Source organism: Lissotriton helveticus, chromosome 9 (assembly GCF_964261635.1).
Source record: "Lissotriton helveticus chromosome 9, aLisHel1.1, whole genome shotgun sequence".
Classification (NCBI taxonomy): Eukaryota; Metazoa; Chordata; class Amphibia; order Caudata; family Salamandridae; genus Lissotriton; species Lissotriton helveticus.
The window spans coordinates 321,808,295-321,880,383 of NC_136070.1; positions in this window are offsets into that span (position 1 = coordinate 321,808,295).

Here is a 72,089-nt window from a genome sequence, read left to right on the forward strand (position 1 = left end):
CCACACAGTCAAAGCTCCCCGCCGGCTGAGCGCCAGTTTTCTCTTTTGTCTGATGGGCGGTCCCACCAAAAATGGGAACATCAAAGCAAATCCCGGCACAGAATGGACTGTTAATTCCATACCGTGCAGGAACTGGGTGTGCACACAATGTGCCCCCCTGCATGCATCCCCATGGCCTTAGGCACCAGAGGGACCTGGATGGCCCGAAACGGCACCTTCAGCATATTACTGCCTCACAGCACTGCAACACCACCGGGAACTGCGGTTCCCCGGCAGTTTCAACAGGCCTGCTGCGGTCCGACCACCAAACTCTTAATAGGGTGGTCGGTCCGCCAGTGTGGTGGTAACCTTTGTGCTACCGTGGGGTTTGGTAGTCCAATGGACCACCAAACTCATCATCACCCCCTTAGTGTTTTTTAGGAAAGGTGATGGTGTGACAACATTTTATATGTCCAACTTTTATAAAGGACTGGCTTATTCATACCAATGCCAGCTTTCAGCTTTCTTCTATATGCATTTTATAATTGCATGACAATAATGTCATTGCTATCTTCTCTTAGAAAAGATAGCAAAATGGAGCCTCACTTACCAATTCAATTCACTCTCTTTCAAGCTCAAATATCTAGATTTTCAGTATGGTTATTGTTAGACTTGGCATCCTTGGCGTGGATTTCCCCTGCATTTTTGCCTTTGCCTCCTGTGTTTTTACTGTGTTGGACTTCGTTTTTGCTGGTCTAGATGCTTGGGCACTTTGACACTGCCGTTCAGTGCCAAAGTGAAAATGCTCACTCTGTAAATTGTGTATATCGATTGATGTTTCCATGATTGGCTTATTTGACTTATCAATAAGTCCCGAGTACAGTGCACAGTGTATGCCCAGAGCCTGTAAGTCAAAAGCTGCCAGTAGGCCTGCAGCACTGATTGTGCCACCCACACATGCAGCCTTTCAAAAGGGTCTCAGACCTGCCACTGCAGTGTCAGTGTGAAGTTTAAAACTGCCATGTCGACCTGGCAAGGGCACCCACTTGCCAGAACCTAAGCTCCCTTTTCTTACGTGTGAGTCACCCTTTAGGTAGGCGAAAGGTACCCCTGTGGGCAGCGTGCACTGTATGTGAAAGGTAGTACATGTCCTGATGTGCGTGGCATGGCGTGATAGTGACCTACAGTGTTCAGGGCACTCAGAAACAACATAATAGTGGGGAGTTGTATCTATGAAAAAAACAACCATACGTTGTATGGAAACTCCCTCATGGAGTGCGTAGAACTATTTTGCTGCGAAGGATGAATCTGCTCCCCTTGCAAATTATAACAGGGGCCTGGGAGGGAATACCTAAGGAGGAAAGATTTTGTGATTTAAGTAGAAATTGGGTGCAAGATTTGAACCATGCATTATTTGTTTGTCCCACATTGCAACCCCTATTATGTTGTTTGTATTTTTAAAGTATAATATTTCTACCGCAGAGGAGGCTCAGAATTGTTTATTTGCCCCTCCCTCTAAATTAGTATGTGCGAAAACAGTAAGCTTTTTCAAACAATTTTTAAATACTTTTTAGATAGTAGCTTAAGATTCGGTGGGCCAAATACAATTTTGAGTGGTTGATCATGTTTGTACAATAAAATCTGAAATCTGGGGCAGGGTGTAAAATCAAGTACTATTCAGCCACGCCCAACATTATGGGGCCAATTCCGATTCGGTAAAATCCCCTAGGAATAGCCGTACGGAGCATATTTCCCGTACGAATCGTATACCTTAAACATCCCCGTACATACGATCCGAACCCAAAGCAGATCTCCGTATGAATCGTACGAAAGACCATATGACGGATTGAAGCAGCTTTTTACGACCCAGCAAGTACGATTTGTCACGTCAACACTCCGTATTACTCTTTTTATACAGGAGCCCAAAACATCAGTAAAAGCACATTTCGAATCGAACCGCGTACAAAACGCCCCCTCCGGGTACGCTAGTACACCCCATGATTGCAGGGGTACGGTGGGTAGGGGTACAGTGCTTAGGGGTACGGTGCATAGGGGTACGGTGCTCAGGGGTACGGTGCATAGGTGTACGGTGCGTAGGGGTATGGTGTTTAGGGGTATGGTGCATAGGTGTACGGTGCATAGGGGTATGGTGCTTAGGGGTACAGTGCGTACCCCCATGATTGCAGGGGTACGGTGCGTATGTGATTGTGTGGTTCTCCATACGAATTGCTCATACGCCGTTTTCCGTACAAATCACGTTCTCGTTCCCCAGTCTAGATCGTACTTGTCGGGTCACACAGCAAGTTTACGATTCGTACGGTTCACCGTGAGGGTCCGTGTGGTATGGATTTTCCCTTGCTTTTCGTACGGTTCGCAAAGATTCAGACTTTTTTTTTTCCTACGGAGCATACTACGTGATTCGGACGGATTTGTACGATTCGTACGGAAAGGGCAATGAATACGAATCGTCATACGGATTAGTTTCCTGATTCGGAATTGACCCATATGTGTAAGATCTGATAGGAAAAAGGACCTAGCTGAGTAGCATGTAGTTCTTTTATTGCAAATTGTTTTTAAAACTATTTGAAATGTATGAAGGAGAATGTTTGGAAATTCAGAGGGACTAAGTCTTATGGAGTTTTGAACATTATATGGAGTCACGTTTGCTTTTAACCCTACTTGTTAAGTGAAATTATAATTGTTATGTTATTAAGAATATCATGATATAATATTTTGTAAATTCCTTTCCCTTTTTTTTCTACATTTTTATGTGGGACTCATTGATGTTCCGAATCATAACTGAACATATTGATATATATTGATATTGGTAGTGAACTGCTGAAAGGCTATCTGTCCCATAGGATAGACTGGGAGTTCATTTATAACATCTTCTAAATATAACTTCCCATTGTGACAAGATAGGAAGATAAAGTGTAGTTTGCCTGGACTCAGAATATAAAGATGCACCTTTTACTAAGGATGATTTTTACATTCCGAGTTTTAAAATACCACTTTTAGAAAGAAGGTATTTTCTTGCTCAGCCATCCTGTGTGCTTCTGCTAGGTTTGTGTATGATTGTCTGGCTTTGGAGTGACAGGGGTTGGGGATGTGCATTCGGCTCAGACAGCCACTTGGGGGGCTGAGGTGTGTCCTGCCTTTCTAGGGTGAGTCAGGGCTGAGCTGAATAGACGTGGGTTGCATTCAGAGTAGGGGAGTAGGGGAGGAGATTTCACAACTGAATGGGACTGTTCTGCCTTGGATAATGCTTTCTTCACCTCCTGCCAGGAAGCTGCAACAGAGAGGACAGAACTGTTTCTGCCATCAGAGAACAAAGGAATTTGTGCTATAAAAAGTGGGGCCAAGACCCCAGAGTTTAAGATTATTTGTGGGATTCAAGAGGAACCTTTGCCAAGTAGAAGAGCTGGAGAAATTGAGGAGAAGTGCTGCCCCTTTGCTGTGTGCGGTCTGGGGTTGGCCTGCAGTGGCTGTTTATGCCAAGTAAAGGTTAAGGACTGTGCTGTGTCCCCTGCTTGAGGAAGATCTCCAAGTGCTTGAAGTAGAGCTTGCCTCCTTTTTTGAACTCTCAGGGATACAACGACTTCACCCCCAGCTCCCCTGATCTTCCATGCTGGCAGTTTTAACCTACCAAGAGGTGCCTGTTACTCTTCTGGGCCTCTGCAGGTTGTTCCTGCTGTTGGGAGCTGGAAAAGCAACGCAAAGACGAGAAGCGCAACGCATCCGCACCTGTTTCCAATGCATCACTGAAATAACTGAAGCAGCACATGCCCGTGGCGGGAGAAACTCAGCTCGCCACATTGAGTGCACCGATCTACAAAGTCTGAGATCGCCACACCGATTCAGAAACAGGCCATACTTTGCGGCTGCAAGATCCAACACATCATTGCTCTGCGGCTGGAGAAACCAATGCAGAGCCATTGCCGCTGCCGCATCGAAAACCGACACATACCCGATCCTCATGCATCACACCGTGGCGCAGTCTACATCAACTTTGGGGTCACCGATGCATCACCACCCCTCACAGTAAGAAACCATCGCATCACCTCCCCCCACAGTAAGGAACCGACGCATCACCTTCCCTGTGTGTAAGGAACCAATGCAGCACCTTCCCTGCAGCTATTTTTGTTTATGATATTGACACATCCAAAGTACTTTGTGTTGAAAGTGTTGCATCTATAGTTTGCTATAGACAGAACTGTTTCTACCTTTCTAAAGTCATATTTTGATTACTTATTGTGTATTTTTGTCATTTTTGTCTTGTTTGGTTTAGATAAAGATTACTTATTTTTCTAAACTTGTGTGGTATCTATTTGTAGTGTTTTCACTGTATTACTGTATGTGTGAACAAATGCTTTACACACTCCCTCTGAGATAAGCCTATCTGCTTGTGCAAAGCTACCAAGGAGGTGAGCAGGGGTTATTTTAGAAGTGTATCCCTCTTACCCTGACTAGGAAGAAGGGCCCCTATATTGACAAAGGTGCAAACCATTGCCTACTAGAGACCCCCATTTCTAAGAGCTCTAACCCATGATAACAATATTCTTTTAAAGACAGTAAGAAATGAGACACAGAAAGTAGAACAAAATGATGATCCCTGTGTGAGTAATTCCTTCACAGAAAAGTACATGCCACTTAATTGCATCATTATTCATCAAAGGGCCAAGAGAGTAGAAGGTTTACTCATCATAAGTTATAGAAATACACAGACACTGTAATGTGTTCTCAAACAGTGTGACATGAGTCATGTCATGAGTGATGTAATGCACTGTGTAAGTTTTAGTTAGCTCAGGTAACTATAACTGCTGAATTTCCATGGATTTGTGTGTGTAAATCAAACAGTGTCCAACTATGTACACAGCAAGTAACATAACTTGGAAGTCAGTATCCAGAATGTTAGAGGACCAAATGCCATATTCATTGAAGTATTGACCATTGTATTAAAAAATATACAGAAGTGTGTTAAACGTCTTTGGTGGCTGAGATCATAATTACAAGTTTATTGTAAATTCCTTGATGGTGATCTTTTTTAAACAAATAGGAGGATTTATTGGATGTACAATAACATTTCTACATTTGAAATGATCATGTACATGAAATTCTACCCAAGAATATCTCCAACCAGTAGCCTCTCAATGATCCAGTAAAGTCAATCATCAGGCCCTTGAGCTAAAGTCTTCATGGAACAAACTGAGATTGGATGTTGCAGTAATTCACACAAGTACACTTTTACACAAATGTGTGTAGTTCCCTTTCTATGATAAGGCCAGTGATGACCATGTGCAAAACATTAATCCAATAAGCTCTTCATTTAAAAAACTTGAGTTTGAGTTTTCACAGGCTCTGTTCTGTGGAATGCCCAACATTTTATTCTTTAGCTGTTGATCAGCAAAATAGGCATTATGAAAATGTAGTGAAATTAGATATTTGTTGTCTAAGTTAAGGATTGCTCTGATATGTTATTCCAATCAAAATGTTAATGAATGCTATCAGAAACCTACATATTGTTTTAGAGATAAAAAATGGAGAATTGTAATTAATAAAATGATGGCTCTGGTATTTTTTGCCACCCTCATGTGCCTCAAATCCATGCTCTTATCTTAACTAAAATATATTAGCAGAAGACACATCTTTCCCATTTTTGAAACTCGTTTTAATGGAGGTTGTATCAAAGCCTGTATTTCTTGTTTGTTATGCCTGATCAACTCAATAGGATTAAGGTATGGGTTTTTCTGAGGTACATTTCCATAGAACTCAATTTTACCTTAATATTGCCAAAGGTTGTTCAAAACTGCCAATACTTTGTTAAGTTCCATAATACATTTAGTGTTAAAGCACATATTTATTTCACAAATATACTGCTTCACAGTCTTGTCTTTAAAAAAATAATTTCTATAAAATGTTGTTATCCTTTGTATTGCTTAGTTTGTCATTTGTTATTATACTCTTTCTCTAGAAATCTATTATGGGTGGTGTTTACAGGTTCACTGCATAGTTGTTCCCCAAATCAGATCCCCTTAAGGGAAATGATAGAAATGTGTTTCTTGAGTTGTCAATTTACTATATCATTAGTGTCTTTAATAAAGGAATGCCCATATAAACTTTCCCTATTAGATCTCATGGTTAGGGCTAAAATAATATCATTTATGTGAAACAGTTTGTGATATTAAACTTGTTTGCCTCTCTTTCCTTTCCACATTAACAAATATGTATCAATATACTATATGCACAACGTGATTTTTTGTAGACAGTTATTGAGCTTATCACTTTAGGATAGCTCCTTCTAATAGACCCCTAAAGAACAGGTTAACGTACAAGGGAGAAAACCTGTAGACAATTGTTGCTCCTTGTTTTTGTTTAAAAAATGGGCCTGATTCACAGAGGCAAAATGAAACAAAAGTCCAACTTTACGACTTTCAGTATTCACAAAGGGTATTTACTAATCATAAATGCCCTTTGTGAATACCAAAAGTCGTAAAGTTCAGCTTTTGGTATTCACAAAGGACTCGGACCCTTTGTGTTCTGGGATAGAAACGGTTATCAATCAACTGAAAGTGGATCATTTCAAGCAGCATGGTAAACTGGCTCAGATAATTTGCTCAGGCACATTAGAAATATGTTGCCATAGCTGGTAGTACCTTCTCATGTGTTGTACAGAAATACAAATTGTGTTCATCCACCGCAAGAATAATTTATTCCTCCTTCTAAGGAGTGTTTTTTATAAATATCAGGGAAAATATTTGAGATCCCTTATATAAGAATGTAATCTATTTATTACAGGGACAATGTTTTTGACTACAAACTCTCATGCTCTCTGTTTTACAGAACCCAGAGCAGCTCTGATGGGTTTTCCTGGTAGAAACTGGATAGGTTTATGTATTTTAGATAAGAATTAGATATTAGGAACAATTGGAGACTCAGTCACAAGGTATTTATAGTGTCACAATGTGGTTTTTAATGTGGGTAGAGTACAACCCAACCTAATAAATGTAATCTAAATTGGTCACAATAAAGTTCTGAGAGAATCTTTCCTTACCTCCTATTAGCTATGGCACAACCATCAGGCAATCTCATGAGAAATATGTTTTAAATTTAAGAATTCCCACTCTCTTTAAAATGAAATACAGAAAGAAAATGGGAAAAAGATGCAAATACTGAAAACGAGGTCAAGGGGAACAGGAGATTTGATTTTATATATTGTAAGGCAAAAAGCAACTGGAAAAAGCAACCCTTCATTTAAAGACAACAGTTTACAATTGATTGGGACCTAGGCACAATTTGAGGCTAACTGTAATGGAGCATCGGTCGTATACACCAAGCAGATCACCCCAGTTAAAAATGTTACCTTTGCACTTGGTCAATGAAATGTAATTTAAAATCCTTCAGTGGGGCAAGGTCTAAGACTAAGGCCAATGAGAATGACTAAAAATCAGATATATTGTCATTGAGCTCCCTCTGAATGTTGGTTTTGTAAGCAGGGTAAAGCAGAATTTTTCAGCTGATGAGGTCACTTCATCATTGGGATATATGTGCTGCCTATCCCTAGTCCATGGTCTTACTTTTGTACCCAGTCATTTTTAGGTTTTAAACATTCTCCCATGTGTCAAAGCTGGAAGCTGTAGCCCAATAGGGCTCCACAAGGCCATATACCTTCACTGTGAGGTCCCATCAAACCTGTATTCAGTGTAATTAAAATCTCAGAATGGGACAACTCTGGTTTTCTTGCCCTCTGTAACTGCAAACTCCCTGAGCAAACTTCGTTCTCTAGTCCTAGTCCACCCGGGATTAAAACATTTCAAAATCCTACTTTACTCCAAGTTCTGGTAAAAAAAATCAGATTACTCCTTGAGCCCCAACCTCCTCAGGCCGGCTTGATGGCACCAAGTTTCTCTCCATTCAACATCCCTGCAGTGTCAGTCAATTGTGGTCAGCTAGGCCCTCCTGGAGTCAGAAATCCTCCTGCTCTTTGTTTTCCCTAGAGCCGACCAATATGAGACCAACCACCTGAGTTTTAAAGAGCAGTTTCAATCCATGGGAGCCAGGCAGAAGTCACGAACCTCTGAGTCTTTTTCTTCCAGAAGGCATCAGGAGTCTTGTGTGTACCATCAGAGCCTTCTCTTCAGATGGAGTCTTCCGAGGTCCAGGAATATTCTCAGGAGGTGATGGTGAGGTGTGAGTCTTAACCTGTGCACTAGCTAGTGATTGGAAAATATTCCCTACCAATACTTCTTCTTCTTGCTTTATGCCCACCTACTTTCACAACACTTTCTCTTCCCCTTACTGTAAAACTTCCCAGAAGCTTGGCATTTAAAATAGCTGAATCCTTCTTTCTTCTGGACCTCCAGCCAGACCTCAATCCACTGTTCAATTTAGAAGAACTCTTGCCCTCTGAATGAGGCTCAGGCCTGATTCTCTTCCTGCTGGTGTAGGACTCTAGGCGGGCTCTGGGAATGAATGAGAGAAGATCCTTGTCAGGCCCTTTTGGAATCAGTAATGAAAAAGGGTTAAGGCTGTCCTTCTTTCTGATAGTTGTCCTCCTTTACCCATCCCGAATGGCCAATTTCTTCTAACTGTCCAGATGTTGACAACAGGAAAGTATATAAGCCTCTGAAAGTGTGATGAGTGGCAGACTCATTTTGCTAAGGCAGCACAAAGTGCATTTTTACAGTTACTTTCCAACTAAATGTATCTAAACATGATTAAACCATTGAATCAGACATTAAAAATAAATGGGGAATAATTGTAAATATTTTTCTAACATTGCAATCACACCTAGGCCTGTCTTTGTAAAATCTTGTTGAACCTACAAAGTGAATACAGTTTTTAGTTCTTGAGTCAATTTGAGGGCACTTATTTCAAAAGTATAGTATGTCACCTTTTTACATTTTAGCCTGTAGGCTTACAAGTCACATTTTAATATATAAAAAGAGTTTTCCTGCATGACAAGAGTCTTTTCTTTGCCATATATCACTGCAGTGCCATAAACAGAAGCGAAGTCAGAGCACAGTGGTTCTCCCAGCAACTATATTTTGTGGGGAAGTGTCACCTTTTTGCAATAATTCTTTATTGGTTGTATTAGGTGTATTACACCAGATGAAATAATTTATTGAACACTTTTGAAGTAAAAATTTCATTCTGATAACAAATATTTTATAATCAGTTATCATTTTCAGCTCATAAAATAGGGGATCTTTGTTGGTTTTTTTGCCTCTGTGCTATGCGTTTGAACATTCATGAGAATCACACTGCCCCCTTTATCAAAGTATCTGGTTGTTATGAACTGTTTTTGGCAACATATTGAGTGCTAGTTTTTCTTTTGTCAGATTAGAATATTGAGCATTGTGTGACAATTTGCTCATCTCTTTAAGTACACACATAAATCACCAGTGCAACTGTTTTTTTATTAGCATAGGAACAAATGCTGGTTGAGATTGTAATTTCAACTATTCCGGCATAATCGGTATCTAGTGGCTACACTAAAACCTCAATTTTCAAAAACTTTCCTAAGTTGTACAGGAATATCTGGCTTTTTGTGACAGTTCGTTAACATTTTTGAAATTTTCGTTTTCACACAAATTTAAATAAGGCTATTCTTAATTCAAAATGTTTGCAATGTATGAATGGAGAAAATGAAATACCTTTTTCAAAAGAGAAACCTCCGTTAGGCTAAACTTTTTGATCTTTCTGATAGTTTCATGATAGTTTCAGGATCAGATTAAGTTTTGGAGCGGCACTTCTGCTACTGGCCTAGTTTGTGGTCATTTGTTCATGTTATTTTTTCCTGAATGTTCAATTCTAGGCTTCATGTTTTTCTCTCCATTTGGAGTTTGTCTTCTTTTCCAATTAAGGAAAATTTAGGGGTATATTCACAAGAACGTGTGATAAATACCGCAAGAGAAGTGTAACACAACTTTCAACATCGCAGCCCATTGCGGGAAAATAACCCTGTGTCAATGACTGCATGAAAATCAACACCATGCCGCAAAAATGCGATACGCGAATGCAAAAAAACATGAGATGAGGCAAATCGCGGGACAAAAATCTGAGAAAACCAACCAAACGGCTGCAAATCCTCGCGTCTTGCGGGAAAATTCACTATAAAAGAAAGAAGGAAAAAGGAAAGAATAAATGCCAACTGCATAGCACCATGGATTCACCCGGACCGAGTGCAGAGGACAAGCCGAACCCCTCAAGCCCCATGGAGGACCAGCATGGAACCCAGTGTTCGGGGAGGGGCAAGGAGAAAAGGAAGAGGAAGACGGGGTTCAGTCTGCAGGAAGAGCGGATCATCGTCACGGAGGTCATAGAACACCATCAACAACTGTTTGGCACCTCCACGGCGGCACTGGCAACCCAAACAGAAATATAGCAGGCCATCGTCACCAACGTCAATGCAGTCGGAGTGTCGTGGAGGTCATAGGAGGAGGTCAAGAGGCACAGGCATGAAGTGTACAGCCAAACCAAGGAGAAGCTCTCCGCCAACAGGAAGGCAGCAAGGGTGACTAGAGGTGGGAGTCCTGCGACACAGAAGGAGCTGGATGACCTGGAGGAAATGGTGGCCACAGTCAGCAGTGTGGAGATGGTGGAAGTAATTGGGGCCTGGACACAGCACGATACAACCTGACCCAACAGCAACAGGGTGAGTAATGACCAGGGACGGGGGGACAGAGGGAGATGGGCACAATGGCACACATGCACAATTATGTGTAGCACACTGCACACCCACAATAATCGTGGAACATGTCACTGATAGACTTGGCACACAGCAGCACACATAGAAACGCCAAGTAGGCCCCTGTCCAGAATGTGCACAAAGTGGCCAACTCCAGATCACCAATATCACAACCGACTCATGCACATGTGCAGAATCCAGCAAAGTAGCGGCTCTGTGACACACACTGACACACACTGACTATACAAGTAACACTGCATGCCCGATAGCATGGCAGCACCCCAAACAAATGAGATGGTCCACGAAGCGACCTGGAGGTAGCCCAGTGTGGATCACATCCTTAAAGGAGTGCGTCACACAACCCATGTCCATGTGCACACACAACCCATGCCGTACAATACACGCAGCAGATGATCAATGCACCAGGCCCCAAAATCTGTCAGAGAGCACATATGACCCAAGTCAAAAACATATCAGGCTTCGAAAAGCACACAATTCAAAGGCACTCTGCCTCAAAGGGAGAAGGCTAAAGCAAATCAGAGCTGCAGGGGCAACTTCCCCACAATGCAGCACACACACATAGCAATCTCAGAACATCAGCAATGATGGCAATGTGGTACAAAGTGCAACACCATCAACATAGACCACAGCTCGCAATAGGTCCCGCACGTTCGTAGTGACTGTCCACTCACACCTGGCTTTGCCTTACACTGTGTGGTGGTAATGCACGAGTACTACCACACATCCGTCATGTTGTCAGAGAACACACTGACTGCCATCAAAACTGTGACAATGTACATTGGCATGCAGTCTGAATGTAAAAATCTACAAAACTCCAACATACATGTGAAACTCTGTTAACCTGCATCTCATCTTTCACATTGCAGAGGGACAAACAACACCTCCAGCAGGGCACACCACACTTCATGATGACGAAGAGGACAACCTGCACTTATGTCAAGACACCCTTGCACCCCATCCCCAGGAGCAGGGCAGGCCAGATGTCCAGAAGTGAGCCCTCCACCTGCACAGACCACACAGCAGGAAACACACACCACCACGGCTGTCTCCCAGAACCCCCCGACCAATACATGGAGTTCCAACAACGTGTGTGGAGTTGCCAGGTGGAGTTGGCTGAACAGGTGCGGGTGTGTTTCGGACTCGTGACAGCCAAACTCAATGCCATATGTGGGTGTCTGAGTCCCATCAGGGGTCACGTACAGTCCCTATCGAACACCCCCTGAACGCACCATGCTCCGCCATAGACCTTGGCTGACCTCGCTGGGGCCATGAATCTACTACAAGAACTGTTGGTCAGACAGGCACCAGCAATTACAGCACAGAGTTGGCACAGATGTGGAGGCCAATGGAGACCATGGAGCAGATGCAGGCTGGAAGTATGTCTCCCACTTCTGGACACCGTCGAGTAGCACCTGGGAATGTCAATGCCCTGCATTATTTCATCTTACGATTGCTGCCACTGAGCCGCTCCCAGATGACTGCAGTGGGAACATCGACACACACAGCTCCAACCCCTGATATGTCCATGGCACACAGTGATTCTGCCCCATCACCCTCACAGTCTGTTGTGTCAGTAGCACACAGAGATGCAGCCATCACCCCGCCACACACCGGACACACCGGACACAGAACCCGTATCAGGGGAGTAAGAAGGGGATGGGAATTACTGTGTGAGGAAGGAGGCAGTAGCATCCATCACTGTCATATGCCCTGTCCCTGCCTGGTGATGACCTATACAGCATGCCCTGGGAAACACCTCCTACTGACCCCCGGAACACTCAGCGTCATTCACTCGGACCCCGACACTGACTCCTATTTCATCACTGCTGGCCAATTACACAACAATCCTGCTGCAGACTGCACCCTCCCACTTCCTAATCACTTCTCCATCCCCAAAGGACTGTGGTTTGCCCATGAGTGGGCTTCCATGTGATGTGGGCTTGGATGGCCATGTACAGCTCCAGCTCCGTCAATCACCTGATTGTGAATAAAACATTTTGAATCCCAGAGATGTGTCATTACTATGTTCACTCAAGTATGGATGTATGGCTGTATGTAGGCACAATGATTGCACATGAAGGTACACCATGGTAACTGACATCTATACGCACGTGTATCCCTGAGACACATGGCCCCGTGTGAGGAGGCACAACTCACTGCGCATGAGATCTGCATAGTGCTCTGCCACCGGAGTGCTCCGATTGTCTGCACTGCTGACAGTATTCAGGTGAAAGGGTCTGACATGTTCACCTGTCATGCTCCATTGCCATGTGTTTGCTCTCCCCCAGCAGTGTATCTGAATTGGCAACGTTGCAAAATGACGCTGTGTTGCTTCGGCATGGACCTGCATCCCCTTGCACAAGTGTGTGTACACACACGTTGTGCCACGCATATGCATCCAGAGTCTGGATGATAGCAGACGTGTTCTCTGTTGTGGTGGGATATGTGAGCAATCCCCTCGATGCAACACGTTGTTGGGACATGTGCTGTGGGTAACAATCAGATGTGGCTGCAGGGACGTAGTTACTCATTCATGAATGCCAGGCGCTGCTTCATGTGCAATGTGTTCCAATTGTACGTTGTTGTCCTGTTCAAGGAACACCAGGCTGAGCCAATCCATTAACTGGTCCGGGCAGGTGTGCTCAGACCATGCCGTTTCACCAATCCGCAGTACAGCCCAATAGGGGAGCACCTCTATGTGGTCACTAACAAAATACTATCGTCCCCAGATAAATCATTTATCTATCAATCCATATTTCAAAAACATCACAAGTGTGAACCAAATTTTTTAACAATCAGGGAATTTCTCATTAAGCAGTATTTTATAAATATTTGTTTTAATCCAATTTTAGAAAAGCATTCAATTTATCATGTACGGCAACCAATACACTACTGACTTTATCCATATAGTTCACAGTATAGCACAACACCTTTTGCTTTTTATACATATGGGTAGAAATCAACCATATAACAAAATCAATCAGATATTTTCACATTACTTGCGTTTTGTATCAAAGAACGTAAATGCAAATAAAAAGGTATAATAGCGCCTATGTGGTCACTGCGCACGAGGAATTGTGCAATCTCCCGTGCACAACTTCCAATACATACTCAGTATGTCAAGGCATCCGATGCACAGCTGTCTCAGTTACACTCCTGTTCATGATCCAACAGGGGGCGCACACTCAAGTCATAGTCCAATTCATCTACGGTTGTGTTGGATAGGCAGACATCCATGGGACACTCAAATGTGCATGTTCGGCAGTGAAACTAGGGCTGGACGCAGGTGACGTAGGCAATGCTGAAGCTGAGCCGGTAACTGATCCGCAGCACTGCCTGTGGCACTGCGCCCAGTAAATGCAGCATACGTACACGGTAGTGTTCAGCGTGATGGAGGTGGTGCATGTGCCCGATATGGCCTGTCATTGCCTTGGTGGGTCTCGTGGAACTGGCACTCTTCTGAATTGCGGCAGTTGTGTAGAGGAGATGCCACAGCTCTGAGCAATGATTCAAATGTGTGTGCGACTTTGGGCTGAAAGGGTTCCTATTCTGTGAGTGTCAAGGGCATCCCATGCGGGGGTGCCTCCGGCAAGGGCTTCTGTGTGTGGGGTGTGGATGAGTTGGATAGTTCCTTTGTGCTATGCGTGGTGTGGGAGTCATCCACAGCTGCCATGGCATCTCTCTCAGGGTGTTTTAGGTGAGTTCTGGACCAAGGTCAGAGGTGCAGGTGTCCTCCCGCCTTCTGCATTGGGACAATGGAGCTTTCATCCCTGATGTTTATCTGTCTTCTACTTGCGTTTTCAAAATGTGATGTGGCTTTGGCGCTGAGATTGGAACATGGCTTTGGGCTCATGGTGTACAGATGGCGATGCACAGACACATGTTGGCATGTGGAGCCAGGTGCCCTGCAAGGCATTGCGTTGCTGGTGCAATTTCACTCCGTTTCTCTCCCTCTCTTTCCTTTGTTTGGCGCATGGCACACCTTCTTCTCTTGGATTAAGTGATCCAGGCTGTGTCCTACGGATTGTCCAGTGAGGACCCGGTAGGTCTCATACGAATGGTTGTTTTGGCATTTGTTTGTATGGTGTTTTGTGTTGGTGTCTGCATTGTTGTATAATTGGATCTTCATTTTCTGGCCACGCATGTATGTTGATTACACTGCTTGTGCGACATCAGGCTGGATATTTGTTTTGGGATTCATGGTATTGGTGTGCAGTTTCTTGGTCCGGGGTTGGGGGTGGGCCCGGGGGGGGGTGTTGCGGGCCTGGGTGTGGTGTCGGTGGGTGTTGTGGCCCTCTTGGGTGTCCAAGATGCATGTCCAGTTGCTCCATGGCATCTGTTTGTCTTCAGCTGTGGCTCTGGGCTGTGCTCCCTTTTGTGGTGCAGGCTGTGGTCCAACTTTACACCAGGTCAGGGCAGGTGTAAATTTCCTGCTGCTAATGCGCCTTCTCACGTGTTTTGTGTTCTTATCCCAGATCTGTCTGGTTGTTGTGAATGTTGAGGCGTGGTGTTGTCATGGGTTTTGGCACAGGAACGCCAACTCTGCATCTCATTAGTCTCATTAGAAATAGTTGCGGGGGTCCTCTGTGGCGATGTTTTTTGCGGATGCTATCACAGGGAAACTGGTGCTGTGGGCTGTTAGCACCAGCTTGTGAATGGGAAGGTACATTTATCACGACTTTGGCTGCACTAAAGTGCAGTTAATTCGGCGATGGCTCCTTGTGAAAAAGCCCCTTAGTTTGCTGTAATATCATCCTCTCTAGCGCCTCTGAAGTAGAACTCTTGGTTGAAGTATTGGAAACATTCAATGTCGTATTCCTGTAGGTGTCTGATTCACTACTGATGGCATCTTTTTTTTTTTGTTCTTTCTTCTTTTATTAAGCAAGGTGAAAGATAGATACATCAGATATAATTTCATTGTCATTTCATATTTGATTATTTACATATCCTTAATCCTTATGGTTGCCACCTTCCGAAACATGAAAAGAAGAAGTAACACAATACAATACAGATTATTATACAGTAATCCACCTTTCCCCGCTCAACAATTATATTAAAAAATATTTACATTATTTAGCAACATTTTTACAAAATCGTTCTATAGCTCCTCTTTAACTCACTTATTTTTCCCTAAGTCAGTAAATCATAGGAGCCCAGATATTGTAGCCTTCTTCCTTTGCTCGTCGCCCCTTATTCTCATATAGTGCTATTTCTTAAGTATATATATTCAAGTTGATATATATGCAAAGTACTCAGGTGGTGCAGAATCATTCCAAGCCGTGGCTATCAGTAATCTAGCTACTGCACGGTAATGAATACAAACCTTTTTGAGATGACGATAGCCCGGCTCGGTTGTCATAGCCAAATAGCATTATTGGCGAGCTTGTTTTTTTTTTTTTTATTGTTTGCATCCAAAATTGTATTATATCTGCTGGACTGACTTGACATCTAGGACAGTTGTCGTTTTCCCGTTTGCCCCAATTAAAGAGTTTCGCAGTCGTATAATATAAATTGAATACGGTTTTATAATGTTGACTCTTAAGATTTGCTGAAATAATTATTTTTTGCCAATTCCAATGGCATATCTAAGTAAATTTCCTCATCCCCTAGCTTTTCTGCCCATTTAGTCTCAATGTTTTCCAAATCATCAGGTAGGGTTTCCTTCAAGATTTTATAGTAATCCCCGATCTTTGCATTTCCCCGATAGGTCATATCTAATACTGGTATAGCGCTATGATTGAAAGTCCCTTCGGCCAGAGTCTTCAGGCAGCTCCAAATTTGAATATATTTGAACTGGGATCGCTTATCTATCCCCTTTTGTTGAACCAATTTTGAGAAGCGTATAATCTCTAGTTTTTCATCAAACAAATAGCCAATTATTTCAATGCCTTCCCGATCCCACCCTTTAGCCATACCATCATCAATTTCTACTGGAAGTATTGATAGCCCCCATATAGGGGAATATCTATTATATCTTGGGACTTTCAGTATTTTACTGACTTTCATGCACACCTTCCAAGCAGCTTTTATACATTTAAATCAGCTCTTTTTATAGTAGCTGGGTTTTAGTTTTTTTTAAGACCAAACCTGAAGCTTCCTGACCTACAGCTAGGTGATATATAGAAGGGAGTTCATTTTCCCTCCTAAGCCTACCCGTAGTTAGAAAAGGTCCCATCTGTTGCAAAGTCACTGCCCAGTAATAAAATACCAAATTTTGAGCGGCCCATTCACCTCGATCTTGTGAGAGTGTTAGAAATTTTAGGGATCGCCTATTTTTCTGATACTGCAATCAATCATATAATTTGTAAAGTGCATTACTCACCCGTGAGGGTCTCAAGGCGCAGGGGTGGGGAATGCTGCTACTGCTCGAAAAGCCAGGTCTTGAGGAGTTTTCTGAAGTTCAGCAGGTCTTGGGTCTGCCGTAGGTGGATGGGGAGGGTGGTCCAGGTCTTGGCGGTGAGGTGGGAGAACAATCTTCCACCAGAGGTCACTCTTCGGAAGCGGGGGACTGTGGCAAGGGCGAGGTTGACGGAGCGGTGTTGGCGGGTGGGGATGTAGAAGCTGGGTCGTCTGTTGAGGTACGTTGGTCTGGTGTTGTGTAGTGCCTTGTGTGCATGGGAGAGGAGCTTGAAGGTTATCCTCTTGTTGACCGGGAGCCAGTGCAGGTCTCTCAGGTGGGGTGTGATGGGCTACGGTGAGGGATGTCAAGGAACAGGCGTGCAGAGGCGTTCTGGATGAGTTGGAGTCGCCTCAGGAGTTTGGCCGAGGCTCCTGCATAAAGGGTGTTTCTGTAGTCCAACCTGCAGCCGACAAGGGCCTGGGTAACCGTTCTTCTCGTTTCAGTGGGGATCCACTTGTAGATCCTGCGGAGCATGCGGAGGAAATTGAAGCAGGAGGAGGAGACAGCGTTGGCCTGTTTAGTCATGGAGAGGGTGGCATCAAGCATGAACCCTAGGTTGCGTGCGTGGTCGGTGGGTGTTGGAGCGGTTCCCAGTGCGGTCGGCCACCAGGAGTCGTCCCAGGCCAAAGGGGTGGATCCGAGGATGAGGACCTCCGTCTTGTCCGAGTTCAGCTTCAGTCGGCTGTTCCTCATCCATTCAGCGACGACCTTCATTCCTTCGTGAAGGTTGGTTTTGGCGGTGTGGGGGTCCTTGGTGAGAGAGAGGATCAGCTGGGTGTCATCGATGTAGGAGATGATGTTGAGGTCATGCTGACGGGCGACGTGGGTGAGCGGTGCGATGTAGATGTTAAACAGAGTTGGTCCGAGGGATGAGCCCTGGGGTATGCTGCAGATGATCTCGGTGGCTTCGGAGCGGAAGGGGGGAAGGCGGATGCTCGGTGTTCTGCCGGAGAGGAAGGAGGTGGTCCAGTCCAGGGCCTTCTCTTGGATCCCGGCGTTGTGGAGGCGTGTTCGTAGGGAGTGGTGGCAGACCGTGTCAAAGGCGGCTGACATGTCCAGGAGGATGAGGGCCGCTGTTTCTCCACTGTCCATCAGGGACTTGATGTCATCGGTGGCGGCGATGAGGGCAGTCTTGGTGCTGTGGTTGCTGTGGAACCCGGACTGGGAAGGGTCCAGGATGTTGTTCTCCTCGAAGTAGCGGGTCAGTTGTTCGTTGACGGTCTTCTCGATGACCTTTGCCGGAAACGGGAGCAGGGATATGGGCTAGAAGTTCTTGAGGTCCGCCTTGGGTTACTTGAGTAAGGCGTTGATCTCGGTGTGCTTCCAGCTCTCCAGGACAGTTGCTGTCTCGAAGGAGGTGTTGATGACTTTCCGGAGATGGGGTGCGATGGATGTGCTGGCTTTGTTGAACATGTGATGTGGGCATGGGTCTGACAGAGATCCGGAGTGGATGGTGTTCATGATCTTGATGGTGTCATCGTCGTTAATGTTGGTCCAGGAGAGAAGGCGGTTGGTGTGGATGGTGGTAATGGGGGCGAAGGTCTCAGTGGTTGTCGGGGAGGTTGTGGTGTTGAAGCTGTCATGGATGACTGCGATCTTGCGGTGGAAGTAGGTGGCCAGCAAGTCGCACAGGTCTTGTGAGGGCAGGACGTCGTTGGTGTTGGAGAGTTCCTTCACGATGTTAAAGAGCTCTTTGCTGTTATGCGCGTTGTTGTCTAGGCAGTTTTTGAAGGAGGCCCTTTTGGTGGACCTGAAGAGGTGATGGTGTCTGTGGGTGGCGTTCTTGTGGGCTGCGTGGCTGTCCGGTGTTCGTTCACGGAGCTAGATCTTCTCGAGCTTTCAGCAGGTTTGCTTGGAGGCCCGGAGGTCTTCAGTGAACCAGCTGTCTTTCTTATTGGTGTGACTGTTGGAGGGTTTCTTGATCGGGGCGAGGGTGTTGGCGCAGTCGTTGATTCACTGTCTGAGGTTGCGGGCGGCATTGTCGGGGTGGGTGGGGTCGGCAGGTGGGCTCTGGGCGAGGGTAGTGGTTAGCTGGTCTTCAGTGACTTTGTTCCAGCAGTGGCGAGGCATCTGTTGGGTGCGGTGGTGCGTGGTGGGTTTCTTGAAGGTGAAGTGGATGCAGCGATGGTCGGTCCAGTGGAGTTCAGTGGTGTAGTTGAAGGAGACGTGGGGGCTTGCGAAGAAGATGGGGTCAAGCGTGTGACCGGCGAAGTGGGTGGGTGTTGTGACGAGTTGTCTGAGTCCGAGGTTGCCTAGGTTGGCTAGGTTGGCGATCAGGCTGGTGGAGTTGGTCTTGTTGTTGTTCTTGAGGTGGAAGTTCAGGTCCCCGAGGAGGATGTAGGCCGTGGAGGCGTGTGTGCTGACGAAGTTGGCGATGGAGTCGCTGAACTGTGGTCGGGGTCCGGGGGGTCCATAGATGAGGGTTCCTCAGAGGGTGGTGTTGGGGTCGGTGTGGATCTGGAAGTGCAGGTGTTCGGCGGTGCTGAGGGTGTCGTCGTTGTTGGTCGAGACACTGAGAGTGTTCCTGTGGACGATGGCAATTACTCCTCCCGCTCCGCTGGTGCGGTCCCTATGGGTGATCTTGTAGCCTTCCGGGACAGCTATGGTTATGTCGGGTGCCGAGGCGGGGTTCAGCCAGGTCTCCGTCAGGCTGCCACACAAAATTTACAAACATGGCTTCCATTTTCTGTATAGCGGTACCCGACAGTTCCAGAGGAATAGAGCGACATAAATATAAGATTTTGGGGAAGATTTTTATTTTCAGTATATTCACCCTACCAACTATTGTCAATTGAAGTTTATCTATCCACCTAAAATCGATACCTATTTCGTCCAGCATTGGATCAAGATTGTTTGCCCATAGCGTATCCAGATCGGCGTCTATCCTAACCCCCAAATATACTGCTGATTTAACTTGCCATTGATCTTGAATATTATATTGCTTTGAGCAGATGTTCTGTGTCTTGCCCTTGTTCAGCAAATATCCTGATCTATTCCCGAATTCCCCCGCCAGCCTTTCAATTTCTAAATCGCTGCCTCTGGCTTGGACGTAGTGATGGTGATATCGTCCGCATAAGCCAGTACCTTAGTTTCATAGCCATTGACTGTTATTGGTTTAATTTCAGGGTCTACAAGTAGTAGCTTAATTAACGGGTCTAGATAAAGACGAAGAGATTTGGGGAGCATGGGCACCACTGTCTTGTCCCCCAGGCTACCTTTATTGTTCCCGAAGTATTTTCCATGATTTGTAATTTAGCAGTAGGTCTATAATACATTTCCTGAATGGCTGTAATTATCCGCGGGCCCAGCACTCGCTCTGATAGCGAGTCCCATTGATAGTGCCTTCTCAGCAATTAAGAGAATTACAGCCATATTTCCACCCTTAGCCTCTGCAATATCCAGTAACAATATCACCCGTCTTATGTGATCAGTGGTTCCTTGGCCAGGAATAAAACCATGCTGCCATAACTAAACTAATTTGGTTATAAATTTCTGCAGCCAGTATGCTAAAACTTTAGAATATATCTCCGCATTGAAATGTATTAATGCAGTGGGAGATTGGAACCAAGTAACTCTGGTGGCTTTCCTTTTATGGGGATAATTATTATATCTGTTTCCTGCCAAGAGTTAGGTGGAATTCCCCGATAAATCTTGTAATATTGGAGCCAGGTCAGACTGGAGCAGCTTGTAGATTTCAATAGGGATTTTATCTGGGCCAGAGGCCTCTCCGGAGGATAAAGAGTTTATTGCGGCTATTATTTCTTCCAGTGTAAATTCTGCTTCCAATTCTAATCTTGTATTTTCCTCACGCTTGCTCATTCCTATATCTCCCATCCCGTTTTGTTGAGGTAAATCAATCAGATCTGCTTGACATAGCTTTTGATAAAATTGCTCAAAGACCCCTATAATTTGTTCCATATTAGTTTCATATTGGCCTTCACTGCTCTGTATTTTCAATATGTTATTTCTAACCACTCTCTGCCTGGTTCGATGGGCCAACAATCTACCTGCCTTTTTCCCCATATTCATACATTTCCTTCTGGTGTGCCTGATAAGTCTGAGCCACTTGTACCTGAAAGAGCTCATTTATTTTTGATTTTGCAATAGCTATTTTAATCCTTGCTTCTCTTGATATCTCCTGTCCCCCTTGAGCTATTGATTCAGTGTGTATTATCTCTAATTGAGCAAGGTTTACCATTAATGCGTTAACCTTATTACGTCGTTCTTTCCTTTGATGTCCTACATAGTTTATCATTTCACCCCGTAAAACTGCTTTAAAAGCATCCCATACGATAGTTTGTGGGGCAACGTATCTATTCATATTCTCTAGCTCATCTTTTAATATGGCACCTAAATGGCTCATCTATTAAGAGTTTACGATCAAATGCCCATCGCCGTATTTTTCTTATCTCTGAGTCCCGCCAGTTAATTTCCAATAGGAAAAGTTTATGATCGGAAAATATTTGGGGTAGTTTCCTTATTACTATATTGTCTAATATTATAGTAGGAACCATAAAATATTCTAAACGCACTTACTTTTGGTGTGGATTCAAATAGTATGTATATCCAGGATCTTTGGTATTTTTATATATCCAAGCATCTGATAGCCCATGTGTTTCCCTACAAGCTTTTAAAGCCCGATCGACCTGTGGTTTTCTGCCCTTGTATTGAGATTCCTCCTGTGTTGAGATTCCCTGATGTATATTAACATCCCCAGATATTGTTACTGGGGTTGGCCAAGAAGCAAGCTAAACTTCGAGATCCCGCCAAATTCCGGGATCGTCCTGATTTGACCCATAGACATTTACAATTGTAAACCCTATTCCTAATGAAGTGATGGCCCATCTGCCCCATTTATCCGCCAATGCGCGGGTCACACTCCCTATATTATGTTGCATAAATATCGCACCCCTTCTCGTTGGTGTTTGCGATGAGCAGATTATCATTTCATTACCCCCTATCTGCAGATAGTTTTATTACCCCATATGGGTCTCCTGTAGACAAATAATTTGAGTTGTAAAATCGTAGTATCTTGTATACCCTTTCCCTTTTATTTTTATTATTCAGCCCTCCGACATTTACCGAGAAGATCTGTATTTTATCCATACCAATTTGTAAACAAGCATTGGCATAGCCAATAGGTCTCGTCTTTAAGACCTATAAGTGTTTAGTTATCCAGCACAATATCCTTGGTGCAACAACATCAAGTGTTGCATGGCTAAACACTTATAAGGTCCCAAAGGCGAGACCTATTGGCTATGCCAATGCTTGTTACTTCTGTTGTTACACGGTATGTTTTTTTAGCCTGTAAGCACTATTTTCTTTCGTAAGTTTCTCCTACTGCAGGTCCGACATGCTTTCCTGCAACATTTAGCGCACCATGCACGCTTTCACTTTCCAAGCAGCCCTTAACAATGGCGGTTGTTTCTAGATCTTGCATTTACAAGAGTTTGAGCTATTGGCATTGTAAATGGAAATGCCTTTTATTTATGTGTTAATTATCAAAACAGATCAATAAAAGGCATTGGCATTTACAATACCAATAGCTTAAACTCTTGCAAACGTTGCAAATGCTTGTTGTACTGAGGGCCAAAGAGAGCAAACGTGTGCTAGCAATAGGCTTGGTGGTCAGGAATGTTTTTATGTGTAGTTCGGAGTAGGCAATTTCGTAATTGTGATGACTATAGGCTTATATACTATAAGCAATAATATATATAAGAATAATTTATTTTTAGACAACTTAAATACTAATAATGCTGTATTATTTTTAAAGAGATTGCTTCATATCGCACTTGTTATTATGTGATGTTGATGACACATAAATAAACTGTAAGGTGTCAGAAAGAGGGCTTGAGTTAATCTCAGACAATGACGATTGCTCTGGTCAAATTCCAGTCCATTGATGACACCTTTTAAAACTTCAAACTCTTAGGGGTGATAATTGAAACTGCCTTAGGTGTTAACAAATGTTTATTAAAGGAAACTCTCATTTTTATTTTGTGGAGACCGATGTTCCAGCTTTTTTTGTAGATAATATCATGATTGCTGTGACAGTCCATTTCTAAACTGTCCTATTTTTGGTTATGAGACCACCGGAGAAAAATAGATTTGACAAGGATTACAATTTGTTTTCAGGTATGGGAACCAGGATTAGAATCTAGCGTCTCCCCTCCACCATCCTACTCAAATAAGCAGACTCCATCCTAACCACTGTAAGACCTCTTTTCTTCTCCAGGGCTTTAAGCGGGATGAAAAAAGTGGTGTGTGGGGGAGTCACTAAAAGGGCCATGGTCTAAGAAGCACAACTAGGAATCATTTCCAAGAGGAATTGGCTTAAAACCTGTAAACTAAAATCCTGTTTCTCATAGCCAAGACAAGTGGACGTATGCGGTAGGGGAGGGTCAAATTATGTGGCAGGCTTGACTAAATTATGGAGCACGAAAAGGGAAATTATGCGGCAATTTCTGTTACACTGTTACTTCATTATTTTATCACTTTTCTCATGTTGTTAACTCTCTCTGGGCAAATGTTTCACCTCATTAGTACTAGCCAGGACCACTGGAATTATGTGGCAGGGGAGGGTCGAATTATGTACTGGGCTGAGTAAATTATGCTGCAAGAAAAGGCAAATTAAGTGACACATTTTTTGATAGTATTCCTTTATTATGTTAAAAAATAATAATAACATGGTCTGGGCATTAGTTGTACCTCATTAGTACCAGTTTCACACCCAACTTTATCACTGAGCTACAGAAAGGTGACAAGTCAACCTTTGCAAAGGTTGATGTATTTTTACTAACTTTTTAACTGAGTTTGAAACATTTTTTTTAATCTGTGAATTATGCAGCAGATGATTGATTATGCAGCAGATGCATTGTGTGACAAATGTGGTGAATCCTTAATTATACAGGAAACGCCGGGGCCACAAAATTGCTTGATTCTAGTGGCCCTGCCCATAGTCTACTGACTAACAAGTTTTTGTTGCCTCTCTGTGAGTTTTCTGTTATGCATCAAGACATATAGCACAGTGACAGGTTCACATTAAACTAGCTGACTTTATTGGCTTTGGCAATGCTTGTTAGCAGTATCAGATAAATGACAACGATTTTGTTGTGAATAATTAGAATCTGGAAATATAAGACTGAATTAAAGATAGATGACTAAGGTCTGGGGAAAGTGTAGTAGTTTTTGGAGTGTTTCAGTGTCTCCCGTATACCTTTTTTGTCTGTGGTCACTCACAGATACTTTTGCCTTTTTTCCCCCACATCTTTCTTGAACCCATCGTCTGCTTATCTCGCACCTCATCTCTTTCCTCTTCAGCGCCCTCTTTTCACTCTATCCTGCATGTTCTTCTTGCATCTCCTTCACTTCAACATCCACCCACACACACAACGCACCCAGTCACCTCTAAATGCTTTATTTTGTTTATTTTCTCCCTGTTCATATTATAATACTTTTGTACTACAGTCACTTTCTTTCTCATAAAATCACAGTTACAATTGTCAAATCAATTATTGCGATCTGCAGAGAGGCCAGGAACCGGATGCGCATGTATTCTGAACACATATGACCCACTGACCGAGTCCGTGAGAAACTCACAGTACCTTCACCCTCACAGCCGGAGCTGTTAATTAGGGCCCCTTATAAATACCCACCCACAACTACTCTGCAGAGTCATATGGCGTCTGAAGAAGTACTGAAACTCAGTATCCTTGAATGGCAAACTCTTCGAGAATGCAAGATTAAATAGAACGTGTGAAATGTGAATGTAAACGAACCTGCCTCGCGGATTTACGGTAATTGTTCAGAAATCAGTGTTTTTACCTGTAAGGAAGGTTAAGAACACAAATGTGGAGCACAATAGGGATTCTTTTCAACGTCAGTTTGAAATACTGTCAGGTCTGAGACCCCAAGAGAGCCGAACCACTTGAAGCTCTGTTCTTCATTCAAAACCCATTGAACATAATGAACGCCTCCCCTAATATAGGCTATTCTTAGACGGGAATCCATTATACATAGGTTATAATACTGTAAAACTCCCTACTTCGAAATGTGATTTGCTACGGTGTGCACGACACAGCTCCTCCGCCAGAGGAAAGCGGAGATTCCAGAAGTATCGAAACCGGCAGAGCCGCAGAGCCGGACTGTTTCGCAGTGTTGCGTGACTTCTCTAAACCCTCGTTCCTTCCCAGATGTGTTTCTCAAACACACAGGCAGCAGTGAGGGAAAACGAAGACGCACACGGTGCACTTCCGGAGGCATGTTTCTTTGCTGAGAAGCAATTTGCATTTGAATTTTCCAGAAGCTCCCAAGGTACAGGCACGTGCCTGTTACTACTATATATAAGTGATGCAATGTCGGAACCAGGTCACCGAATGCGATACCTGTGCTAATGCATTGGGCACAGAGAAGAGTCTTCTAACAATGATGCTTCGTATTAAGTTTTGATCATGTTGAATTTATACCAGATATTGTGTGATTCAATCCAATAATGTTTTGCAGTTTACGTTGACGTTAGTTCTACACGAATGTTAACACTGTGAAGTTCTTACAGTAAATTCGAATGGTTTCAATTGAATTGATGAAGATTGATTATTATTTTTGTCATATAATGTAACAAGTGTGTAAAAAGTAGAGTGTTGTTCATTCTGAACCACAATAGCAACAGTGCACTGAGGTTAAGTGTGCTCCACACTTAAGATAGGTTTCATACTGTGCTAATCACATATTGGCTTTCACTTTGCTAAAGAATGAATACAAACTATGCTCCTATTTTGTAAATTCTGGAAACAAGCCCTCTGGTTTTTAACTAAAGTGGGCTGCCTCCACGTGACTATCGGGTCTCGGGTATGCTCGCCTCTTCCGGTTTAACTCTGCAGCCTCGCGGATACGATGCGGCGGTGCGGGGGGCGTGGTAGCAGGCACCCCACATTACTTCCCAGGCTGTGATGTCAGCGGAAGATTGGGCTGTTAGGAAAAGAGCAGCACACTTCTTTGTCGGCTACCCACTCTTATTAACAGCTTGCTGACAGAATGTACTTTTTCTGCAGAGACAGCACACTGGAAGTTATCTTCACTGCTGTGACATCACACCGGAAGCTGCCCCCTGGGAGTTGCCCTCACTGCACATGACTATCTGTGTCACACTGATTGGTAGCTGATCATTACTGCAGTGCCATCCGCTCCAGCTGCTGTTGCTATAGTAGCAGCACATTGGTAAATGCCCTCAATGCAGGAGAGCAGACCATACTACAGTGACATCACCCAGGGTGTTCCCATATCTGCAGTGACATCAGGGAGCTGCTCTTGCTGAGGTGACATCACATTGCACACTCATGTTGCTCTAGTAACTTTACGCTGGGAGCTGTAGTCACTGCAGTAACAATGCCTCCACTTCAAACCAAATCCAACAAAGATTGAGAAAGCCAGTGGTCTTGCCCTGACAGGCTGGAATGATGGTTATTTTAAGATCTCACCCAGACAGCACGTGCTATTTCTTTGATACCTTTTGTTTTCAAAAGTGGATTTTGTCAACATGCGTCCTTGTCTGCATATAATTCACACACCCTCACTCTGTGTTGCTGCCCGCCCTGCCAGCAATAAAACATTTTCTGAGCATCAGGCGACCCAGCCATCACTTATCTTTTACCGCCACCTAGTGGGCTCAAGGAATAACTGTACCGCTGCAGTACATTTTAGTAGACAGATGTGTACTCGCCGGGAACAAAAAACAAGCGCAAAAAAAAACACAAATGGCAGCAAAAGTGAAAGTGTTTCCCTTGCAGGAGCGAGCAGCACCAGGAGCATTAATTGCTACCATATGGCGCTGCTCACTCCTGCAAGGGAATCGCCAAATGTGCACACGTTGCCATTGGAAGCAATGCAACGCGTGCACGTTTTTGCCCACAAACTGTGCCGATGACTAAAGGTCTTTTTCCTAAGCAACGCATGCGCGCTGCGTAGGCGAGTCCTAAAAAACACAGTTTAAATTGACCACCTTTCGGATTTAATGTTCTTCTTTTTTCTTTCATTTTCTTACACCTTGCTTGACTTGTTTTTCACCCTTTTAGACCACCCCGGGCTCTGCCCTCAGCCACCTTCCTTCTGTGCCCAGCTTCCCCTTCCCCAACCTCCTCATATTGCCCCCACCCCCGGTGTCTCCCCCCCCATAGAAGCTTCCAGACCTAGGTCTGGCTTAAGATGAAAATGAAGCCACACCCCAATCTATTCTCCCCATCCCTTACATTCATTACATCCACAGATTTATGAAATTAGCCCACATCCTACTTCCATGTCCAGCAAGCAATGAGTTAAGTGCTACCCCATGTTTGACCATCTTTTAGGTTTCATCATTGCTTATTTAGTTCATCTAGGAAAATTCTAGCTTTTATTTCACAAGTAAAAAAGTGAGACTTATCTCCTACCACTACTTTCAATTTAGCTGGATTCATAAGATAAACCTGCATGCCTTTCTCCTGAAATTGATTTATCATTTGCCGTAGGTGCCATCGCCTCGCTACAGTAACATGACATAAATCCGGCCTTTGCGAAAAATTCCAAGCCACCCACTCGGCATTTCTTATCTGGTCTAGCTTTTTCAAATATCATCCGCCTGAGAAGGTAATTACCAAAATAGAGTAATACAGCTCTAGGCCGGCTATCAGTCCTGTTACGTTGCTTAGCAACCATAGGAATTTAAAGGGCCCATTGGATTTCTTGAGCCCAGTTCCAACCTATATCCTCAGGGAAGGCCTTTGCCAGTATATCAGTCATATAGAGGAGCATATATGTACCCCTTTATCTTCTGGAATACCCAAAAGTCTTAAGCTATTCCTATGCTGCCGGTTCTCTTGATCTTCCAGCTTCCACTGAATGTCAACTAACCATGCCTCATGTGACTCCGACTGTGCTTGGACAGCCACAAAATCCGTTTCTAGATTCTCTGTCCTTGTCTCCAATGACGTAAGACGATCCGAGATCTCCCCACAGACTTTAGCAATTTTTTGCACTGCCCCTGTATCTTACGACTGGCTGCCTGTGTGCATCTATTGTCTTGTCTACTCTCCTCACAATGAGCTAGTACTTACTGTTGAATGGTATCTAAGGTTGTGTTTGAGTTATTTTCTAGCCCGGGTAGTTGTACTACTACCCCCCGATAAGCAGGTTAGTAGGCGTATAGTCCCAATTTCATTCTTGCTGTTCTTGCCCTCTTGCCAATGGTATCTGAAAGGCTCTCAGAATCACTATCACCTCCACTCGAGCTCAGCGCTCCAGGAGAATCCTCCACTGAAGTTGTATCAGATAGCGAGTAGAAGTGTTCTGACATTTCTTTTTCTATATCAGTCAGCTGTCGCCTGCTTTGCTTTATTACATAATCCGATTTTGATCCTTGCCATTTGATGATAGTACCATTTACCAGATTTTTAGCTTTAGCCCTAATCTTATTTTTAGTAGCCAGTATTGTTGCCTCCGCTCCCTTTCTTTGTATTTGGTTTCCAGCTGGGCTCTCTACCTGTGCTGATAGTGTTGCTTGAGCTAACACATGATCGCCTTGTATTACCAATATTTGAGGGTCCGCCTTCCCCTCAGCATTAGATATGTTGTCTTGAATTGTAAAGGCACTCTCTGTCCTGTTTTGCTTCCTATCTTCTTCTGTTGCTTTACCGCTAGACATCTGGAGTTCCTGAGTCTCAGTGCCCCCTACCTGTTCATCCCAAGTCAGGGGAGAGTCAGTCATCAATTCGGTAATATCCGGTTGTCGTATTGCTACCTGCCCCCCCTCCTGTGCGTTTACCTGTGGGATTTGCATTTGTAGGATCACAACCTCGCTCATTCCTCCATCCAGCCCCTCTTCATTTGGCTGCATTTTACCATCCTCATGACCATTGGGTTTCCTCGCTCCAGTAAGAAGCTCAGCGATCGCCGGGCCGGGTTTATGCTGCTGACTCACCTCGCCTTTCCACTTCCTCTCAGAAGGCTCCCTCCTGGTTGCTGTCTGCCCGCAGCTTCCAGGTTGCCGCAGAGCTCCTCCTGGTGTGCTGCAGACCTCCGGTAGGGGTCGGTCAATCTGCGCTGCTGTTCCCGCAGTTGGGCTCAGACCATTAATCGCCGCTTTTCCACGGGTCAGTACTGCCGTTGTAGTGAGGACCTTTGGCTTCATTACAGTGAGTTTCTCCTCGTATCCTTCCCCAGAGAGCCAGCAGCCGGTGCCGGATTTGGCGTTCAGCATTTTGTAGATTCTCTGGCAGGTAAGTCTCAACTCCTGCTATTTCAGTGCCACCAGACAGTTGGGGGGACAGTGGCATGCCTTCTCCTGAAGTAGATTAAGCACGATTTCCAAGATTATCTTTAGCATTCTTTTCTTAACACTGATGGGTGCATTTCATCCCAGGAGGGGGGTTCACAATGGATTAGGGTGTTAGCGTCGTGAGCGGTGCCTCAGGGATGTCCCAGCCTTCCGCCATCTTGCTTCTCTCCCTCCTGATGGTATCATTGTCAGATTACGAATCACAGGTGGTATCCTGACATTGGTTAAAGTATTAGTTGGAAAGTTATATTTTCCGGCACATAAATACATTTGAATACATTTGACAGTGGTAGCGTCTTTTATATCTAATAAATTGGATGCTTTTTATTCTCTACCCCTTTCTGAAGCATATGTTGGAGTAACAGTTCTTCTGAGATGGTTCTGCTAAATTGAGTTTTTTTATTTCTTATTTCAACTTCTTGTTTTCTCTACAGTACCTTTTCTTTTTGATGTTCTGTTTTACCTATTGGAATGTGCATCCTGGGGTAGCTTGGAGACTCATTCTCCCTTCCCTTCCGTCTGCTCTGTTCTCATCGAAATCTTTAGGTGCAGGAAATATCTTTACCCTTTAACATCTGAGTATCCATCAAACATTGAAGTATTTTTGTAATATTTCCTGTTTAGTGGAATATTTAAAGATTTTTTCTAAATAAGCTGTTCTAATTTGTTTAATATTCATCTTCAACCAATGTGTATACTATTTACTCCAATTTAGTCAACACTGAGACTTATGCCTGGAGTTTGAAGAACTTTTTTGGGCAAGCTCCTCATGTTTCCTTACATAGTCTGGAATCATGTCAATGTTAGCCACTAAGACAGAAAAAGATGTACTCACCAAATGAATTGCTGTTTTACCCCTGGCGATTCAAAAGCTGTGTAGACCACTGCAAGATGCACTCAAAGTAGACTCCAAAGTGTCTATAATAAAACTGATAGCCACTAGTGGGCACCACAATCATAAACAACACTCGTGAACATACCGCAAGGATATTCCTATTAATTGCCTTTTATGTTCAACATATGAATCATATGTTGTTATGATTAAAATAGTCGGATACAATAGCATATTTTTAAAGGAAGATAGCTGGCATTAGTCTGAATAATCCAATCTTTAATGATTGTTGGGACTAATTATGGTATCACTTAGCTGTGAACGATATTGCCCTAAACAAATTTGAATGTCATAATTTAGACAGCAACTATGTAGTATTTGCCTCATAAACACTCTACAGAATGGAGGCATGATAAGAGTTAAAATTAAACTCTTATTGATGTTATGATCTTTTTCTTTGTTACAACCCTGAAGAAGTAGTGGAGAACCGAAACACGTGTAGACAAATTAACACTCCTCTGCTCACAGTGATTTTAGAGGTGGGAAAAGAACATGTAACTCTGTGCCATCTGTAATTGGAAAGTGGATGCATGCAGACAAAATGGAAAACTAAAGTACATTGCTGCAGAAGAAGGTATTTCTTCATGTGCAGTGGCTCAACATCACACCTTCTCATACAGGGACACAGTCATGTTTGAAGATGCAAGTGCAGGGATATTTTGAGTGAGGCTGAGAAGGCTATCTGGGACTATAATTTGTATGCTTTGAGACTGATATAGAGGGGCATATTATCAAGACAGGCGATACAATTATCACCGGTTTAGTGGCAGAAAACTGCCGCTAAAACAGCAATAATGGGCGTGATAATATGCTCTATGGAATTCCAATTGAAGCCCATGTTAGACGTCCTTCACATTTAACAAGGGCTTCAATTGGAATTCCATAGAGCATATTATCAAGCCCATTATCACCGTTTTAGCTGCAGTTTTCTGCCGCTAAAATTTCGATAATCTTATCGCCTGTCTTGATAATATGCCCCAAAGTTTGTTGAATTGGATATCCCTCTCCAATGTGATGAATATCATGTCTGCCTTAACAAGTGCATTATAGTGTATGGCACTTTTCACAAGGCAGACGGATATTTATTCATTTTAGTGGCAGAGTAATCGATCCTTCAAACAATAAATCAGGCCCTTAGTTTTAGGCTTTTCAAAGTTTAAATTAAATTATGCCACCATAATTTGGGTAATCTCAGGAATTTCCCATTATGCTTGTTACACAACATTGCATAATTACGCTGTCGTTTGCAGTAAAATTAAAGCGTGAATGACTGTTGTTCGTGGCAATTGTGTTTCTCATGCATCGTTTTAGCGCACAATGCGTCCTTGCACCAACATTTTAAACAAAGATGGTTTTTAAGCCAAACTATAGCACAAAATGACAGATTTAATTTTTGGGTAATTATGCGCATTTGCTCATATTGTTCCCAAAAGTGTAGGCAACTACTTGAAAGCAAAGTACATGAATTTCGCACACCCCTACTTAGTTGTCACGTTTGCTGGAAAGATTGCTGAGATAAACAAAAAAGAAAAGGTAGCAGTTTATCATTGCAATTATGTTACATTGCCTCTACGAAAAAATAAGTGGTGCGGTGATAAGATAACGCGTGTTTAATAGGCCGGATGACAGGGATCTCTAGGAATAAACGAGTAGTAGAACAGCATAAGGATGGACCAATTAACAGATGCCTCTGGGCATTAAGACAGCCCTTTTCCCTTTAAGATGATGAAAACGGCTGTGAAGTCGTAAGGGGTTGGGAATTGTGCATGGTGTGAATCTATGTTGATGTACTGCCTAAAAGAAATGTCCACTGGTTCTACACCACATTCCTCAAAGCTGTCTCATAGCCCTCACCCCTTTCCAAGTGATTTAACGCACGTAATGGAGAAATCTAAGAATGCAAAACCGGACAATATACAATGAAACATACAATCTGTGATACAATAAATTGGAACTTTTCCTGCCCAAAATAATGTAGAAAAATAAATAATTGATTAATTGAAAAATGTATTCGATCAAATATATAGTCATAAAAGAGTAATACATTTTAAAGATACCATATACAATTCAAAACAGGATGGATCTTAAAAATATTTTTTAAACATACATATAAAATCAACCTAATAAATGTGGGTAAAACTTCATCACGTTACTCTGAGGTTCACTTTGGCCCTTAGGATAAATCGCCAAAATGTATCCCTTTTTTCCAGTACAGGAAGGGTCGGACTACAAAGGACACTGCATGATCATTTAACAATTGTAGATTAAAAAAAGGCCGGTCTAAATAGGTGAAAACCCTGTGTCTTAAGACTGGCCAGCAGATACCTCCTATGGAGGGATCATAAAATGTATAGAATAATGCCAGGTGGTCTAAGGTCTGGGGCGAGCTGTTATCACAAGGACAGGTGTTGACAGAACAGGGCTCGTATTGCCCTGAGGGGAAACAGAGGTTAGACTGGATTGTACCCAAATAGAACTTTTTAAGAAGGGATCTCTTCCAAGGATTTCTAACAAAAGGGATATAAGGTTCAGGGCCGACACTAGTTTCTAAAGGCAAAAGGGCTCTTTTTTTTATTATTTTGTTTTATTTTGCAAAGCTTGAAAGAGCAAACTACAACATAATACCAGATAGCAAATTATTAATCATGGCTTCACATTGTACATATGAAAAACTTTTCAAAGAAAAAGAGAAAAAAGAAAAAAGAAGGAGAGAGAAAGGAGACATACAAAACCATGCTTAAGTCAGCATTAAGTCAGGCATCAAGAATCTTTACACTAAGCTCCAAGCCAGTCCTTCAACGGGGCCCTGTTCCTGCCTCCTTCTGCCCCACCTCTGGAAAACTGCTGACTCTAAGTTGTGGAGGGCAAGAATCCTTGCCCTCCAATTTACAAAGGTGGGAGCATCAGGGCTAATCCACTCTGATGTTATACAGAGTCTCACTAAGGACATAGAGATAAATAGGAGGGCAGATGCGTATCTTGATCTCACCAGTACACAATTGCTTTTACAACTCAAAATAACAAACTCTGAGGAGAGTACAACCGGAATGTTAAGTCCAGAATTAATAAATAGTTCTACCTCCTGAAGAAATACGGTAAGGCTGGGGCAATCAAAAAACATATGCACATCGTTAGCGGATAAGAGGCCAACCTCGGACAACAGTTACCTCTATTCCCTCCCCATTTAGAAATTTTAGCTGGCGTATAGTAGAGATCGAATAATGCCATATAGCATTGGGAGCGTAGGCTTCCTGATGTTAGAACATTATCTGATAGCTCCAAAGCATGTAAAATGTCGAGCCCTGCCTTACCCAACTTTAACTCCCATTTAACATTTTGAGGGGAAAGGTCATCTGGGAGGCCTGAAAGTAACTGTTTGTACAAAGTACCGATTCTTGCTCGCCTCAAAATCAATTCCAAAAGTAAATTCTTACTATATAAACTAGATTCTTGAGCCCTCATTTTATATAAAAAACTTCGAATTTGTAAATATTTTAAAAAATCATGAGTGTTTAAAGAAAACTTCTCCTTCAAAAATAAAAAACTAGCCATGGATCCTTCACTCCCTAAATCACCCAGAGACAATAGTCCCTTTGAAAACCACTTGAATGTAATATGGTCTTGTAACATCTGAGGTAGCAGTCTGACTGCAGCAAATGGTGTATAGTAGTTCAGATTGGGGATAGAGTATTTGCGCCGGACGTTACGCCAAACTGAAAACATTGCTATTGCAACCTTAAACTTTGTTTTTTTTTAATAACTGGGTTCCAAAACCCGTACCAGAACCCCCTTGGCATCTTCGCCAAGCCCTATTTCAAAAATGGAAGGACTACAAAAAGACGGCAGCGATGCTCTGTCTCCAAATAAAGGTATGGCAAAATGCTGAAGAAAAGTTGACCACCAGTACAATACTAGATTCGGCACAGACCACCCTCTGCGAGTGCATCCACTCTGCGGTTGATGATACCCCCAAAGAAATCTGTTGCAGCATCTCTCAGCATGAGCGAGACTAGCTTGGGAGAACTCCAGCGGTATGGTTCTAAAAAGATACGGGAACTTAGGCAGTATTTATTTATTTATTTATTTATTTGCTTTTATAGCGCAGGAATTCGACCCCCGAAGGGGTATCTCCGCGCTTACGTTCTTACCACAAGCTGGTTAGCATAGAGACAGTCAGGCAGAAATAGTGGGACATTACCAGGTCATAAACAAATGGGTCTTAAGGCATTTCCTAAATGCAGTCAGATTGGGATTTTGCCTGAGGGTGAGGGGCAGGGAGTTCCAGAGAGTGGGGCCTTTATATGATAAAGCTCGGCCTCCCTGTCTCTCTTTTTTGATCCTAGGTATCTGGAGTAGGGCTTGATTCTTGGAGCGTAAGGAGCGGCCAGGTTAATAAGGTTTAAATATTTCAGATAAGTATTTAGGGCCAACACCAAACAGGCATTTGTGAATAATACAACAGATCTTGAATTTCACCCTCTGACGAACAGGCAGCCAGTGTAACTTACTTAATAGGGGACGAGATGAAGACCTGGCTGGTACATTTAAAATTAATCTGGCTGCTGTGTTTTGGGCTACTTGTAGTCTGCCTAACTGTTCTTCATTAGCGGAAACAAGCAGCCCATTACAGTAGTCTAGCCTACTGATCACCAATGCCTGCACTAGAATTTTCCTGTGGCTATCTGCTAAATATGGGAAGACTCTCCTCAATAGTCCGATGACCCTCATACAGGATCCTGTTACCTGGGCAGCATGGTCCTTGAGTATCAAGGATCGATCTAGCTTGACCCCCAAGTTTTTCACTATCTCCTTTGGACAGGGAGCAGAGCCTAGATCCGGAGGCCACCACTCAGGTGACCACAGGAGCGGAGCATCTCCAAAAAGCATGACCTCCGTCTTGTCCACATTACACTGTAGACAATTGGAGGTCATCTAATTGGATGTGGCTCTCATACCTGCGGCAAAGGAGCTTTTAATTGCTGGCGTCATGGTCTGGAAAGGGAACAAAAGCTGGGTGTCATCAGCATAGGCTAAAGGTGTGAACCCATGTTCCCTCACAATACCAGCCAAGGGGGCCACATACACATTAAACAATGTGGGGCTTAGGCATGAGCCCTGTGGAACCCCCTTGGTGAGCTCCCTAGAGATGGACATATGGGAGCCCAATCTAACAGTCTGTGAGCGGCCAGTAATAAAACTCTTTAACCAAGAAAGAGCCATTCCGCCTATCCCTACCCTCTTCAGACAGCTGACGAGAATGTCATGTGACACCGTGTCGAAGGCAGAGGATAAATCTAACAGCACCAGAATCATAGAGCCTCCTCTATCCTGTGCCATCCGGATGGTATCGGTCACGGAGAGGAGAGCTGATTCGGTGCTGTGATTAGGTCTGAACCCAGATTGAGAAGGGTCTAGACTGTCCGCTGCCTCGATGAATTTGGACACATGGGTGTTGACATGTTTCTCAGCCATCTTACTCAGATGGGGCAAGAGAGAAACCGGACGGAGGTTGTTAAGGTCTGACCATGGTAACGCCGTATTTTTACGGATAGGGTTCACAAATGCCCCTTTCCAGAAACTAGGCACCAGCCCTTCCTTAAGGGAAAGATTAATCAAAGTTTGAAGACTCGGGGCCAAAAAACTACCCAGCGGGGCCATCATTTTTGCTGGTAAAAGGTCTGTAGGTGACCCTGATTTGATTTGATTGTACAAGACAGTAACTTCGGACAGACTAATTTCCGGGATCGTAGTAAGACAGTAGCTTTCACTCTGTATGGTCCGAAGAAGGGGAGGATCAACTATACTACTCTTGGTGTATGATGCCCTGGTGATTTTCTCATAGATTAATTCAATCTTGCTCTCAAAAAATGCGGTAATATCATTGCATAGGATTTGAGTAAAGTCATCAGGGCTTTCACAGGCAGTAGGTTTGACAAATAGATTGTGAATTTTATAAAGTTCTCTGGTGGAATTGCCTGCTTCCGTTATTTGTAGTGCCAAACTATTTTTTCTGGCCAGTTTTATATTTTTATGATACCTGGATAGAGTCTCCAGATAAAGCTTTTTACTGCAGGGTGTATGTACTTTCCTCCATACTTTCTCCAGTTTCCGACGTTGCTGTTTTTCTACTCTCAGATCTTCCGTATACCATACTTCCTGTTTCGGTTTAGGATGTTGTTTAAACAGTTTCAAAGGTGCTAATTAACCCTGGGCGTAGTGGGCGTAGTGGGGCTCCGCGGAGCTACGCGGATTGGGCGAGAAGCTACGCCCACTCCCGCACTCCGCGTAGCCCCACTAAGCACCTCCCTCCCGCTCTCCCCTACATACATTATTTAAGCAACTACCCTGAATAAAACAATTTTAAAGCACTTACCTTGTCCGGGGCTCGTCCGGGGCTCCCTCTTTGAATAGCGTCCTTTCCTGGATACCAATGCGCATGCGCGGGCGACCGCCCATGCGCATTTGTTCCCAGGAAAGGACGCTATTCAAAGAGGGAGCCCCGGACGAGCCCCGGACAAGGTAAGTGCTTTATAATTGTTTTATTCAGGGTAGTTGCTTAAATAATGTATCTAGGGGAGGGCGGGAGGGAGGCGGGTGGCGGCCGACTCGGCTACGCACACGGAGTGGGCGTAGTGTTTGCCGGCTACGCTGTCTACGCAAAATGCGTAGAAGGCAACACTACGCCCACTCCGTGGGCGTAGCCGAATCGGACGCCCAGGGTTAGTGCTAATTAGTCCACTGCCTCCAGAAGCGCTTTATTAAATTTGGTCAGACCTATTTCAATGTCATCATACTCGGAGAAAATAGGTTTGATCCATATCTTCTGGATTCCTTCGAGGGTAATATTATGCCACTTTCTTCCCCATATAGCAGGAGGAGTATCAACATTTTCAAAACATTCCCCCTTCCGTATAAGGACAAATGCAGATTATCCAGTCTGACCACAGTGGAATTAACAGATTCGATAACGGGCAAAATATTCAGATCAGGAATCTTTTCAACTCTAGGTGCAATTTTAACACCAAGATACAGTGCACTTTGAGCAACTGGTACTTCAGAGGGACACATAACTGCTTATTGAATGACCTGCATATTAGCAACGTTAAGTTTGTATCCAGAAAACTGGCCATATTGCTCTGCTAAGTTCTTAATAGCTAAGAAAGCTGTTGACACACTGCTGGTCAGGACTATAATGTCATCAGCGTAAGCCAAGACCTTATATTCCGATGTATTGACCCTGACTGGTAGAATATCCAATGAATTTTCAATTTTGCCTAAAAAAGGTCAATATACAAGGCAAACAGCAGGGGTGAACAGGGACACCCCTGCCTAGTCCCCCTGCTGATGCTAAACGGTCTTGAAAGCAACCCTGAGACCGAGAGAGTGGCCTCTGGAGTAATATAGAGTGCTTGGATTGCCTCAATAAACTCAGGACTAAACCCCTTCCACTGCAAGACTACCCATAAAAACCCCCAGGCTACACTGTCGAACGCCTTCTCGCGTCCAACAGGATTGCGCCGAGGGGAGATTGCGTGACCTGGGCCCAGTCAAAGAGTGCAATTACACGGCGGACATGATCCGCAGTGTCTCTGCCTGGAATTAACCCATGCTGACGCAAGGACACTATTGGTGAAATCACTGATGACAATCTAGTTGCTAAAATTTTAGAGTAATTTTTATTATCTGAGTTGATCAAAGATATGGGGTGGAAAGACGACAGATCCAATTCCGTCTTCCCCTTTTTTTAAATTAAAATATTAGCAGTTTGCCGCCATGTAGCTGGTATATGGCCAAGCTGTGCCCCCCTAAAAGTTTCCAACATATCATCTTGTAGTTCGGAGCGAAACAAACTGTAGAATTCCAGAGGGATGGTATCAGGGGTGGCAGCTTTCCCATTGGCTAATGAATTAATTGCCAACTCGACCTCCTTCCAATCTATAGGGGCAGAAAGGTCTTCATTCTGCTGAGCAGTGACGTGTAGCGTGTTCAGATCTTGTAAGAAAGACTCAGCTGCAGTTTATAAGTTAGAGTCTATGTTTTCCTCTGCATACAAAGTACAGTAAAACTCCCAAAAAACCTCCATGACTCCCTCCGATGTATCCTGAATATGCCCCTGGGAATCCTGAATTCTAGTAACACGGTTAGCCAGTTCTCTCTGCTGAAGTCGTTTCGCCAAGACCCTACCTGATTTTTCCCCAAACTCAAACACCATAGAGCGGAATTGCAGATACTTGGCAGCAAGGTCCTGACCAAAATACTCCAGCAAAGAGGCCCTGACCCTAGCCACCTGCAGCTGCCCTTGAGTTGTATCTCGTCCCTCCCTAATCATACATACAAGTTGAGACTCCGGCAGCCCCAATTCAACAATTCTTCTGTTGATCTCATCCTGAATAAGCCTCTGCCGAGAGTACGAGAAACTCTTAGTTTCCCCCAAACTGCCGCTTTTAGCGTATCCCAAACGGTAGTACGCGAAGCTGTTCCTCTGTTAAAATGTAAAAATTCCACAACCCAATTCCTCATATGGTCTATATATGGTTGCTCCAACAAAAGCTTCCTCTCAAAAGTCCAGGTTCTTGGGATTCTTATTATATGAGAGAAAATGCAATCCAGAATCAGAGGATTGTGATCTGATAGAATCCTGGGGAGGACTGAAACAGATGTGGAAGCTACCAGTTGTTCCGACATAAAACAGTAATCTAGCCGGACCATCTTGTTGTGGGGGGCAGAAAAGTATGTCTACCTGTCGAGATGTTTATTATGGTAAAACCAAAGATCTGTGAGGTAATGTTCTTGAGCCAAAGCTTGGAGAGACCTAAAGACTCTTGGCTTTTTACCAACATAGTTTTGCCCCCCACTAAATCAAAGTCAGCAGGGAGATGAATATTCAGATCACCGCAAAGGCAAACAGGCTGGGGCCAAAGAGCCAACTCAATATTCAAATGATGCAGCACTGCTGGATCATCCTGGTTGGAGGAGTAGACTGTACATATAGTCAAGGGTCTGCCATTTATTTGCAGCTCATTGATTACCCATCTCCCGGCATTGTCTTGGGCAGTCTTCTTACAAAGCCCTGTCCCCCGTTTCAATAAAACTGCCACCCCTCTAATCCTAGAGCTCTGGTGAGAGTACCCAATTAAATCATACCCTGGTATTTTTAGATAATCCCGATCACTCCAGGATACGTGGGTTTCCTGCAAACAAAGTACATCCAGTCGCAGAGAATGAACAACTCTTGAAAACGATGCCCTTTTCTTCCCATCATTTAATCCGCAGATATTACAGGTACCTATACGTATTTTACCCTGGGCCATCAATCCTGAAAAAACACCTGAGCAAGACAAATCAGTCACCACCACCACCCCTCGAAAGAATAAGTATCTCCTACTGACAAACATATTAGAGTTTTTAGCCAAAGGGCCATGATATAACTGCAAATTCAAGCTTTGTTTCACCCCCCTGCCCCCCTCCCCCCTTTCCTCTCCCCATACCCCCCAACAAACCGCAAACCCACCCCACAAAACACCCCTTAACCCACCACCCCAAAACACGGCGTCAGGATCAGAGTCCTAGTGATGGAGAAGCTGGTTTGAACCCAAGCCCTCCCCCGGTGTTAACGCCAAATATAAATCCAGCTGGGGGATTACCTAAAGGGGAAAAAAGAAAGAGAGCATTTTTCTCAAACAAACAAATAACAACCCTGGCCCCCCGCAATTAGGCATCCCCCACTAAAGCACAACACATGTCCCCCATGGAACACCGCAGAGAGAAAAGGAGCAGTGGAAGAATAGGAAACCCCCCGGAAAACTTGGCAACTTAAAGCGAATTAAGAAACTCTTTAGCCTGAACTTCTGATATAAAAAATCTAGGTTGGCCTGAAAAATTATTTTTAGTTTGGACAGGAAAAGCAAGAATACTTGGGCCCCTTTGGATTGCAGGGGTGCGATTAGCTGCCGGAGCTGCCACCTCCGCTCAACAGTTGCTTGGCACAGGTCCGGTCTTACAAAAAACTCGCAACCCTTGCCAGCCCTCCTCTTATCTGGCCTACCAAATCATAAACCTTTTCTCTAGCCAAAAAACTGCTCAAACAAATAAGAATAGCACGGGGTCTATTGTCTGTTTGACCAGCACGCTGCCTTATCTTGAATGGGAACCGATGCGCCCTCTGCACTTCAAGCTACCAGTCCCATTCTTTAACGTCCGGGAATGCTTCACAAAACAATTCCACAATGAACTTTCAAGAATCAGACCCTTCCATCCCTTCCGGTACCCCCAGGACCCTAAGATTGTTTCTGCGAGCCCTGTTTTCAAGGTCCGCAAGTTTCCACTGGACATCGTCTCTTTGTGATTTCATTGAATCTGTTATGCCCCTTTGGGTAGCCATATTGTCTTCCAAGGTCGAGATCCTTGCTTCTGCCTCCCCAATTCTAGAGGCGATGTCTGAACATGTTTTGGCAACCCTCCATATAGAATTCTGGACCCTGCGACATGTCCCTTGAGCGCGAGCACTTTCCAGTCGTATCTCTTCCCGGTGTGTCATTATTGTCTGGTAGATGGTCCCAAGCGTCATCTCGTCAAGCGGCATGTTGGGGCAGATTGCAGTTTCAGTGATAGGGGCGCCTTCCAGCCCGGATTGGCCAGTAAATGAATAGTCCCACACCAAAGAGCCAGTGTTTGACCCTAATGCCTGAGCCTTAGATGCTTTACGAACAGTAGGTAACTCATTAGATGCTTTTTCTACGTTTAAGGCATTGCTGGTACACCAGTCCCCTGACTCGGTGTCCTCATCATCCGTCCAGTCCTTATCCGGACTGCCGTCCGCCTCTGAAGATTCAGTGTGATCGGAGTAAAAATTATCGCCATCAGCCTCTCCTTCAGGATTAAAAAAAGCAGTTTTTATGGGCGACTACTCCCATACAGCCCGAGTTTGCTGTTGCTGAACCCCCGTGCCCCCTTGCAACCCCCCCTGAACTAGGGAAGTGATCGCAGCCGTGGCAGCCTCACCCGCCTCATGATGGACTACAATTCCCAGCATACCCTTGGATTGAGCCATGCTGTTGGACTGGAGTTCCGAAATTACAGAGATACTAGAGGTGCTAGAACCGCAGTGATTATTTGCCTCCCCACCTTTCAGAACCTCAGTCTGAGACAAAAGGTCCCCCTCAAATACAGCAGGAGCCTGCCCCCACAAAGAGGATGAAAAAACAGTACAATCAGCCTAATCAGCAATGGGGGGCGGAGTAGATATTGGAGATGCTGATACCTGCTGGGCTTGTTTTGAAGAAATCGGAGGTTTAGGCATTTTATTCTTATCGATTTTATTTTTTAAAGTCAGAGAAAAAATCTGCACATTTTTCAGCGTTGTTGTGGGAGCGGAGGACAAAGGTTCATTGCGTGCAGGACTCCCAGTCGACGTACGAGCTCCAGCTGGTTCCGCTGCCGCATTGCCTGCTTTACTGGCATTTTTCACGGCTGTCACACGGCCCGTACCTGTTGCGGCGTTCTTGAGCTGACTTTTGGGCGGCATACCTGGATGCGCAGGGGACACAAGCCTGTGTACCGAGCTGCAACAAACAAATCCCCTGCCCAAGCCACCGACACTAGTACTTCTCGAGACAGGAGAATCCAGCCTGTGAGACGTTTCCGACACAGAAGAGGCAACCGCAGCATCCCGGGTCGGCTCCCTGCTTCAACAGTCTTTACAGGTAGGCAACATCAAGAAGTCTCCTTATGTTGCCTCGAAGTTCTATGTTTTCTTGCACACCATTCAGCTCCCTTCACCACAAGGAGTCCATGGGGGTGTATTTTTTTTCGGCGATAAACAACCGGAGGAGGAGAGTGTTAAAACCAGCTCACTCAGCCAGCAGACCGGCCGCCATCTTGCTGCCCTCCCAAATCTACGCCAAAAGGGCTCTCAGGGTTGTTTTTTCTAGGGCTATGTTATCTTTATTCTCCCTGGCGTGCTTTAAAAACAGCTCCTTAACAAACTTCCTGTCTCCTTAGGTTAGCTGCTGAGTGCTATGGAATAAATCTGGGCACCCTAGAGACAGGGCAACACTTCTGATGTAGTTTAGCCATGGAATTGTGTGCCCAAACTCACACCCAAGGCAGCTTTCAATCACATGCCTATTGAACGCAGTGCAGTGTGCTCACCGCTCCGCACTGCTATCCACAAAAGCAACGGGGACATTTTAGCTAGGTCTTCAGCATAGTCAAGAAGGGAAAAACGTGATCTACTATGACTCAGGCCCAACAGTTTTTTATAAAAATGATTGTCTTCCCACTGACTGCCCTGGCAGTTATGGTACCCCCAAATAGCAGCGCCATATAACAACACTGAGAGGCATTTAATTCTATATATTTGCAGTCGGATAGGTTTACTCCCCACCCTTAATGCAAACCTAAAAAGAAATCCACATGCCTAGTTGAATAGTAGACAATGGATTGCCAGGCAAGGTACCCAGGTGTTCTGTCGGTCAAAACTGACGCCTAAATAAGGAAATGTAGCCACCCTTCACTTTGATGGTGCTGGGTCAGGTTTTGGAAATCTGTCTCCTGCAGGCCATGTAGTGCATTTTCGAAATGTTAGTATCCAGCTCCAAATCATCCATAAACTTGACATATAAGTCAACCAGACCTCTTAGACCATTTAATTGCACATATTGTTCCCAAAAGTGTTTAGAATTACATGAAAGCAAAGTGCATGAATTTCACACACACACACACACACACCCTCCCCCCCATTTAGTTGTCTAGTTTGCTGGAAAGGTTGCTGAATAAAAGTGTTTTGGACAAACAAAAATGCAGTTTACAGTTACAGGGCCTCTAAGAGAAAAGAAGTGGTGCGGTGATAAGAGAACACTTCTTTAATAGGCTTGAAGACGAAGATCTCAAGGAATAAGCGAATAGTAGGACAGGATAAGGATGGAACAATTAACAGGTGCCTCTGGGCATTAAGACAGACTGTTTCCCTTTAAGGGAGAGGATGTGGTCTGACAGCTAGATTGCCGACTTTGGAGCTGGGAAACCAAGGTAGGAGCCTCGGGTCGCGTCCACATCCTGTGATTCTGGGCAAATCACTTAATCTCCCCGTGCCTGAATGTGTCCTTGTGTAATGTAACCGGTGCTCATGTAAAGCGCTCCAATACCTTCGGGTCGAGTTAGCGCTAGATAAATCTGCAACAAAAAAAAAACAGTTGAGGAAAAGGGCTGTGAAGTCATAAGGAGATAAGAATTGTGCACGGCGCAGAGGTTTGGGGGATCACTGTTGAAGTGTTGCCTAGCAGAAATGTCTATTGGTCCTTACCACATTCCCTAAAGCTGTCTCTTAACCCTCACCCCTTCCCAAGTGATTTACTGCACCTTTACAGTCCAGTCCACTCATAATTCGTAACATAGTCAACACAATAATGGAGGAATCTAATAAGATAAAAACAGGACAATTAATAATGCAACATACAATCTGCGATAAAAGAAATTGCTACTTTTCTGCAAAAAAGGATTTAGAAAAAACAATCATATGACCTTTTTGGCTGACTTTCCCTATGCTCATATCTATTTATTTTTGCTTGACAAGATTCCTTTTTATTTGTGACGAATTAAAGGAAACTGTTGTCCAGATTTGTTCCAGCAGTGCATTTCTCCTGCAGCCACCTTATTTTTTGCTCTTAAAATCTTTTTTCTGCGATAAATTCACTGCTGGACGCAGTTGGCTTACAGTTCAAAAAGAATGTCTTCATTACAGTGCTTCTCAGCATACCTGGGGCAACCCTTGGAATTCTTTTTGATATGAGTGTCAGATACCTTGCTGGCAGCTGCCGGAGGTGCAGGGCACTGGCTGAGAAAAGCAAAGATAAAATTCCATTTTCTTTCAATAAAAAAGGAGCAAATCTATTTCAGAGTTGACAGCGATCATTAAACGGGAAAGCACAAGGCCACAGATATTGACAAAAGACTATGGACCCAGGAATTTACAAGCTGTGTTCAAGGCTGCAAGATCTTTTTTATTCTTTCCTCTTCTACAGTGAAAACTAATATAACTTTTTATTTGTTCAAAATGAAGGTAAAGCTCCTAATGTATGCATTAAATCAATATTAAACTGGTCTTATTAACTAAGAATGCAGCCACGCGTAGTGAACAGACAAGGCTGAATCTTTGTAAACATGCCGAAAACCCATAATAAAGTTTGTTTCTGTTGGTGAATGCGGTTGAGGCAGGCGTTTTAATGCTTGTATATTAAATAACCTCAAAATAAATCGTGATTTTATTTCCTACAAGTTTGTTTCAGAAAAGGCATCAGGCTGTCTTTTTCAGAAAAGAGATGCAAAATAGAACACAGAGACTGGTTTTATTAGGCTGATTGATGGCTTTCTGTTTTTATCCCTTTCCTATACGAAATCCTGTAGTAAAAAATAAAAGATACACAAGTTCTCCAACTTTCTGGCTGTCTTTGGGCGCTTTACTAGAAAATGGTTTTGCAATGCAGCGTCTTCTTCACATGGGATGAACCTGTGCTGTTAAATTTACTTTCAAGATATATCCCGTTTAGGACAACAGTGCTAGCTCTCCTGCAAAACTCCTTTGTTCGCTCCTAATTTTTCTCCACTATAGATTACGTAGCTTTAATCTCTTGGCCTTACTTCCTTCCTAATGTCAGATGCATGTTACAAATACTCACAGACATAGGCACAAGTGCTGTGCTTATTCAACCTGACGGGGACCAAACTGAACATCCATCTCTGCCTCTAACTTCCCAGCAACTGTACCACCTAGATCTCTCAGGAGCATGAGCTACAATTCTACATTTTGTTAATGACATAACCAAAACTTGGACATTACAGTTCTGAATAAGATAAATCTGTTATCCAGGTAAAAGTGGTAGTGGATCAAAAGACATGCTAGATATCTTAGACAATATGCTGAACATGAGTCCCTTTACCCACTAATTCTATAGAGCTCTCGTCTGCCTCTGTTAACGTAGATTATGAATTTCTATCAGATCAAATCGAGTCTGAAATGTGATGCATTGTCCAAATTCTTTCTGGAGAAGGTAGAACACATCTACAGTAGCTTCCACCCGGGGGATATCCCTCAGGGCACAGATCAGAGTGTGTCGGCTTGCTCCGAGTCCCATGCGCTTGCAGTGCTTCCCCCCAATTTCCTACCAAACCATAGAAGCCCTGTTTATCAAAGTGAAATCAGGATCCCCAGCTGACCCTATGAAACCCGATGTCTTCCGGGAATATCAGCAATGTCTTCTGCGTGAGTGCCTGGAGTTAATAAATCTGTCCCTTTCCTCGGCGGTGGTCCCAAAGCCTTGGAAGCGCGCCAAGGTGGTCCACCTACTAAAATAAACATAATTTTACATCTCGATGCAAGAAAACTTCTGTCCCATCTCGCTGCTTCCATTTTTGCCCAAAATCTCCGAGTCATATGTTAATTCTTTACTAACGTCCTACCTGGAAGCTAAGGCTATACTGGACATCTCTCAGAATGGATTTCGGCCTCTGCATAGTACCGAGTCCGCTTTGCTGGTAGTCATGGAACAACTATGAACCCCCTTGGATGCCGGCAGAACCACAGCAATAATCTTGCTGGATCTGAGTGCATCCTTTGACATGGTCTCCCATGAGATCCTACTCCTACGTTTGGAGTAGATCGGAATGAAGGGCTTGGCCCTCTCTTGGTTCTCATCTTTCCTGGAGGAGTGGACCGTCCAAGTCTCAGTCCCTCCCTTCCACCCCCGCACTCATCCACTGTGCTGTGGGGTGCCCTACGGTTCGGCATTGAGCCCTACTTTATTCAACGTATATGTGAGGCTGCTGGCTCTGCTAGTGTTAGAACTGGGGGTCTCTAGTTGGCAGAGGTAGGTATCACTGTCCAAATAGGGACCCTTGCTTCTAGTCAGGGTAAGGAGGATACACTCTTTAGATAACCCCCGCTAACCCCCTTGGTAGCTTGGCACAAGCAGTCAAGGCTTATCAAAGGCAATGTGTAAAGTATTTGTACCAACACTCACAGTAACACAGTGAAAACACCACAAACTGACTCCACAACAGTTTAGAAAAATAAAGGTATTTAATCTAAACTACACAAGACCAAAACGACAAAATTCCAACATACACAGTTCAAGAATATGGTTTCAAAAGAGTTCTTAAAGTTGCGATAAAATAATCCACAGGTGTGTGAAAAGTTCACAGTTGCGTTACGTTTAGCCAACAGTACCTTTAAATGCGACAAAGTTCCAAAACAGAAGCTGGTGCGGTGGAAAACAAGCGATGCGTCACTCCTGAGACCTTGGGGAGGTGATGCGACAACCCCGCTCGATGTAGAGGGCGTGTTGCGGTGACTCCGGTCTGTATGTGGAGGGATGCGATACCTTGTATGGATTCTGGTATGGAGGTTCCGTAGTGAAAACTCGCAAAGGCACGATGCGATGATCTTTGGGGCTGCAACAATCTCCGGGGCGACGATGCGTGGTCCAGCGGCGATCTTCCTCTTGCAGCTCCTCGATGCGATGGCTCTGCGACCGTGTTCGCAGCGACGTGATGCGGTCCTCAAGCAAGCGGTGCAACGATCTCACCCAGTGACGACAGGCTCTGCGACGACACTCGTAGCAATAGTAATCTTCCCGCACCGGACTGGTGCGTCCCGCAAACAAAGGATGCGATGACTCTGGCAGCGGCAACAGGCGCTGCGACGATCTCGCCCTTCGTAGTGGTGGGAATTTCCTTGCACTGACGGGGATGCGCTCCGCAAGCGAGTGATGCGACAAAACTTGCAGAAAGTCTTTAAAAGCTTGGTTTCCAGTTACCCAACACAGGTACAACTTCCAAAGGAACCACAACTGGCCCAAGCACTCTAGGAAGGACAGAACTCTCTCAGCAGAGTTCAGGGAAGCTGGGGGTGAAGTCCTTTGGTTCCTGGGACTTCTTAACAGGGAGCCAGCTCTTCTCAGACCCTTGGAGATTCCTTCAAGCAAGGGGACACAGCACCAAAAGCAAAGTCCTTCCCCTCTCCTTGGCAACAAAGCAACAGCAGGTCAGTCCAGCAGAGCAACAGCAGGACAGTCTTCCTTCTTCAGTTTTAGTTAAACCCCTAAAAGTCTTTGATCTCTTTGTGCAGGAGGGCTCTGAGCCCGGTCTGAACCAGTTCTAGGTGTTCCGTGAGCACTTTGTTTTCCAGGCCACTCCTTTCCTTTCAGAGAGAGGGGCAGGGTCGTCAGCCACCCAGCAGGAGGTGGAGCCAGCATTGTGGAAGGCAGGCACAGCCCTATTCAGGCCCAGGTGCTACCCCCCACCACTACTTTATATGCAGATGGAGCTATTAAGCTCAGGGATGGCCCACTCAGACTCTGGGAGCCACCCAGCCCATGTCACCCACAAACCAGACAATCAATTCACAAACAGGTCAAAGTACACAGAAAAGTCAGACAAGAGAACAGCAACTTTCTAAAAGTGCTGTTCTCAAACACAGGATTTAAAAACAACCTTTCCTAAAAGATGTGTTATTAAATTCTGAGTTTAGGGATACCAAACTTTTATGTCCTATCTTGCTCCTATGGGAAGATATGCTGGTAGCCACTGTAGCCAGCATCCCCATGATAGCTTATGGGACAAGATAGCCTTACAATAGTGAACAACGAAAATGGCTGTAATTCACTACCAGAGCATGTCACCTGCACAAGTACATGCTCTACCTTTCACATACGCTGAACCCTGCCCAAGGGGGTACCTTGGACCTTCCATAGGGGTGACCAATGTGTACAGAAAGGGAAGGATTAGGCCTGGCCAGTGGGGACACTGACCATGAGTACATGGAAGTTCACAGACCGCACACAGGCACTGCTATGGCAGGCCTGAGACACCATTTTAGGGCTACTCATGTGGGTGGCACAATCAGTGCTGCAGGCCCACTAGTAGCATTTGTTATCACCAGCCCTGGCACACTCAGTGCACTCTACTAGGGACTTCTGGGTGACATAAATATGCCAATCATGGATAACCAATCATAAAAACAATTTACACAGGGAGCACTTGCACTTTAACACTGAACATCGAGGCGCCGGCGAAGATGGCCGCCTGAACCCCTAGCTCCGCGGGGACGGTAACTGTCTCCACTAATATCCTTCATCATCCTGGCCAGGGCGCTTCCCAGTTGCTGCCCTGACCCCCTCTAAGAAGCGCCCACCTCCGTAGCAAAAACCAGAGCTCTGCAGTGCTGCGCGGCCGAGTCGCGGCCGTTTGTTTCATCGCGGCGGGCCGGGAGCTGTCGGGCCGGTTCTGACGGCCGGGTGCCCATCCACTTGAGGCCCCGGCTTTGCTGCCTATCATCGCCACCCGGGCCGGAAGAGGGCGGCGGCCCAGCCAAATCTCCTGCGACGCGGCCGCTGGGGTCGCATATCTCCTGATCGCCTGCGGGGGCCTGGCGATGCGTGCGGACATGGGAGGCAGTGCCTAACCCCCCCTGGAGGTGCCAGTCTTGCTTCAGTGGTCGCCATTTTTGCGGTTCTGACCGGAACAGGGAACAGAGGCCTTGCGGTGGTAGCTGGAGATTGGTGGGGGCCACGGGTGGACTACAGGCGGCCCGCTGCAGCGGGGGGGGGGCATCGGCCCAGTGAACACGCTTTAGGGACCCTCCTGATCGCCTGCTGGGACCTGTTGTTGGCACGAGGACGTGGGAGGCCGTGCTGCCCCCCCCAGAGGTGCCGGGCCCGGTCCAGCGGTCGCAGTTTTGCGGGCCCGACCGGAGCTGGGAGCGGAGGCCTTGCGGTGGTAACTGGAGACGAGTGGAGGACCTGAACGTGACTACAGGTGCCCCCGCTGCGGTGGAGGGGGCCTCGGCCTGGTGAACGCACTTGGGGGACCTGACGGAGGTGCGGTGGCCGGTCTGGGGCCTCGGGTCGGTGGCACTAAACTTGGGACGGAGAACCCCAGAGAGCCCTTCCACATTGCCCTGCAGCAGACTATCGACGCTGGGAGAGATGTCTGGGCCTCGGTTGGGTGGGGGACCTGAGGCCCCGCAACACCGGTCGAAGAGTGGAGGGAGGTGCTGACACCTGGGGGGGTTGTCCCCCTGAGTGGAGGCGCACTGGGCCTGCCGGCAGAAGAGACTGACCTTGGGGTATCCTGTGGGGACCCAAACTACCGAGAGTGCTGCGTGGAGGCCGGAAGGGGTCGACGCACGGCCGCACCGTTCTGGACAGGTTCGGGGTCGAAGGCCTCCTCCTCTGATGGGGGGCACCGGCTGTACAGCAAAAAGGGGGCACCCACACGGGATATCCCGATCTGGACCCTCCGCTCAGTTAGACGGAAGAGCTGACATCGGATCGCCATGAGGCCCAAAGGGGTAACGTCCTCCCAGACAAATAAGCTGGACAAATACGCAGTGCCTCTGGGACAGGTGCAGCCAGAAGCGGTTGCCGGGCACCAGGCGGGTCGGGCGGAGCCCTCCCTCACCTCCATTATGGCGGCGATCCAAACGCTTGGGACCAACCTGGAAACAAAAATGGATAAAATCTCAATCGAGATGAACCTAATTCGCGCTGATCTTGGCAAGACCACGGATCGCTCCAAGGTAAACTAAATGGACATCAAGGCGTTGCAGGTGTCGGAAAAACGGCTGGAGGGGCGAATCAATGAGCTGGTGCACCAACACCGTCAGATGGCCCTACGCCTCGAGGATCAACGTCGTAGGTGTTCCGGAGGGAACGGAGGGGCAGAGTGTGGAACTATTCCTTGAGGACTTGATCCTCCGACACCCGAAGCCTAAATGGTTATCCAAGTTCTTCACGATCGAACGGGCTCACCGAGCGCCGGTCCCCAAACCCAAGCCGGGGGTGCCGCCCAGGACAATATTAGCAAAAATCCTGAACTTTAGAGACCGAGACGCGATCCTCCAGGCAGCGAGGCAACAGGGCGACCTGGCATTCGAGGGGGCCACCGTCTGCTTCTTTCCCGACTTCACCTTGCAGGTCCAGCAAGAACGGCGCTCTTTCCAGGGAGTGAAAGCGACGCTTGGGGAACGGGGCATAAAATACATGATGTTTTTCCCAGCCAAGCTTAAAATCCTCGTGAAGGCCAGATCCTTGTTCTTCACCACGCCAGCTGCGGTGCAGGAGTGGCTGGACACGGCAGCACCAGTGGACAAGGGACGGCAGGAGTGCGGCTCATGGCGTTGGCGCAGGGACCCATCATCTGGTTCGGCGGCGGACAAACAAGACAGCGACACGCAGAGCCAGCGGTCCTGGCGCTCCAGATCGGTCAGTCCCCGGGGGGACCCAGGCCAAGACGCGGCTGCCTGCTGAGTATCTCTTCTGATGATCCCTCCAATACTGAACCGTATTGTATACTGTGGTTAAGTGGTGGCCGGGCTTGATTGACTGTGGACTGGGTGCCTCAACTTGCCAGTTTTTCCGGGACATTTTGTTGGATTGGTGGTGCTTCATGATTAGAGGGACAATAGTCATGGGGACAACGTAGGCATGGCGGTGGAGTTGGGGCTGGCGTACGGTCCCCTGACAGAGTTTCCTCGGGAGAGGGCGGTTTCTCACTCCTGGCGTGGGTTGGGCGAAAGGCGCTCTGCTAATTGGGGGAGTGGGTAGTTTTTTTTTTTTTGGTTTTTTTTTGCAGAGTTTTATATAGCGCGAACTAGACCCGAACGGAATCAGATATCAGAGCGCTTTACATAGCACCAGTTACGTTACATGAGGACACACTTTCATTTTAGGCACGGGGAGATTAAGTGATTTGCCCAGAATCACAGGAGGTTTTTTGGCGTCGTTACCGAGACTCGAACCCAGATCCCCAGGTCCGATGTCGAGCGCCTTAGCCGTTAGGCCAACTCCTCTCCCGTAGTTTGAAACCTACAGAGCAGGGAGCAGGGTGGGGGGTTGGTGTTGGGGGGAGGACATGGGGGAGCTGAACGGGGGCAGGGGGGAGGGGGGCAGAGGGGAGGGGAACGGGGGGGGTTGGTAGGAGTTGGGGAGGGGGGGTGTTGTTTGTTTGGTCACTACTGAGTGGAGCTGAGAGGACCCTTGGACGTGCTGGGACACCGGGGGCTCAAACGTGGATATGGCTAAGAAATGGGACAAGAGCCTCAAGATACTGAGCTGGAATGTAAATGGGCTGGGGGACAAACTGAAACGCACAATGGTACTCCAATTTGTTAGGCGCCACCTGCCTGATGTTGTGATGTTACAAGAGACACATTTGCTGGGCAACACCTGCCACACCCTGAACCGATACGGATACACCTTAGCAATACACTCTGGTTTTACCACCGGGTCCAGGGGGGTTGGTATCCTCCTGCGGCGCGCCCTCCCCTTCCTTCCTGACCGCACGGATACTGACCCACAGGGGCGATTTGCCGCGGTCGCAGGCACTTGGGAGGGGCGTAGGCTGACTCTGGTGTCCAAATATATCCCGCCCGGTCTCCAGTCGCAGGCATATACTGATCTGGGTGCACTCCTCCTATCCCTCCCTGATGGGCAGCTGTTCATAGGAGGGGACTTCAATGCGGTGGTCTCGGGCACAATGGACAGACACCCTCCCACAGGGACATACCTCAGGGGCAGAGGTGGTTGGGAGATTTCCTTGGGACGCTCGGCCTCACAGACATATGGCGCTTGGCGCATCCCACAGAGACACAATACACTTTCTTTTTGGGACCACACCACTCCTTCTCCCGCCTCGACTATATCCTCACTCCTTTACACCGAGACACAGTGGTGCGGGTGGCGACGCATCTGGCGAGGGGCATATCCGACCACTCACCGGTACTAGCCCACCTTACGGTTGGAGATAGGAGGGAGGGGTGCGTGGCACCTATAAACGCCTGGTACCTCCGCGACGAGGACACACGTAAGGCACTTACTCTCTCCGTCACAAACTACTTTAGAGACAATGAGGGCACAGTGGACTCAGCAATCACACTCTGGGAGGCCTTTAAAACGGTCCTAAGAGGTGAGGCCCTATCGACAATTGCAGGTCGCCGTAAGGACAGAGAGGCACAGCTGGTCACGATAGAGTCTGACCTGAGCACGTTGGAAGGCATAGGGCGGAATGAGGATATGCAGGTGGCACGCCATCGGCTGTCCCTCAAAAACGCAGAGCACCGTGAAGTGGCGACAGAGGCTGCAAAACGGTGGGCAGTCTCTAGGGAGGGCAGGATATATGACCAGGGGGACAAGGCAGGTAGGCTTCTCGCGTGGCTCGAAAAAAACAGCAGGCCAGTAAGGTGGTGGCTGAGATACGTACGGCTGACGGCTCAGTCTTCACAGAGCCACGCGACATAGTTGCTGAATTTGCCCGTCACTTCCGGGTAGTATACAGTAGGGAGTCAGACCGTCCAGAGGACGACTCGGTGGCACTATTGGAGGATATCCGGATGCCGGCCTTTTCTGATGCGGAACGTGAGCTCTTGGAGGGCTCGCTCACCGCGGCAGAGGTGGAACGGGCCATAGGTGACCTCAAGGCGCTCGGGCCTAATGGCCTTCCGATCGAGCTTTATAAGCTCAAACCGGATGCCGTCAGCCCTTATCTTAAACGTATGTTTGATGAGAGTAGGTCCAGGGGGGTACTTCCACGCGACCAAAGGTTGGCAACGATAGTGGTGATTCCTAAAGAGGGGAAGCCTCAAGAGCTTTGCACTTTGTATAGGCCTATCTCCCTGCTAAACGCGGAACCGAAGATATTGGCAAAGGTCCTGGCCAACAGACTCCAGCCTGTCCTTGCCACATTGGTCCACCCGGACCAATCTGGGTTCATGCCCCGCCGCAATACGGCGCTCAATCTTCGGCGACTGAACGGGGTGCTGAGACGCTGCCACGCGATAGACGAGGATGCGGTTGTTGTGTCGCTTGATGCAACAATGGCCTTCGACACCCTCGAATGGCCATCCATGATGGCAGTCCTTTGGAAACTGGGATTTGGCCATAGCTTTAACTCCTGGGTACGGCTCCTCTATTCAGAACCACTTGCCTAAGTGGTCGTTAACAATAAGGTCTCGGAGGCCTTCACCCTGGAGAATGGGACCCGGCAGGGGTGCCCGCTCTCGCCCCTTCTGTTTGCTCTCGCCCTTGAGTCGCTGGCCGCCTGGATCAGGCAGGATGTCTCCCTAAAGGGCCTCAGATGGGCCGACGGATGGGAGGACAGGATCTCCTTATATGCGGACGACATCCTCCTCTACCTCTCACAGCCTCGACAATCACTAATCGTAGCCCTTGATATCTTCAACAGCTTTGGTAGGAACTCCGGTTATAGTATCAACTGGAGCAAATCTCTCCTATACGTCCTTCATGGCACCACCCCTAGACTTCCACGCGACTGTCCTATGAGGGTGGTCACAGAGGGCTTCACGTACCTGGGCATGTTTATGTCGCTGGACAAAACCGCCATGTTTGACAATAACCTGCTTCCGCCCCTTCAGAGGCTCAGGCGCGACTCCACGGCTTGGCAGAAGCTCCCGGTTTCACTGTTGGGCCGGGCGACGCTCTTTAAAATGATGGCACTGCCCAGACACCTCTACGCCCTGCAGAATTACCCCGACCTGATCCCACCCTCATACTTCAAAGCGATTGAGGTGGCGCAGAGACACCTTCTGTGGTCTGGTGCACCGCGTATAGCTCTGCAGAAAGTGACCCTTGGGTGATACGACGGAGGGATCGCCCTCCCTGACATCCGATGGTACTATTGGGCCGCCCACCTTGCGGCCATTAACCAAGGCACCTATAGTGATGGGAATGACCAGGGGTATGGCATGGATAGGTGGCTCCTGCCGGAAGGGAACTATGAAATAGCACTGTATTCGCACCCGGGTAGACACACACTCACGTGACCTACTCTCCACTCAGTGCAAATCTGGCATATGGTCCAACGTACCAGGGGTTGGCATAACAAGCTTTCCTTGGCCACCCCGCTTTGGGCTTCCGAGCAGCTTGGTCGCCTGGGTCGTACAAAGGGGTTCCGGAGTTGGGACCTTATAGGTATCTCCCGAATAGGGGACCTGTGGGATTCCGGCGGAGTCAAATCCTTTTCCTCCCTGCAGGCGACATACGAGCTTGCGGATACTGAACACTTCCGATACCTCCAAGTCCGCCACTCGCTGGAAACGAACATCCCGTGAGACACGGTGCCCCCTCAGGCATCCCCCCTTGAAGACTGCTGGACGGTCTGCTACAGGAACACGCAACTTCCCTCACCTACAAGAAACTGATAAACAACCTTCCTGATCTTCTCCTGGGCCTCAAAAGTAGGTGGGAGGCTGATGGTCTGGAGATGGACGAGGACGAGTGGAGGAGTGCACTGGCTTCCCCTAGGGAGGTGGCTATTTCATCTAGATTACGGCTCATTCAACTCAAAATACTGCACAGAGTGTTCATATCGAACACAAGTCTGAAACAGATGGGCAGGAGTGGGGAGGATAGATGTAGGAAGGGGTGCGGGGGGTGGGCACATTCTTTCACATGCTATGGGAATGCCCAACACTGCAGGCCTACTGGGTGAAGGTGATGCGTTGTATGCAGGACGTGTGGGGGGTGGAGCTGCGTGCAGAGGCAAAGCGATGTGTCTTGAACATTTGGGAACCGACTGACTTGCCAGCTAGGGGCCGGCTCTGGGCCACGCTTGGTCAGATGATAGCTAAACGCAACATTGCGAGACTTTGGGGGGTGGCCACGCCTCCGCGGTTGGCGCCGTGGAAACGCGACATGGACTGGTGTATGTTGCAGGAGAAGACAGTCTACGTGGCCCGGGGCTGTCCCAAGAAATGGAGGCAGGTATGGGATAAATGGAACGAATATAGAGGTGGAATTTGCGAACCTCCTCAGCCCAGACGCTCGGAGCTTGAGGCCGAGCCCTAATGGTTTGATACATTACAGTCTTAATGCCTTGCCAATTGTTGTAATATTGTGCTCCTTGTGTGATCTCATGTACGCCTCTGATGCCCACTTGTGTGACCATGTTGATGCTGTTTGGTCTTAAATACAAATAAAAAGAATTAAAAAAAAAAAAACACTGAACATCAGTGGCAAAGTGCCCAAAGCATCTAAACCAGCAAAATCGAAATCCAGCACAGCCTCAAAAATACAGGAGGTAGAGGCAAAAAAATAGGGGGAACCACGCCAAAGATGCCAAGTCTAACAGCTAGCTAAAACCCGGGCATCTCCTTGGTGCTATATGCAGATGACACCTAGCTGGTGTTTGCTTTCTCCAACAACCCTAGCCAGGATATGATGAAATTCAGACAGGATCAGACAGCAATCTTGGAGTGGGAGGCTGCTAACTATTTGCAGCTCAACTCGTCCAAGTCAGCGATTCTTCTGGAAGACAGGGATCGCTATCTCTGGGGCGATGAATGGTGGCCTCCTGCTCTTGGAGCTCCCCCCACACCCAAACCGGTGGTGAAATGATGGACAGTGATCTCACTTTCGAGACCCATGCCAAATCAATGGCAGGGAAACGTTTTGGACTACTGCGGAGCCTTAAACCTATACTGGGTCTCTTTGACTCCAAGATTCGTTAACTAATCATCCAACCTTCTGTACTTGCCAGATTAGATTACTGTAATGTGCTTCTCTTAGGAGCCAACAAATCCAGTGTTAAAAGGCCTGCAGAATGTTCAGAATGCGGCTGCCCGCGCTATCTTTACCCTTCGTAAGCATTGTCATATCTCCAGCCTTCTTTGTCGACTTCACTGACTTCCCTTCGAACAGAAAGTGCGCTTTAAGGAGCTGTGCATCACCCACGGAATTTTGGGGGGTACCAGCCCCAGAATATTGAGTGATTCAGGCTCCCCCTACATGCGCGCTGTGCTCGGCAGACTTGCTCCTGGCCAGAGTTCCTCGGATATCTAGGGCCAGAGCAGGCGGGCGTTCTTTTGGGTGGTTAGCTCCCGCCCTCTGGAACTCTCTTCCTATCCAAATCCGCAGCATCCTTTACCACCTTTCCTTCAGAAGACTGGTGAAGACATGGCTATTCATTCTATATTAATCTCTCCTCTGTTCTGTTGTTTCACTCAGTGTTCACTTTAGCGCAGGGACGCCCCGTTGCTGGGGCAGCCATGCGCATTATAAATACCCTAACAAGTAACCCATGAACTAATAGTTGCCTGTGTCTCAGCGTGCTCTTGAGTGATATTGAATCCCTTGTAGGAGCAGGAACATGGGAGTGATAGGCACAATCTGCTTTCACTCCATCAATGATTTATGTTATTCTCCTTTAAAGATCATCTTTTTCCCCTTTAATGCTTAATATCTATCACAAACCTCTAATTTGTATCCTCCAGCAAATAAAACTGACTTTCTACTACCTGCATGTCAGTGATGTATATCATCATTTCACAAAGGCATTGGAGAGTTTGGAAGTGTGGATATATGGCTTTGTTCTGGTGACTTTGAACCTAATATCTCAAAGGCTTAGGGTTTGTTCCCTGGGCCCCCCAATCCAACCCTTTCCCATCCCAACCCGTCCCATCCAATCTAAAATATTCTGCAGCCTTATATGCCAACTCCACCTATGCTGTTCAATATCAAGTCAACCTTTACCATGAAGTTCATAATTTAGGCTTTTGGTCGGAATTGAATTGAACCACCAGTAGTGACACAAATATATTAATCAAACTACTTGAATTTAAGCATGCCTTTCCATTCACTATCTCTATACCTATGTCATCATGAGGTATTGATCAATTTTTAAGATGGATTATGCTAACAGTATGCAGGTCACATCAGTATCAGCTGAATCAAATGCAAGTGGTTCAAAAGGCAGACCATCGGTGTATTCATAAGTATCACCAATTACAACCCCAATTCCAGGTGGTAGTTTTCCTAGCTAACAGCAGAACAGAAAATTGTCTTCAAGGTCCCCTGCTGACATGTCTCAGGCCAAACATCTCTTGTTAAAAAGAGGACAGTCTTTTTCACTCTCTCTAGAGCATTTTATTCCCATGCTTATTAAATACAGATTGATTTGGTCACCATCATTTTACAAATGTATTTGGTAACTGTGCAAATTTATATAGCACAAACAAGACCCCCTGGGTTTCAAAGAGCTTCTCAGAGTTTGTGGATAGGTAGCAAGCATCAAGAGGGCTTCCTTGACCTTATAAGTGGCTGAAGGCTAATAACGAATAGTAAAAACATGTAAACAGATGTGTAGATGGTGGAGAACATCTTGAAATCTTTTCCACGCAAGTTTGTGGAAAAGGAACTTTCTTAGATCAAATACCACCCTATACATTAACCAGGTTGCTACAGAAAAAGTAATACTATGGAGAGAAGCTTAGAGTCCTGCTATGCGGAATAGTTGCAATATTAGTATTTCTATTACATTTTGAAGACTTCCATGGAAATGCACACCCTGATTGATAGGGTGGAAGTTCCACAATATGGGTTCACTTCCCAGGAAGGATTGTTTTAGGGTTATTTTCATTTTTTGCAGATGGGGACTTTCGGTGAATTTGTGCTGCAAGGATGATATTCTTCTCCAAAGATAGCATGTTTTATTAAGAGATAGATCAAGGACTTAGAGACTCTACTTGTGAATAACCATACCCATTTCAAAGTGTTTTTGCTTCATCATTCTGGAGTCTGTTTACATCATAGTCCCTGTCACTAGCTGTACAGCTGAGCGAAAGGAAGCTTTCCAGGTTCATAGACGGTATTTTGGAATCTCAGTTAGGAAGAAGTTGCCATAGTTTATTCTGGAAATGAATGATACTTCGACAACTTGTTTAAAACCATCAGCTGGTAGGAAAGATTTACTTTTAAACTGTTGTTTCCTTTGTAATTGTGTTCTTTTTGCAAAGTTGTTTATATGGGATTGAAGATTTAGGCTCGATAGGCATTTCTTCCATAACAATAAAGATGGTGGCATCCTTTTGAGCTTAGGCGTGTCGAGAAGATTATTTATCTTGTAGAAGCCACTCCGATGAGACACACTACAAGTATGAGCATGCCTAGGAACTCAGCTTTAACTCTTCAAACTGGAAGCCCTGCGATTTCCTTTCTTCCAGCATGTCTTTAAAGTCCCAGAGCTGTGGCTGTGATTTTGCGGTAAAACGCCATTTAATGAGCGAGTCGCCCACTTTTCAAATACATCTATGTGCCCATCAAATGAATAACTATCACACACTGGCCATATAGTGAATATCTCAGGGCAGCCCTTAAAGTCCTGTTTCATGTGACTGACCTGGGGCTGAGGTGGTGTCTTCTGGAATCAGTGCAGGCGGCCACCATTTTGTGACTGCATTGCCCACCTCTCATTTCATCTTGTGCTCCTCAATACTAGCAATATTAGAGAACTGGCCTTGTATTAATCCACTACAGAGCAGTCCATTAAACCCAATTTTTGTTACCTGCTATGACCTGGAGCAGTGGTGCTGATTTCTGGAAATTACGTTGGAAGCCATCATTCTGTTAACCCCCTGAATCCTCCTCAGTTTTTCATACTTCTCCTCATAATTTATTGAAGGACTGATCTGCATATGTGCTTCTGACATGTGACAATGCCCTTCTGATATTTCTATAAAGCTCATATATTACCTAACAGCAAGGTAAATTCCGTCTACTCTCCGCTTATATTTATTTTTCCTTTGACCTCAAGTCTTATCTTATCTGCATGGTGCAAATACGGTTGAGTTTTTGATGCTCTGAGACTTTTCCTTAAATATTTCACGGCGCATTCCTGTAGTCCAATGCTGTGAAACCTTCTTATCAGATATCTTCATAAATCAACAAGACTATAACAACTACACCATTACTATTGTTTACTTTTAAAGGTATCTGACATATATTTTCTACCTCCTTGCTACACTACAGTCACTATTTCATCATCTGTTCAGAACTGAATTCATTAAAAATAGTCCTCATCATACTGCACACTATGCAAACATGGCAGTGGCCTCCTTGCATCTGCTAAAGCCTCCTCATCCAGTACAAAGCCTAAACGGGTGAAAAATGATCCACTATTACCTATTATGTAATCTCAGAATCCAGTATTAGACACCATCCTTGATGAGATAAGGGGCTTGAAATCTTTTATGTGTGCCACCAATGAAAAATGTCAACAAACTGAAGAACGCTGGTTTGTCATGGAAAATAAAACAGTTGAAATCAAACAACGAGTTAGCTTTTTCAGTATGTGGATCACGTTATACATGTGAATTTGAAATTTTGCTGATACAGCGCAAGTAAACTGAAAATATTTTTGAAAACACGTGAATTTAAATAGTTTTGTCCCACGCCGATGAAGTAAAAGCTTTTCAGATGTGAATAGGTTAGAATCTCTTGTGTTGTCACTCAAGTGAATTCGGATCTTTCATGAAGTCACACATGTGCATTCAAAGCTCTCTCTACTACTCACTCTATTACTCTCTACTACTCACTCTTTCTACTACCCTATACTACTCACTCTCTACTAATCACTCTCTACTACTCTCTACTACTCTCTCTACTACTACTCACTCTCTTTTACTCTCTCTACTACTCTCTACTACTCACTCTCTCTACTACTCTCTACTACTCTCGCTCTACTACTCTCTACTCACTCTCTACTACTCTATCCTCTACTCTCTACTAATCACTCTCTACTACTCTCTACTACTCACTCTCTACTATGTCTCTACTACTCTTTACTACTCACTCTCTACTACTCACTCTCTACTACTCACTCTCTACTACTCTCTCTATGACTCACTCTCTCTACTACTCTCTACTACTCTCTCTACTACTCTCTACTACTCATTCTCTACTACTCACTCTCTACTACACTCTACGCTCTACTAGTCTCTCTCTATTACTCTCTACTACTCACTCTCTACTACTCTACTACTCTCTACTCTCTACTCTCTACTACTCACTCTCTACTACTCTACTACTCTCTATTACTCACTCTCTACTACTCATTTTCTACTAATCCCTACTACTCACTCTCTACTACTCACTCTCTACTACTCACTCTACTACTCTCTAAAACTCACTCTCTACTACTCACTCTCTACTACTCTTTACTCTACTACTCACTCACTACTGCTCACTCTCTACTACTCTCTACTACTCATTATACTACTCACTCTACTGCTCACTCTACTACTCACTCTACTACTCTCTACTACTCCCTCTCTACTACTCACTCTACTACTCACTCTCAACTACTCTACTACTCACTCTGTACTACTACCTCTCTACTACTCTACTCTCTACTCACTCTCTACTACTCTCTACTACTCACTCTTTACTATTATCTACTACTCACTCTCTACTACTCTCTACTGCTCACTCTCTACTACTCTCCCAACTACTCTCTACTCTCTACTACTCACTGTCTACTACTCACTCTCTACCACTCACTCTCTACTCTCTACCTCTCTACCTCTCTCTACCTCTCTCTCTCTACCTCTCTCTCTACTACTCTCTACTCTCTACCTCTACCTCTCTACCTCTCTACCTCTCTACCTCTACCTGTCTACCTCTCTACCTCCACCTGTCTACCTCTCTACCTCTCTACCTCTACCTCTCTCTATCTCTATCTCTCTACACGCACACAAGACTAATCCTTATGGTTTCCAAAGTACTACTTGTGCTTCAAAACCCCGTCAGGGGTAGCAAGCGCTATATAAATCAGTGATGTCATCAGTGATGTCACTAGCCATGTCATGAATGATGTAATATGTGACATCATCAGCAGTGCATTGCGGGCGTGCGAGTTATAGTGAGTCCAACTAACTATAACGTGGTAATTTCAATGGTTTTATGTCAATAAAATTTCCAGGTAACTATAACTGGTGTGAAACCTATGGTTTTTTCAGTGAATTTAATAGGTTTTTTAATGCTAATTCCTAACTATAACTGTTCTGAAACCTATGGTTTTTTCAGTGAATATATATATATATATATATATATATATATATATATATATATATATATATATATATATATATATATATATATATATATATATATATGTAGTGAGTAAACTAGTTGCTCAGCTGTGTGTGAAAGTGAGAGAGCAGAAATGCTCCATAATTACAACGATGTTGAGCATTTCTGCTCTCCCCTTACACTGGGGTACTGTGTGGTGCCTAGCGCCAACAGAGGCATCCTTGCACCATAATACAAGATTGCCTGCATTATGGGAAGAATTGTTTTTGTGCAGGAAGGTTTACCATCTTCCTGCATAAAAACAATACAATACAAAGAGGAAGCTTTTATTTTTTATTTTATTTTTGAGCTTTATTCAAGTATAACTTCATTTGCATACAGACAAAAACCAAGCATGTACATCACATGACTACAATTTTATACAAAATACATCCTGCCACATAATAATTGTTACACAGTAATGTATTTACGTACAGTTAATCCATGACTGACCGAGAACTCAGTTTTATACAAGGAGGAAGTTAGAAGGAGAAATTAAATTATTTCTCCTCGTTAGGCCTCTGTCGAGTAGGTGCGCCATTTTGGTGCAAAACTAGGTTTACAAGTTGTTGTAAATCGTGGTTTGCATCAAAATAAATGGGTGGAATTATCAGAATGCCCATGTTCCACCCATGTCACACCTACCTGATGCAAATTAACGCAAGACAGCACTGCATATTGTTACTTTGTCTTTACTAAAAGCGGTTTTACTTGGCTTAGTAAATGCCATAAAGGAGTTTGGTGTTGTGCCACAGAAGTGGAACTCGGACGCAAAATCATAGTAATTTTGGTTCCTGATGTTTTTTTTTGTTAATGATAATTAAAGTTTTATGGATGGTATGGAGGTCTAGACTGAGGGCCCCTTGAGCTGTAAGAACATCACTTTTTGTGACATTCAGTGGCGCAGGAGCCTGCTCCATATTTACAAGACAGCACTAAGCCAATTAATGCTGCCTTGTAAATTTTGTCCCCTTTAATGCAGTTTCCTGCATTAAAGGGGATGCAATGGGTGTTGCTGGGGGTGTTCCCAGCAACATCCACTGCATTTCGACACTGCCCCCAGATTTACAAGAAATCGTAAATCTGAGGCAGCGCCAACAATGTACACCTCCCATGGGGAGGTGTAGGGGAGGCACAACAAGGAGAAATATCTTTATTTCTCCTGGTTTTACCTCTTTAGGTTGAGCATTCGAGACCTCTTGTATATACTTTACTCAATACTTAATATTTACTTATATGTGTATGTACTATGTGGGCTCTGGAGATCAGCCCTAGGACTTATCTGCTTCCGATTAGGGACTGTTTTTCTCTTCAATTGCTTCTATTTAACTGTCTTGATAGAATAGACCGGCAGAGGTCAGTAAAATACCAGAATTGCTTTCTGCTGAGAGACTTTCTTTTTTTTCTTTTTCTGGCAACTGCCTCTATTTAACTTTCTTGATAGAAAAATGACCAGCAGAGGTCAGTAAAATACCAGAATCATTTATATACACAGTGACGGACCAATCGATAGCACTTCACTCTCTCTCACTGCTACCTTATCAGGATTTGTCGTGCACAACACTCTGGCACCTGTTACCTTTTAATGCATCTGGTTACAGATTCTCAAGGCATTTTAAACAAATGGAGGTGCACTAAACATAATACAAAAAAGTCCAAGTTGTTTTTCTTTCTTTTCGTCTTTAATTTCAAAATCAAAATAAAAGTGCACAGAGACAGCCAACGTTTTTTGTACCTCAACAAGAAAAGTTTTTGGAACTTCATCAGGGCTTAACAGGTAATGAGAGAGTATATATACATATATATCTCTCGCTGTGGACGGACGAAAAGAAAGAAAAACAACTTGGATTTTTTTGTATTATGTTCAGTGCACCTCCATTTGTTTAAAATGCTTTGAGAATCTGTAACCAGATGCACTAAAAGGTAACAGGTGCCAGAGTGTTGTGTACGACAAATCCTGATAAGGTAGCAGTGAGAGAGAGTGAAGTGATATCGGATTGGTCCGTCACTGTGTATCTATGTTTAGGTTTGAAATACCAGAATCACTTTAGCATTCTCTAGATTCCAGTCCATAGAAATTGTCTTCTATAAGCACCCGTGGACAATATTTTTTTTAAATCTTGTATTTTCAGTGATATGACCACCGAAGGACTTGATTTTATATTAAAAAAACAGAGCTTTGGACTATACTATTTCCCACTGAAAGGCAATATTTCTCTCCATGTGTTCCCATACCTGGTGTGTCACGCATTTTGGTGCTTTCTTTTCCTCCATGTTAAAGAACAGTAGATGTTTCAGCACCCAAGCTAATGTGCTGCATAGCTAAATACATATAAGATCCCAAAGGCGTTGCAAATGCTTGTTCTGTGTGTGCTTAATTCTGCAGCACACATAGATAAAGGAAAAAGCCTTTTGTGATTGTTTTTTTGCAGGAAGGTTTCCCTTTCTGCACAAAAACAATCATCCCCTTAACGCAGGCACCCTTGCACTATGGTGCCAAGGGCCTGTGTTGGCGCACAGCAGCCTATTGTGCGGCGGCGCAGGGGAAAAGGAATGCGCCATATCTCACAGATACAGCGCATTCATGCTCTTTTCTTTTGCCATAGGCCAGCGCAGCAAGGCCTGCTGCGCTGCTCTATGTCAAAAACACTTAAATGAGGACCTGAGTTTTTCGCTTTGCGCTTTGCCAGTGAACAGCCCCAAAAATAAATGTTCTGCTTCATAGTTTATGAAACAGCCAAAGTAGCAAAAAACGAGTAGTTCATCCTCAGGCCCATGCTGCCGGAGCACCAGGCATACATCTATATTTGGATAACTCGTATTACTAATTTAGAGGAGCTACGAACTCAATGCCCCGGCGTAGCATGCATTTATCAGCAGCAAAAAGGAAGAGATGAGACTTGTTTAAGAATCTCTGAGAATGGAGGAGAAAAGGGCAATATAGATTCATCTCCTGTTAAATCATTGCAGCGGGACTGGCTCTGCGTCTCGGTGTTTTTGAGGGCCTTAATCAGACCTGTCTGCTTGACTCTCAAGCCTGCACTCTGGTCTCTGAGCCATTAGCTAGTCCACAACTGGAGTTATGGACCGAGCGCACTGTAAATAAGGTGTCATGGCTGCGCTTTCCATCACTTTTCCAATTACATTTGCAATGGGATCTGGGCACCTTGGCTTCGTGATTGACACCATACCTGCTGTGAAGGCGTCAGAGAGGCTATCGCCGCTGCGTCAGGGACAGTGCTAAAAAGTCACAGCTTTTCTGAACGCTACTCCGTAGACTTATTGAGCTGTAAAGTGCAATTTAACTTTGTCCACACTGGCAATGCATAAAAAACACCCCCTTCTAAAGAGGCTTAAGTAGGCCATATGTCTTTTGAGGTGTTGTTTACGGGAGATTCATTTCACCTGTCTATGGCGTTCACTGCTAGTCGCAAGCAGCTGTAAACCATTGCCCTCTTTGAGTTGGTAATGCTATCAAATTGAGAAACAATGTTTACGTACCTTAAAAGGTCGAGTGACAGAGTGGCAATTAGGAGATCTGTTCACCCTGTCTGTGGCGCTCTTCCCCCCTCTCTCTCTCTCCTTCCCTCTCTACCGACCTACGTACCTACCTCCCTACCTCTACCCCTGACTTCTACCCTTCCTGTCAACCTCGGACTCTCTATTTTTGCGGGGTCTTGAGCATATGATATAATGTAGTATGGTTTGACATCAAAGTGCGCATGAATAATCAGGAAAAGGGTAATAAAATCCACATGTATCACGTATGTATCGGAGAAGTGTGGCTCACTGGTTAGAGGAGGCAGACCCTGAAGCAGAGGTCACATCCGGGACCAGGGTTCAATTCACGACGCAGCAGGGTCTTGAGCCCAAATATCCACAGACATGATAATTCTCGTTTCGGTGCCTACTCGAATCACGGGTTCACGCTCTGGGCATTAGCCTGCTTAATCTCCACTACAGCCCCCCTGCGGCGGGATGCCTGGCTTTCACCTTGGGGAAGCCAGGACGGGTTCCCAAGGCAAGCTCCGAGATGCCTACGGGTAATCGAGCGCTATATAAGAACGCATAATAATAATAATATAGTGCACCCCAAAGCATGTCTTGGCCAGGCCCCCAAAAACATTTAGAGGACTCGAGCTGCATTTCTTTTTGAAGTCTTGGGACTCCCAGAACTAGTCAGAAATAGATTAGCTCGAAAGGGAACTTGGAAAGTTTCCTGGGCAATCATTTAAAAGGAAGGCAGCTTCAGTGCGTAGATTTTCAAAGCACGATGCAATATATTTCGTTAGGTGGTCAATTTTCCTTAGCAAGCAGGCCCGTTTTGTCACCATTTTGCAAAGTAATGCCTCTTATTGCCGTTGGTGATCGTGTTTTAAGGAAGCTACAGACAATTTAGCAGAGGGCCAGACACATGAGGAGGTTGCATGCAAGAAAACAGAGTCAAGAACCCTCTACTTTACTATTTACAGAAAGAATAGGGGTCCTAACAAACGGGCCGCTCCTCCAGTGTGGAGCAAAGTAGTGCCACTACCCATGCCTCAAACATGTTTATTATGTGAAAGAAAGGTATAAATAACATTCCCCCCACACATTTTTAATCATGGTTCCATTTTTTTGTTGGCATGTATAGGTATGTGTAGTATGAAACTCTGCTCTTTAGTCTAATTAAACGGACCACTCTGTCATCTTTTTACAAAATATTAGTTTTTTCTCTTTTGTCAGACTGTGCTTTGCACATGATCGGCTGCTGTTTATTGCTATTTGCACAAAAGGAATACGTTCGTTTCCCACTATGTTCTAGTTGTTAAATTCCAAACACAATTGAACTGGGATTTTGATGTATTTTGCACATAAACTGGCTGCTACTGAATTGCCCTTTGAACATGTTAGGATATACTTTGTTATCCCTTTTTCTTGCTGCTAATTCCAATTTGAATTTTTAGCTGAAGCTGAATTTTTGACTCCATTTTGCATATGAACAGGCGGCTACTTACTGTCCTTGTACACTATTGGATATGCTTTGCCATTCCTTCCTTCTTGCTGCTATTCTAACCTGAATCTTTAGCCGAAATTGAATTTTGTTTTCTTTATTTTGCATTCAAACCGGCTGCTATTTACTGTACTGTGTACATTTTAGTATATGCTTTTTTACCTCAATCCCTCTGCTGCTATTTTAAATGCGATTTTCTGTTGAAATGGCTATGTGCTGCTGCCCAAATGATTGAACATTTTCACTAGGCACGGAGGTTATACATATTATTTTTTACTCAATTGTACCAGCTATTGTTTAATACGGTCCTAAACAAATGTTATTTTATACAGTATAGGACTTGGGCCTCTGTTTGAGTCGTGAGCTAGGCGGTTTCATTTTTCAAAATCTTAATTATTTTGAGTATTGGGATAATTGATAATATTGACTGATGTTATCTGAAGGAACTTTAGCCTTGCCAATAGAGGCCATTATAATTTTATTATGGTCCGTGAAATGAGTTTTTTCATGTTGTATCCTTGTAATAATAAGTATGCATTAAGTGGACCTCTTAGGAGTTCTATATCCTTAATAAAATATTGAATTGAACCAGCACTAACAGGTGTACCTGCCATGAGGTGACAAGCCACAACTCTCTAATTTTATATTAATCATATTTTTTGGTGCTGGCAGAATGGCCCTTCTCTATAAGAGGGGATCTCACCTGTACCCCAAAATTGTAGGACGTAATGCTGTGACTGTAAGTACTATTCTCCCCTTGAAGGCACTGGAGTACCAAAAATAAGGCTATATGTCTAAAACGGGAACAAGGGTCTCACACTCATGGAGAATAAAAGGCTAAGTGATCGTAACTTTTATACATAATTTCCCAAAGAGCACCAGTGTAGCGGAACAGTAGCGGAACTCCATTGGTTTTTATGGTAAGCAAATTCACTTTGCTAACAGTGGCTCTTCCTTAAACCTACTGTAGGGCAACTTGGCACCAGCTCTCTCATCTGAAGTTAGTCAAACCGTTTCTTTCAGAAGCAACTACAGAACTGCTGTTCAAGCCCTAGTACTCTTGTATTTGGATGGTGGTAATGCCCTGCTCCATGGCCTTTTCCATGACCCCCAAAACTCTATACTGGCACCCATTATGAACATTCTACATGTCCCAGCCAGCACTCCCATCCAGTGCCTGTAGAAATATAATCACATTACTCCCACTCAGATGCAACTCAATTGGTTCCCTTTGCTGCTCCACACCACCTTCAAAACCAGCTGCATCATCAACAAAGCCATTCTGACCACCACTGCTGCTTACCTTTTAGGCAAGCTTACCATCTCTGGTGATTCTCAGCACACCCATAGGCAGGATGGCATCAGACTGCAGACTAAAAAGTGTAAAAAATAAAAACCAGACAACAGGTCTTTTCCATCTGTGTACCTACAATCTTGAACAAATTCTCTGTATCTATCAGGACAGCCCCAATGCAGTTTGAATTTTCAAAAGAGTGGCACTCTCACCTCTTAAAAGAACACAACATCACAGTGCATCACAATCCATTAACCGATCAGGGCCCACCTGCCAAATGTGCTGCGTTGGTTTGACAGAGGAAGCATTGGTTCCGCTGGAAAAAGCACCTGAGAGCCGCTTCCAAGGGTCCTGGACTGCGGTGGCACCACCTGGCAGGGAAGATTCACAGATGGCAGAGTCAGGGTGCAGAAGTAGGGTGGTTGAATGTCTTTTGCGTCTGTGAGACTTCAGATTAAGAGATTAGCCAGCTAGTGCTTGGAGTCACTCTGGGTTCAAGTGATGCAGGTCCTGGTCTTCTCACCCAGGAAGGTGTAGAGCAGGCAGCAGGGCAACACAGCAAGGCGGATGTATGATGTTACAACGCATACTTTTACAACGCCTACCTTTACAACGCGGTTTTTACCACGCATACCATTACAACGCATAGCGCTTTGGGGTGCTGGATAGTGAATAGTTTAATTTACTATCCCAACTCCAGTCCCCGTGGATAGTAGGGAAGGTTATTGGATAGTAAATTAACCTATTCCCTATCCTAGAGCGCCCCCCAGAGCAATGCGTTGTAATAGTTTGCGTTGTAAAAGTTGCGTTGTAATGGTAGGTCGTTGTAAAAGTTTCGTTGTAAAGGTTACATACCCAGCAAGGCAGAAGTCCAACAAAGCAACAGTCCAGAAGAGTGATAGTCGTTTAGCAGCCAACAGTCCTTCTTCCTGGTAGAGTCTTCACAGGTACAGAAGTTTACTGAAGTGGTGGTGTCTGAGGTTCACTACTTAAACCCAGTTGAGCCTGTGAAGTGGGGGAAACTTTATAAACATGCCTTTGAAGTGCACAGAGGTTCTCCCTTCCTGCCCTGGCTCCAGACTCACTACAGGGGGATATGCTGCCCTCTGTGTTTTGACAGGACACAGCCTATTCAGGTGTAAGTGAGGCTGGGTCCAGCTCCTTCCTCCAATCCTGAAAGAATGGCCCATCAAGACACATCTAAGCTCCAGTTTTGTGGCTGTCTAAGGGGAAAATACAAAGTCCAACTATCACCTACCACAGACATGTGGTCTGAGATGGGCAGCAGCCACTAAATGGCTAAAGTAAGAAAAAGTTAAGCTAAAAATAATTTACCCTTTGGACTTGAAATTTCACTTACACCTCAAATATACTTGTGTTGCCTTTCTTTTTGTTCCTTCCGTGAGTCAGTTTGCTGCTACAATTGTATATTTATATTATGTTCCTCAGTAATTATGGATTTTAATTGTAATTTTTGTTGTGGGAACTCTTGTACCCATTTCTAACATTGAAATGTATTGATCTGCTATTGTGCACTTTTTAATACTTGCTGTTTTTTGGAATAAAAGGAAAAAATTGCAATATCATTGACTATCCCCCCTTTAAAGTTGTTCCAAGTGTATGAGTGTGAGATATGTATATTTGAGGTGTAAGTTAAATTTAAAGTCCAAAGGGTACATTATTTTTAACTACATTGTTATTGGTGCTCTGTCTCTTTTGGATTATATGACCCCCTCTCCTTGGTTTCAAGGTAAAGTAAGAAAATGTCAGCTTTCTAAAGTGGCATTTTCAGAACTGAAATATAAAATCCGACTTCACATTAAGTTTGGAGTTTAAATTGTGATTCCAGAAACTCCAAACTTGGTAATTCTATCTATAAGGTAATCCCAAGGTTATCGCATGGGATAGACACGACTTGTAGTATTCAAAAATACATTTGGGAGTTTTCCATTACCAGGACACGTGAAACTTAATAGTAACATTGCACCCTGCCCTCTGGGTTGTCCAGGGCTTACTTTAGGGGTGACCTATATGTATAAAAAGGTGAGCTGTCGGTGTGCCAAGAGGTTTATTTTCCCAGGCTGAAATGGTAGTGTTAACTGCGCACACATGCTCCGCACCCCAACTACGGAAGGTCATCAACATCTCCTTCAAAACAGAAAGCTGGAAACATGCCAAAATCAACGCCCTCCTCAAAAAGCCCAAAGCGGACCCCAAGGAACTCAAGAACTTCTGGCCCATCTCCCTGCTCCCATTCCAGGCCAAAGTCATCGAGAAAATCGTCAACATGAAACTGACCCGCCATTTGGAAGACAACAACATCCTGGACCCGTCCCAGTCCAGATTCAGACGTAACCACAGCACCAAGCCTGCCCTCATTGCCCACACAGACGACATCAGGCGCCAACTAGACAATGGTGAAACAACAGCCCTCAACATCCTGGACCTGTCAGCCGCCTCCGACACGGTCTGCCATCGCACTCTAAAGACAAGCCTCCTAGAAGCTGGAATCCAAGAGAAGGCCCTTGACTGGACCTCGTCCTTCCTCACCGTGTCCGCCTCCCACCCTTCTGATCCGAAGCCACCAACTTCATCTGCGGCGTCCCCCAGGGCTCATTCCTCAGCCCGACACTGTTCAACATCTAAATGGCCCCCCTCGCACTAGTGGCCCGCCATCACGGCATCAACATCATCTCCTATGCCGACGACACCCAGCTTATCTTCTCCCTCACCAAGGACCCACACACGGCCAAAACCAACCTCCACGAAGGAATGAAGGCTGTCGTCAACTGGATGAGGAGCAGCCGTCTGAAGCTGAACTCGGACAAAACGGAGGTCCTCATTCTCGGATCCACCCCCTCAGCCTGGGACGACTCCTGGTTGCCGACCACACTGGGAACAGCACCAACACCCACTGACCACGCAAGCAATCTAGGATTCATCCTCGACTCTTCATGTCCAAGCAGGTCAAAGCCGTCTCCTCCTCCTGCTATAACATCCTCTGCATGCTCAGCAGAATCTACAAGTGGATCCCGACCGAAACAAGAAGAACGATGACACAGGTCCTCGTCAGCAGCAGACTGGACTACGGAAACGCACTCTACGCAGGAATCCTAGCCAAACACCTATGACGACTACAACGCATCCAAAACGCCTCTGCCCGACTGATCGTCAACATCCCCTGCCGCAGCCACATCACCCCCCACCTGAGAAACCTACACTGGCTCCCCGTCGACAAGAGGATCACCTTCAAGCTCCTCACCAACGCACACAAAGCACTTCACAACACCGGACCAGCCTACCTGAACAGCAGACTCAGCTTCCACACCCCCACCCGCCAGCCCTGCTCCGCCCGCCTCGCCCTTGCCGCTGTCCCCCGCATCCAACGAACAACCTCCGGCGGCAGATCCTTCTCCTACCTTGCCACCAAGACCTGGAACACCCTCCCCACCCACATACGGCAGACCCAAGACCTACTCACCTTCAGAAGACTCCTCAAGACCTGGTTCTTCGAGCTGTAGCAGCCCCCTCCCCCCTCCCTTCAGCGCCTTGGGACCCTCACGGGTAAGTAGCACGCTCTACAAGTACATTGATTGACTGATTTATTGATTGCAATGGCAGGACTGAGCCATGAGTAGAGGCCTAATTTGATGGGACCGGATTGTCTTTGGCTTACGACACTCCAGCTTCATTCAGGACGGTTCCTGGACTGACCCCGGACCATAATCGAATGGCCCTCCGCTGGCGTGATTCTCCACATCCAGGCTCCTTGGAATTCTACTGCACCTGACACCCTCGATTCGCCCCCGGGCTCTGGAAATTGGCTACTCGACCCCCCCGGTCTGGTCTACCTCCAAGCCCTCCTACTAAGACGCCCCAATTAGTTGCACACTGGATTCTACTTGCTCACACTACAGTCCTGATGATGATATTTATTTAACAAGCTCGAAACACCGTCGACCTCACAATCAGAACTCCTTCATTGTAAATAAATAGCTTGGAGTTCTGTAGCGTGTTTTCAATGCGATGTAAAGTTTTTAATGTCACTAAGCACTTCACTTCATGCACTTGCACTTGCACTTTTTTGTGTGAGCACAAGAAGTATTATTGATACATTTTGAATGATACACCATTTATGCTGTCAATAAATGAGATGTCACTTCATGCCTTGTGTCCCTGCATACATTGCTTAATGAGTCCTGTCTGGACTCCCTTCAAAAGTGTCTCTGTATATTAATACAGCACCTAATAATAGTAGCCCGGGCTACAAGAGGACCCGTGAGGCCTCCCCTAGACCACTGTTCCTTTTAACTACTTTGGTGGGTGGCACAATAAGTGCTGTGGCACACTAGTAGCATTTAATTAAGTGCCCTGAGCACTTTGCTAGGTACCTATAAGTAAAGTAAATATGCCTATTGGGGATGAACCAATATTACCATTTTTTAGGGAGAGAGTATATGCACTTTAGCACTCGTTAGCAGAGGTAAAGTGTTCAAAGAAGAAGTGGAGGAGGCAGGCAACAAGTTGTGGGTAAGACAAACTTAAGGATGTCAGGTCTAACAGGAAGTATACTACATTATTTATTGTGATATTTATAACTAT